General features: G+C 48.2%; 4 protein-coding genes across 8 annotated transcripts in view; 1 reads left to right on the top strand and 3 right to left on the bottom strand.

Moving 5' to 3' along the window:
• wipi1 (WD repeat domain, phosphoinositide interacting 1) overlaps positions 1 to 6,711 on the bottom strand; it is an 11,059-nt gene extending 4,348 nt beyond the window's left edge. For 3 of the 4 annotated variants that reach the window (XM_056406661.1, XM_056406660.1, XM_056406659.1), the window contains exons 1-10: positions 6,367 to 6,711; positions 4,851 to 4,933; positions 4,253 to 4,419; positions 3,099 to 3,195; positions 2,906 to 3,003; positions 1,902 to 1,994; positions 1,330 to 1,400; positions 969 to 1,076; positions 431 to 610; positions 207 to 314 (exon numbers count right to left, since the gene is read on the bottom strand). In XM_056406661.1, the coding sequence (XP_056262636.1) occupies positions 207 to 314; positions 431 to 610; positions 969 to 1,076; positions 1,330 to 1,400; positions 1,902 to 1,994; positions 2,906 to 3,003; positions 3,099 to 3,195; positions 4,253 to 4,419; positions 4,851 to 4,933; positions 6,367 to 6,464 (1,103 nt within the window). In that variant the 5' untranslated portion in view covers positions 6,465 to 6,711. The remainder of the gene's footprint in view (positions 1 to 206; positions 315 to 430; positions 611 to 968; positions 1,077 to 1,329; positions 1,401 to 1,901; positions 1,995 to 2,905; positions 3,004 to 3,098; positions 3,196 to 4,252; positions 4,420 to 4,850; positions 4,934 to 6,366) is intronic. The other variant, XM_056406662.1, reaches the window with a different exon arrangement.
• A 6,726-nt stretch (positions 6,712 to 13,437) lies between these two features.
• On the bottom strand, positions 13,438 to 20,741 carry zgc:86896 (uncharacterized protein LOC415190 homolog). Of its 2 annotated transcripts, XM_056406110.1 has the most exons (9): positions 20,681 to 20,741; positions 19,505 to 19,609; positions 19,169 to 19,391; positions 18,300 to 18,407; positions 17,406 to 17,612; positions 17,164 to 17,239; positions 16,519 to 16,709; positions 14,203 to 14,293; positions 13,438 to 13,594 (listed from the first exon to the last, which is right to left on the bottom strand). In XM_056406110.1, the coding sequence occupies exons 1-9, from the start codon at positions 20,739 to 20,741 to the stop codon at positions 13,589 to 13,591; spliced, it is 1,068 nt and encodes a 355-aa protein (XP_056262085.1). In that variant the 3' UTR covers positions 13,438 to 13,588. The 2 variants fall into 2 exon arrangements, with proteins under 2 accessions (XP_056262085.1, XP_056262086.1); XM_056406111.1 differs by lacking the exons at positions 13,438 to 13,594; positions 14,203 to 14,293 and adding an exon at positions 14,348 to 14,490.
• A 5,899-nt stretch (positions 20,742 to 26,640) lies between these two features.
• On the top strand, positions 26,641 to 41,191 carry prkar1aa (protein kinase, cAMP-dependent, regulatory, type I, alpha (tissue specific extinguisher 1) a). Its single transcript, XM_056406112.1, is given in 11 exon segments — positions 26,641 to 26,658; positions 28,694 to 28,875; positions 28,953 to 29,108; positions 29,976 to 30,067; positions 31,356 to 31,417; positions 31,509 to 31,555; positions 32,441 to 32,599; positions 32,818 to 32,931; positions 37,096 to 37,176; positions 37,338 to 37,419; positions 40,031 to 41,191. Coding segments are annotated over 10 exon segments (1,140 nt in total). The 5' UTR covers positions 26,641 to 26,658; positions 28,694 to 28,701; the 3' UTR covers positions 40,204 to 41,191.
• Positions 41,192 to 42,023: 832 nt separating this feature from the next.
• Positions 42,024 to 70,594, bottom strand: mettl22 (methyltransferase 22, Kin17 lysine). The gene is made up of 11 exons (XM_056406109.1): positions 69,160 to 70,594; positions 66,743 to 66,959; positions 57,856 to 57,995; positions 57,677 to 57,717; positions 56,892 to 57,036; positions 55,954 to 56,025; positions 53,852 to 53,905; positions 49,423 to 49,503; positions 44,800 to 44,902; positions 44,145 to 44,325; positions 42,024 to 42,273 (listed from the first exon to the last, which is right to left on the bottom strand). The coding sequence occupies exons 1-11, from the start codon at positions 69,263 to 69,265 to the stop codon at positions 42,124 to 42,126; spliced, it is 1,290 nt and encodes a 429-aa protein (XP_056262084.1). The 5' UTR covers positions 69,266 to 70,594; the 3' UTR covers positions 42,024 to 42,123.
• Positions 70,595 to 72,089: the final 1,495 nt, after the last annotated feature.

The raw sequence follows: 72,089 nt of genomic DNA, 5'->3' as shown, positions 1-72,089 counted from the left end.
TGTGTGTGTGTGTGTCTCATGTGTCTCACCTGTGTGTGTGTCTCACCTGTGTGTGTCTCACCTGTGTGTGTGTCTCACCTGTGTGTGTCTCACCTGTGTGTGTGTCTCACCTGTGTGTGTGTCTCACCTGTGTGTGTGTGTGTCTCATGAGTCTCACCTGTGTGTGTGTCTCACCTGTGTGTGTGTCTCACCTGTGTGTGTCTCACCTGTGTGTGTGTGCCGCCGTGCACTCGCCCCCCTCCAGGGGGTCCACGTTGTAGATGAGCAGCTGGCCGTCGGCCGTGGCCACCAGCAGCCGTGGAAGCTTCTGGATGCTGCCACACCAGAGAACACAGGCAATGACTCCAGGTGTGTGTGTGTGTCGGGGTCGATACCGTGAAGAACCCCCAGGGGGCGCCAGAGAGGCGGCCGTGTGAGGCTCAGGACTCACATGGCCAGGCTGCAGATGTTCCTCTGGGCCGACGCCCCCAGGTGGACGGTGGCGAAGGCGCGGTCCTGGCTCATCATGCCGGACACCTGGGCGGGCAGGTAGCTGCTGGCCGCCAACAACATCTTCCCCACGTAGGCCGTCCAGCTGGAGGCCTCGTCCCCCCCGCTGCACACAGAGCACCTGTGGTGAGGACCGTGGGACCGTGGGCCTCACCGGGCCACACAGACAGGTTGGCACACAGCGGAGCCTTCTTAGGTGTAGCAACCGCCCAGGGACAGGTAACCCACACCTGTTACACGCTACTGTGTGTGTGTGTATATATGTATGTGTGTGTGTGTATATATATGTATGTGTGTATGTGTGTGTCTGTGTGTGTGTGTATATATATGTGTGTGTGTGTGTCTGTGTGTCTATGTGTGTGTGTGTCTGTTTGTATGTGTGTGTATATATATATGTGTGTGAATGTGTGTGTGTGTGTCTGTGTGTCTATGTGTGTGTGTGTGTGTCTGTTTGTATGTGTGACTGTGTGTGTGTGTACCTTGGCCCCAGCTGCTCCAGTTTAAAGATGTGTACTGTCTCTGTGTTGCTGGACGCACAGAGGAAGAGTCCGTCTGGGCTGAAGGACAGAGAGCTGATACTGACATACCTGAGAGAGACACACACACACACACACACACACACATGAGGATTCATCTCTCAGTGTGTGTGACCTATTGAGGGAGACTTCACTGCTCATGTCCTCAGGGCCGAAAACTATGATCACCGTTATGTCAAAAGTTATAAATGTTCTATGTGTTCGGAGAGATTCAGTTTATTTATCACGCGGTGCAGGTTCTGTGGACCGGGTGCCGGTTCTGTGGACCGGGTGCACATCTTTTGGGCTGCGGTTGAACTCTGACCTCTTCATGCCCCGGCGGAACTCAAACAGACGCAGGCCCTCGGGTACGGAGAACACTCGGATCACGGTGCCCTGTAAGACAGAACCTGGATCAGAACCTGGATCAGAACCTGGATCAGGACCTGGATCAGGACCTGGATCAGGACCTGGACCTGGGTCCATCAGTATGAAGCGTCTTGCTCGAGGACACATCGGCGAGGGCGGCATTGAACCGCCGACCCCCTGATCGACAGAGCGCCCCAGGTCCATGTGTCCTGGACTCCCCGGTGTACGACGTGTGAATGTTCACTACTCCTTCTGTCCACTAGAGGAGCTCTGACACGGTGGCTCCACGATGACGAGCAGACCCACGAGGATGAAGGTGGACAGAGGGGGGGACTACACACTACGCCTGGCTTAAAGATGGAGATGGTGTCAGAGTGATGGAGGTGACGGGGACATCAGTGTCATGTGACGGCCTGGCGGCGAGACTCGAGGCGATGAGGAGAACTCGCCCTCTGTGACCTCGAGCCTGACCTCCTGAGCGAGGCTGTGAAGGCCGTCAGTCTCATGGTCCACAGGGAGCGTGCTTACCCTCTCAGAGGCGCTGGCGAGTCTGGTGGCCGAGGCGTTGAAGGCGAGCGCCGCCAGAGGACTGTCGTGAGCCGGGATCATGGTCACGGTGTTCTGGAGGGAGCGAGAGGAAGAGCGTCACTCTGAGGTCACTCTGAGGTCCCTGAGGTCACTTTGAGGTCACTCTGAGGTCACTCTGAGGTCACTCCGAGGTCACTGAGGTCACTCCGAGGTCACTGAGGTCACTCTGAGGTCCCTGAGGTCACTTTGAGGTCACTTTGAGGTCACTCCAAGGTCACTGAGGTCACTCTGAGGTCCCTGAGGTCACTTTGAGGTCCCTCTGAGGTCCCTCTGAGGTCCCTGAGGTCACTCTGAGGTCCCTGAGGTCACTCTGAGGTCTCTGAGGTCACTGAGGTCACTGAGGTCACTTTGAGGTCACTCTGAGGTCCCTGAGGTCACTGAGGTCACTTTGAGGTCACTCTGAGGTCCCTGAGGTCACTTTGAGGTCCCTGAGGTCACTCTGAGGTCACTTTGAGGTCACTCTGAGGTCTCTGAGGTCACTCTGAGGTCTCTGAGGTCACTTTGAGGTCACTCTGAGGTCACTTTGAGGTCACTCTGAGGTCACTCTGAGGTCACTCTGGTCACTGAGGTCACTCTGAGGTCACTCTGAGGTCACTTTGAGGTCACTTTGAGGTCACTTTGAGGTCACTCTGAGGTCACTGAGGTCACTCTGAGGTCACTCTGAGGTCCCTGAGGTCACTCTGAGGTCCCTGAGGTCACTCTGAGGTCACTCTGAGGTCCCTGAGGTCCCTGAGGTCTCTGAGGTCACTCTGAGGTCCCTGAGGTCACTCTGAGGTCACTGAGGTCACTTTGAGGTCACTGAGGTCCCTGAGGTCACTCCAAGGTCACTCTGAGGTCACTCTGAGGTCACTTTGAGGTCACTCTGAGGTCCCTGAGGTCACTCCAAGGTCACTCTGAGGTCACCTCCATGGCGCCGGTACCTCCTCTGCAGAGAGGCGTCTCACCAGGTTGTTGGCATCGTACACCACGATCTCCCCGACGGTGGCGCTGCCGGGGTACGCCAGGTAGGAGTTGGAGTGGTTGATGGAGAGAGCACAGAGACCTGCGAGAGGGTAGAACCAACCGGGTCAGCGGAGGAGGGGTCAGGGGGGTCAGGGTCATGTCCTGTGACGGGGGCTCTCGGTGTGGACCTCTCACCTGAGGGGTTGGACGGCGTGCTGAGCAGAGTCTTGAGCAGCTTCATGTCTTTGATGTTGTGGATGTAGATGGATTCATCCAGGCAGACCACCAGCCTCTGAAGACACAGCAGACCTCAGGTCAGACACGCAGGCGGGGCCGGCTGGGAACTCCCTCCTGGCCACAAGGGGGCGACTCCTATGGTTGTATAGAAGTCTCCGCTTCATGTGTTAAAGCTGCATTCTCTCTCCTGACCACCAGGGGGCGACTCCTATGGTTGTATAGAAGTCTATGCTTCATGTGTTAAAGCTGCATTCAATCTCCTGACCACCAGGGGGCGACTCCTATGGTTGTATAGAAGTCTATGCTTCATGTGTTAAAGCTGCATTCTCTCTCCTGACCACCAGGGGGCGACTCCTATGGTTGTATAGAAGTCTCTGCTTCATGTGTTAAAGCTGCATTCTCTCTCCTGACCACCAGGGGGCGACTCCTATGGTTGTATAGAAGTCTATGCTTCATGTGTTAAAGCTGCATTCTCTCTCCTGACCACCAGGGGGCGACTCATCTGGTTGTATAGAAGTCTATGCTTCATGTGTTAAAGCTGCATTCTCTCTCCTGACCACCAGGGGGCGACTCCTCTGGTTGTATAGAAGTATATGCTTCATGTGTTAAAGCTGCATTCTCTCTCCTGACCACCAGGGGGCGACTCATCTGGTTGTATGGAAGTCTATGCTTCATGTGTTAAAGCTGCATTATCTCTCCCGACCACCAGGGGACTCCTCTGGTTGTATAGAAGTATATGCTTCATGTGTTAAAGCTGCATTCTCTCTCCTGACCACCAGGGGGCGACTCATCTGGTTGTATGGAAGTCTATGCTTCATGTGTTAAAGCTGCATTATCTCTCCCGACCACCAGGGGGCGACTCCTCTGGTTGTATAGAAGTCTATGCTTCATGTGTTTAAGCTGCATTATCTCTCCTGACCACCAGGGGGCGACTCATCTGGTTGTATAGAAGTCTATGCTTCATGTGTTAAAGCTGCATTCTCTCTCCTGACAACCAGGGGGCTCCTCTGGTTGTATAGAAGTCTATATAATGACTCTACTTGATTCATGACCTCAGTCGACATTGTAAACATGGGTCTCGGAGTGATGCATGCTGGGATGCCTGTGCTCGCCTGTCGGTTGAGCTTGACGGACAGGACGTGCTCGGGGTAGCTGTGGCTGCAGATCTCCGTGCCCTTCTTGAAGTGGTAGATGTCCATGCGGCGCGGCGTGGAGACGCTCACCACCACCACCAGGCTGCTGGAGAACAGACGCTCCACGATGTACACCTCTGGACTCTCTGTGGGGGGCAGACAGACAGGCAGAGAGACAGACAGACAGAGAAACAGAGAGAGAGACAGACAGAGAAACAGAGAGAGAGACAGACAGAGAAACAGAGAGACAGAGAGAGAGACAGAGAAACAGAGAGAGAGACAGACAGAGACACAGACAGAGAGAGAAACAGAGAAACAGAGAGAGAGAGAGACAGAGAAACAGACAGAGAGAGAAACAGAGAAACAGAGAGACAGAGAGACAGAGAAACAGACAGAGAGAGAAACAGAGAGAGAGACAGACAGACAGAGAGAGAGAGAGAGAGAGACAGACATAGAGAGAGACAGAGAGATAGAGAGACAGACGGACAGACAGGCAGACGGACAGACGGACAGTGTTTTCTATCAGCAGTGTCGGCCATGTTTCTCTTGTCCACCAGGGGGCGCTGCTGGTACTGACCGCTCTCATGGACACAGTCCAGCGTCTCCACGGCGGTCAGAGAGAACAGCTTGTAGCCCGTCTGCATCCCCACAGCCAGAGACCTGCACACAGAGACCGGGTCAGGCAGCGCGGCGGCAGCGGGAGGTGCGTGGCGTGACGTAGCGTGATGTGGAGTGACGTGATGTGGCGTGACGTAGCGTGATGTGGCATGGCGTAGCTTGGTGTAGCGTAGCGTGGCGTAGCTTAGCGTGACGTTACGTGACGTAGCATGATGTGGCGTGACGTGGTGTTACGTGACGTAGCGTGATGTAGCGTGACGTAGCGTGATGTAACGTGACGTAGCGTGACGTAGCGTGATGTAGTGTGACGTAGCGTGATGTAGTGTGACGTAGTGTGACGTAGTGTGACGTAGCGTGATGTGACGTAGCCTGATGTGACGTAGTGTGACGTAGCGTGATGTAGCGTGACGTAGCGTGATGTGACGTAGTGTGACGTAGCGTGACGTAGCGTGATGTAGCGTGACGTAGCGTGACGTAGCGTGACCTTTCACAGGACTCATGACAGTCGCCATGACAGTCTCTCCTCTTCATGGCGACTCAACCTGTTTGTGTATTTTTCCAGCGATCATTGTCTGGATGTCCCGTGTGTTGTCATGACGACGGGTCCTTCCGGTCTCACGACACTCCTTGCCTCACGTCTCACTTCTCTGTGTTTAAGCTGACCCGTGTCTGGAGGAACGAGGAATCCACACACAGCCTTTCTTTCACAAATTCCTGCGCTTATCCCTGCATGACTCAGCGCTTTCCCCAGATTCTGCTGTGTCAGCGTCCTGTGTGGAGGCCCTGAGCTGAACATCAACAACATCAGGGTTCATCAAGAGGTCAAGAAGAGCTCAGCAACGTACGAGGACCGCCCCTCTCCGTGGTCAAGGCAATGACAACACCGGGTGTTACCATGGTTACGCTGGGCAGATTGAAGGGCTGAAACCAGGGGAGCAGAGAGACCCGAAGCCCGGACACGTCTCATCATCAGAATATAGACACTAGATTATGAACACTGTTTGTTATTACACTGTTAGAACACAGTGATACAGAAGAGGATCTTTTTGTAGTCCATCTTTTGAACATTGTAGTTTCAGCGCTGCAGAATGACGTCACTGACATCCGTAGCATCATATCCCCGTAGGTTAGTAGAAGTCGTTTCCTAACTCCTCGCGAACTCTCCTTCCCTTCGTTCCTTGACCCCGCGACGTGTCCTCCAGGACAAGTGGTTAGGAATAGAGGTTAGGAGGTCATGTGTGTGACTACCCCAGCCTCCAGACCGCAGCACTATGACGTCACTGGGGTCCTCGCACTGCTCTGGTGCTGACAGCGAGGTGTCGCGTTGGTGCACTGTCCCTTTAAGAGAGTGAAGCCCTGTTTGAATGCAGCGTTCTGGTTCCAGGGACTAAAGCGCATTGCGAAGCCTCGTGATATGGTTCACATCGAATTGGTCTCTGGGGACCCCCCAGCTGTGGGTCCTCCTGCTTACTCACGTGGAGTCTTGGTTGAAGGAGGCGCAGCCGGCCCGCGGCCCGGGTCCATCCGGCCCGCCGGGCCCACTGGACACACCGGACCCCTCTCCGGTCTCCATCCCAGTGCCCGGCGTCCTCCCGCCCTCCCCCCGCCCTGGATCGGAGGCCTGGGATCGGCTGCACCTCTTCGCTCGATGTCGGCGGAAGACGGATCCAATGTGGAAGAAACGTGCCCCGCGTGACGTTCAGGTGAGCTCGGAGCTCCAAGCTCCGCGGGGGGCGGGCGTTCAGGTCCTCTGCCGGGAGGCAGGAGGTCGGTTATCCAGAACCCGGAGCAACAGACGGGACCAGAAGCAAAACAAGAACAGCTGACGGCATTACGTCACAGCGTAGCGGCTCCCGATTGGCTGTAGTGAGACCACGTGGTCGCTGGCTCCTCTTCTGATTGGTCGGTTGTAGAGCAATGTGTTTTTATTGGCCCGTAGTGCGGAGTTGGTGGTGTTTATGTCTGCCCACACACTGTTGACACTTTAGAAAGACTTATAGAGAGTTATTTAAGGGTTATCAGTCTAAAGGGTTATTTGACACACCTGGACGTTACTGGTGACTTCCTGCTACACAGCATGTGTGTGTGCACCGTCACCTGTTGGTCACACACTCAGCAGGTGGAACAACACCAGTGGTAATTAAATTAGGTAACTTAATTATATGCATATATTTGAATAATGGACAAAAGAGTGAAAGAAGAGAGAAGCAGACAAAGGTCGTGACCCGTGGAGGACGGAGCTAACAGACGTCCTCCATCAGACCTTCATCAGACCTTCATCAGTCCTCCATCACGCCTCCATCAGTCCTCCATCACGCCTCCATCAGTCCTCCATCAGACCTTCATCAGTCCTCCATCAGGACGCGCTGGTGTTCTGTTAGAGAGCTGCTCTGTAGGTTATGGCTTTATATGGCAGTATACATGTGATGGATATGACAACATGAGGAAGACTCAACCTACTGCTCATGATGCAACAACTTAGATGCAATAATGTTCAACTTTAATCTTAAACTCAGATGAATTCAATTCAGTTTATTTAATGTAGCCCAACATCACAAATTATAAACTCCCCTCAGAGGAGATTTACAATCTGTACACATAGACATCCCTGACCTTTGACCTTTGACCTCACATCGGATCAGGTACAACTCCCAAGACATAGAAAAAAACCTTTCAGGGTAAAAAAGGTAAGACGCCTTCAGAAGAGAACAGAGGAGGATCAACAGATGTCATGTGACCAGATGAACAATAGATGTCATGTGACCAGATGAACAATAGATGTCATGTGACCAGATGAACAATAGATGTCGTGTGACCAGATGAACAATAGATGTCATGTGACCAGATGAACAATAGAGGTCGTGTGACCAGATGAACAATAGATGTCGTGTGACCAGATGAACAATAGATGTCATGTGACCAGATGAACAATAGAGGTCGTGTGACCAGATGAACAATAGATGTCGTGTGACCAGATGAACAATAGATGTCATGTGACCAGATGAACAATAGATGTCATGTGACCAGATGAACAATATATGTCATGTGACCAGGTGAACAATAGATGTCATGTGACCAGGTGAACAATAGATGTCATGTGACCAGATGAACAATAGATGTCATGAGACCAGATGAACAATAGATGTCATGTGACCAGATGAACAATAGATGTCATGTGACCAGGTGAACAATAGATGTCATGTGACCTGGTGAACAATAGATGTCATGTGACCAGATGAACAATAGATGTCATGAGACCAGATGAACAATAGATGTCATGTGACCAGGTGAACAATAGATGTCATGTGACCAGATGAACAATAGATGTCATGTGACCAGATGAACAATAGATGTCATGTGACTAGATGAACAATAGATGTCATGTGACCAGGTGAACAATAGATGTCATGTGACCAGATGAACAATATATGTCATGTGACTAGATGAACAATAGATGTCATGTGACCAGGTGAACAATAGATGTCATGTGACCAGGTGAACAATAGATGTCATGTGACCTGGTGAACAATAGATGTCATGTGACCAGATGAACAATAGATGTCATGTGACCAGATGAACAATAGATGTCATGTGACCAGATGAACAATAGATGTCATGTGACCAGATGAACAATAGATGTCATGTGACCAGATGAACAATAGATCACATGTGACCAGATGAACAATAGATGTCGTGTGACCAGATGAACAATAGATGTCATGTGACCAGATGAACAATAGATGTCATGTGACCAGATGAACAATAGATGTCGTGTGACCAGATGAACAATAGATGTCATGTGACCAGATGAACAATAGATGTCATGTGACCAGATGAACAATAGATGTCATGTGACCAGGTGAACAATAGATGTCATGTGACCAGGTGAACAATAGATGTCATGTGACCAGATGAACAATAGATGTCATGAGACCAGATGAACAATAGATGTCATGTGACCAGATGAACAATAGATGTCATGTGACCAGGTGAACAATAGATGTCATGTGACCTGGTGAACAATAGATGTCATGTGACCAGATGAACAATAGATGTCATGAGACCAGATGAACAATAGATGTCATGTGACCAGGTGAACAATAGATGTCATGTGACCAGATGAACAATAGATGTCATGTGACCAGATGAACAATAGATGTCATGTGACTAGATGAACAATAGATGTCATGTGACCAGGTGAACAATAGATGTCATGTGACCAGATGAACAATATATGTCATGTGACTAGATGAACAATAGATGTCATGTGACCAGGTGAACAATAGATGTCATGTGACCAGGTGAACAATAGATGTCATGTGACCTGGTGAACAATAGATGTCATGTGACCAGATGAACAATATATGTCATGTGACTAGATGAACAATAGATGTCATGTGACCAGGTGAACAATAGATGTCATGTGACCTGGTGAACAATAGATGTCATGTGACCAGATGAACAATAGATGTCATGAGACCAGATGAACAATAGATGTCATGTGACCAGATGAACAATAGATGTCATGTGACCAGGTGAACAATAGATGTCATGTGACCAGATGAACAATATATGTCATGTGACTAGATGAACAATAGATGTCATGTGACCAGGTGAACAATAGATGTCATGTGACCAGATGAACAATAGATGTCATGTGACCAGATGAACAATAGATGTCATGTGACCAGATGAACAATAGATGTCATGTGACCAGGTGAACAATAGATGTCATGTGACCAGATGAACAATAGATGTCATGTGACCTGGTGAACAATAGAGGTCATGTGACCAGGTGAACAATAGATGTCATGTGACCAGATGAACAATAGATGTCATGTGACCTGGTGAACAATAGATGTCATGTGACCAGGTGAACAATAGATGTCATGTGACCAGGTGAACAATAGATGTCATGTGACCTGGTGAACAATAGATGTCATGTGACCAGGTGAACAATAGATGTCATGTGACCAGGTGAACAATAGATGTCATGTGACCAGGTGAACAATAGATGTCATGTGACCAGGTGAACAATAGATGTCATGTGACCAGATGAACAATAGATGTCATGTGACTAGATGAACAATAGATGTCATGTGACCAGATGAACAATAGATGTCATGTGACCTGGTGAACAATAGATGTCATGTGACCAGGTGAACAATAGATGTCATGTGACCAGGTGAACAATAGATGTCATGTGACCAGGTGAACAATAGAGGTCATGTGACCTGGTGAACAATAGATGTCATGTGACCAGGTGAACAATAGATGTCATGTGACCAGGTGAACAATAGAGGTCATGTGACCTGGTGAACAATAGATGTCATGTGACCTGGTGAACAATAGATGTCATGTGACTAGATGAACAATAGATGTCATGTGACCAGATGAACAATAGATGTCATGTGACCAGATGAACAATAGATGTCATGTGACCAGGTGAACAATAGATGTCATGTGACCTGGTGAACAATAGATGTCATGTGACCAGATGAACAATAGATGTCATGAGACCAGATGAACAATAGATGTCATGTGACCAGGTGAACAATAGATGTCATGTGACCAGATGAACAATAGATGTCATGTGACCAGATGAACAATAGATGTCATGTGACTAGATGAACAATAGATGTCATGTGACCAGGTGAACAATAGATGTCATGTGACCAGATGAACAATATATGTCATGTGACTAGATGAACAATAGATGTCATGTGACCAGGTGAACAATAGATGTCATGTGACCAGGTGAACAATAGATGTCATGTGACCTGGTGAACAATAGATGTCATGTGACCAGATGAACAATATATGTCATGTGACTAGATGAACAATAGATGTCATGTGACCAGGTGAACAATAGATGTCATGTGACCTGGTGAACAATAGATGTCATGTGACCAGATGAACAATAGATGTCATGAGACCAGATGAACAATAGATGTCATGTGACCAGATGAACAATAGATGTCATGTGACCAGGTGAACAATAGATGTCATGTGACCAGATGAACAATATATGTCATGTGACTAGATGAACAATAGATGTCATGTGACCAGGTGAACAATAGATGTCATGTGACCAGATGAACAATAGATGTCATGTGACTAGATGAACAATAGATGTCATGTGACCAGATGAACAATAGATGTCATGTGACCAGATGAACAATAGATGTCATGTGACCTGGTGAACAATAGATGTCATGTGACCAGGTGAACAATAGATGTCATGTGACCAGATGAACAATAGATGTCATGTGACCTGGTGAACAATAGAGGTCATGTGACCAGGTGAACAATAGATGTCATGTGACCAGATGAACAATAGATGTCATGTGACCTGGTGAACAATAGATGTCATGTGACCAGGTGAACAATAGATGTCATGTGACCAGGTGAACAATAGATGTCATGTGACCAGGTGAACAATAGATGTCATGTGACCAGGTGAACAATAGATGTCATGTGACCAGGTGAACAATAGATGTCATGTGACCAGGTGAACAATAGATGTCATGTGACCAGATGAACAATAGATGTCATGTGACCAGATGAACAATAGATGTCATGTGACCAGATGATCAATAGATGTCATGTGACTAGATGAACAATAGATGTCATGTGACCAGATGAACAATAGATGTCATTCAATTCAATTCAATTCAGTTTATTTGTATAGCCCAATTTCACAAATTACAAATTTGTCTCGGAGTGCTTTACAATCTGTACACATAGACATCCCTGCCCCAAAACCTCACATCGGACCAGGAAAAACTCCCAAATAACCCTTCAGGGGGAAAAAAGGGAAGAAACCTGGAGGAGAGCAACAGAGGAGGATCCCTCTCCAGGATGGACAGAACAATAGATGTCATGTGACCAGAAGGACGGATTTAGAGTTTAAATACATTCAATGAATGTGACAGAGTGTATGAATAGTTCATAGTAGGCATATTCCACGATGGAGACCTCCACGATCCATCAGGCAGATGGCGGTGGGGAGGAGGAGTGGGCGGAGTCTCAACAGTGGGCGGAGTCTCAACAGGACAGTGGCGTAGTCAGGAGCAGGAATTCCACGGCCCAGACCTCGATGATCCATCAGCAGATAGGATCTATGCCGTCTCATAGGGTCCGATGACCCCATGAGACGTGAAGTCAAAAGGACTCCGGGGAGAAAGCAGAGTTAGTAACGTGTCATGTGACCAGGTGATCAATAGATGTCATGTGACCAGATGAACAATAGATGTCATGTGACCAGATGAACAATAGATGTCATGTGACTAGATGATCAATAGATGTCATGTGACCAGGTGATCAATAGATGTCATGTGACCAGGTGAACAATAGATGTCATGTGACCAGATGAACAATAGATGTCATGTGACTAGATGAACAATAGATGTCATGTGACCAGGTGAACAATAGATGTAATGTGACCAGATGAACAATAGATGTCATGTGACCAGGTGAACAATAGATGTCATGTGACCAGGTGAACAATAGATGTCATGTGACCAGGTGAACAATAGATGTCATGTGACCAGATGAACAATAGATGTCATGTGACCAGATGAACAATAGATGTCATGTGACCAGGTGAATGGCCTCTGGTTTGAATGACTCTCTCTCACATGTTTCCTGGAGTCTCGTTTCCATCAGACTTTCAGGTTCTTTGTAGACTCGGGTACATTGTCGGGCTGTGTGTGTCCCAGGGGTCAAAGGGTCACTGCCTCCCTGCCTGGGTACTTCTTCTCCTGCAGGTGACTGATGCGACTGCAGCACCTCTTCACGAGCATCAATGGTCTCCTCTCATGTTGTCTCTCACACACATAAGCCCCGCCCCCAGCTGCCTGTAGCTCTCCACTGGATGCCGATTGGTCCAAATATCTTCGGGGGGATTACAGTCCCGTGATTAGTGTCCCATTTGGTCCGATTGGCTCTGACGTCGTCACACGTGCTCAATAATAATCCTGTGTAATCTGAAGTCCTAAAACTGACCTGCTCTTTGTCGACGCCCCCTCCTGCTCCCGCCACATTCCAGTGATACACTTATGTCACGCGTGTGTTGTGCAATATGTGACCTCACCATCCGTGGGGTCGGGTGAGTGGGAGGAGAGCTACGCTACGCTAGCTGCTCCACTTCCCAGCATGCTCCTGGCTCCTGAAACACGACTTCAGACACACAGCAATGGAGGTTTGGTGACATCTTGACAGACCTGTAGCATGTAGCATGTAGCATCATCACATTGAGAGGATAACAGGCATCATGAGCAGTGACAGCTCCCAGGTTTATTTACTTGACTTCCTCTTGAAAAGGGAGTTGGGTCTGGTTCTACGGCCCTTCCTCTGGACCCAGGAGGTCTGATGGGGTTCTGTTAGACAAGCCCTGATGACATCATCCTATTCTCTCAGATTTTAGAAAATTCCTCCAAAGTACAACAGTTTTTATAAGATGATCTAAGTGAGGTCCGTTCAGTGAGGAGCATAAAGTTATACACTGAAGAACCGTGTGCAGTGAAATATAAACACAACATGAATGATGTCATCACATCCTCTGGCCTGTAGGGTCCTTTTTATTCATGCAAACTGTTTCATGACATCATTGTTTCCAGTCACTGAGATCATCAGAGGTTATACTGCATAAAGGTGTTGAGGGTTGATCTCTGACTCCTCCCACTGACGACCACCTCAATGCTGCAGAGACACAGGGACACACGGGTTACTGATCAGTTAGTGATACATATACATACATATGTATATATATATATATACATGTGTAGATTAATCTGTAGGTTAATGTGCAGCAACATGTTACAGCTCATACTGGTGTTATGAAACAGAGAGACTCACAAATACATCCAATACACACGTAAATAACTGCCGATTTATATAAATTTAAAAGAAAAATCAAAAACATATTTCTGCATTTCTTATATATATATATATATATTTATATGTATATGTATTTATATGTATATGTATATTTATATTTATATATGTATTTATATGTATAATTATCTGTATATTTATATGTATATGTGCCATTTCGTTGCCTCTGTACCTGTACTCTAGCAATGACAAAAACAATGTATCCATATATAAATACATATAAATATATATATATGTTTATATGTATTTATATATATGTATATGTATGTATACATATATATATTATAAATACATATACATATGTTTATATGTATTTATATATATGTATACATACATATACATATAAACCACACAGAGTGTTCAGTGATGAAGACCATCTTATAAACAGGAAGTGAGGTGAGTTCATGTCTCACCTTAAAGTCCCAGAGCACCAGAGCTCCATCCAGACCAACACTGCTGTACCGCTGCACCGAGGCCCTCTGCCCAGAGAACACACACAGCTGACTGCAACACACACACACACACAGTTACACAACACACAGCTTACTGCAACACACACACACACACACACAGTTACACACAGCTTACTGCAACACACACACACACACACACAGTTACACACAGCTTACTGCAACACACACACACAGTTACACAACACACAGCTTACTGCAACACACACACACACAGTTACACACAGCTGACTGCAACACATAGTGACACACGGTTACACACCCTGAGCTCAGGAGGTTATAGTAACACACACACAGACTATCACAGTGCTTTACACTAGTGGGTTGTTGGGCCCTGCTCTGTGACTGCAGGCCTCGTGGTGCCTGTCCCTTTAAGTGAACCTTGTGGCCCTGCTCTGTGACTGCAGGCCTCGTGGTGCCTGTCCCTTTAAGTGAACCTTGTGGCCCTGCTCTGTGACTGCAGGCCTCGTGGTGCCTGCCCCTTTAAGTGAACCTTGTGGCCCTGCTCTGTGACTGCAGGCCTCGTGGTGCCTGTCCCTTTAAGTGAACCTCATGGCCCTGCTCTGTGACTGCAGGCCTCGTGGTGCCTGTCCCTTTAAGTGAACCTCGTGGCCCTGCTCTGTGACTGCAGGCCTCGTGGTGCCTGTCCCTTTAAGTGAACCTCGTGGTGTGTTGAGCTCCTCCAAACACGTCGTGTCACGTTTGGGGAACACGTGGAATCTGTAGACTCTGTAGGACTCGTGAACTACGTCCAGCGTGTTGAGAGGCAGAACATCTGGAACGCTGCAGGAGGGAGGAGCTGCTGGGTCCACACCTTTCTACCTGTTTCTACATGTGTCTCCCTGGTAGAGGTGGTGTTTCTACCTGGTAGAGGTGGTGTTTCTACCTGTCTCTACCTGGTGGTGGTGGTGTCTCTACCTGTCTCTACCTGGTGGTGGTGGTGTCTCTACCTGTCTCTAACTGGTGGTAGTCGTGGTGTCTCTACCTGTCTCTACCTGGTGGTGGTGGTGTATCTACCTGTCTCTACCTGGTGGTGGTGGTGTCTCTACCTGTCTCTACCTGGTGGTGGTGGTGTATCTACCTGTCTCTACCTGGTGGTGGTGGTGTCTCTACCTGTCTCTACCTGGTGGTGGTGGTGTCTCTACCTGTCTCTACCTGGTGGTGGTGGTGTATCTGTCTCTACCTGGTGGTGGTGGTGTCTCTACCTGTCTCTACCTGGTGGTGGTGGTGTCTCTACCTGTCTCTACCTGGTGGTGGTGGTGTCTCTACCTGTCTCTACCTGGTGGTGGTGGTGTCTCTACCTGTCTCTACCTGGTGGTGGTGGTGTCTCTACCTGTCTCTACCTGGTGGTGGTGGTGTCTCTACCTGTCTCTACCTGGTGGTGGTGGTGTCTCTACCTGTCTCTACCTGTCTCTATCTGGTGGTGGTGTCTCTACCTGTCTCTACCTGTCTCTACCTGGTGGTGGTGTATCTACCTGTCTCTACCTGTCTCTATCTGGTGGTGGTGTCTCTACCTGTCTCTACCTGGTGGTGGTGTCTCTACCTGTCTCTACCTGTCTCTATCTGGTGGTGGTGTCTCTACCTGTCTCTACCTGGTGGTGGTGTATCTACCTGTCTCTACCTGTCTCTACCTGGTGGTGGTGTCTCTACCTGTCTCTACCTGGTGGTGGTGCTGTCTCTACCTGTCTCTACCTGGTGGTGGTGTCTCTACCTGTCTCTACCTGGTGGTGGTGCTGTCTCTACCTGTCTCTACCTGGTGGTGGTGTATCTACCTGTCTCTACCTGTCTCTATCTGGTGGTGGTGTCTCTACCTGTCTCTACCTGGTGGTGGTGTATCTACCTGTCTCTACCTGTCTCTATCTGGTGGTGGTGTCTCTACCTGTCTCTACCTGGTGGTGGTGTCTCTACCTGTCTCTACCTGGTGGTGGTGTATCTACCTGTCTCTACCTGTCTCTATCTGGTGGTGGTGTCTCTACCTGTCTCTACCTGGTGGTGGTGTCTCTACCTGTCTCTACCTGGTGGTGGTGCTGTCTCTACCTGTCTCTACCTGTCTCTATCTGGTGGTGGTGTCTCTACCTGTCTCTACCTGGTGGTGGTGTCTCTACCTGTCTCTACCTGGTGGTGGTGTATCTACCTGTCTCTATCTGGTGGTGGTGTCTCTACCTGTCTCTACCTGGTGGTGGTGTCTCTACCTGTCTCTACCTGGTGGTGGTGCTGTCTCTACCTGTCTCTACCCGGTGGTCTACACGGATCCCTTACGTGATGCTGTTCTGGTGCAGGGTCCCCTGCTCGTTGCTGTCCTCGTCCCCGGCCCTCTTGTCCAGGTTCTGGAAGTGCTGCATGGCGGAGATGCCCCCCCTGGAGGTCTGCTTGGGGATGTCCAGCTTCTTCACGAAGGCCAGCGCCCCCGGACCCGTGTAGGAGAACTGGACCGGGCAGCAGTCGTGACCCTGGGAGGTCATGTAACCATCATATCAATGTAACATCCACACCCTGGTGGGAGGAGCTAAGGTTCACCTGTCCATCAGGAGTAACATTCACACCCTGGTGGGAGGAGCTAAGGTTCACCTGTCCATCAGGAGTAACATTCACACCCTGGTGGGAGGAGCTAAGGTTCACCTGTCCATCAGGAGTAACATTCACACCCTGGTGGGAGGAGCTAAGGTTCACCTGTCCATCAGGAGTAACATTCACACCCTGGTGGGAGGAGCTAAGGTTCACCTGTCCATCAGGAGTAACATTCACACCCTAGTGGGAGGAGCTAAGGTTCACCTGTAGGTGATGTTTCTCTCCAGGGGTCATTAAATTATGAGGGTTATGAAGTTATTATTGCTAATATAAACATATTGATAAATGCAGCTTTCAATGAGTTGATGGACACACACACACACAGGTCATAGTTACCGCGGCAACCAGCTCCGTGGGGCTGACGAAGAGCACACTGAGGAGTGGCAGACGGTTGGTGGTCAGCTGGGTGACCCTGGAGGTCAGAGGTCACAGAGAGGTCATATTAAGATCATTACATACAGAAGAACCCGAGGCGGAGTCCTTAAAGTGGGTCAGAGCCACGGGGATCTGCTGGTCTGGGATCTGCTCTCCAGGTCAGTCCCCGGTCCTCAAGGCCTCAGGTACTCATGGTGACTCACGCCTTGCCCTGGGCGGCGTCCACCACCGTCACGCTGCTGTTGTGGGCCACCAGGGCCAGCTGGTCTCCGCTGGGGGAGAAGGCCACGCCGTGGACCCACCCCCCACAGTCCTTGTGCTCCAGCAGCAGCTCCCCAAACGGCATCTTGGACCCCCACGCCGTCGGGCCCGGCTTGTCCTCGATGTCCTTGATGTAGGCGGAGAAAACCCTGAGGAGCACCGAGGAGGTGACAGTGACGAGCTTCATCACGAACACATACAAGTTTAAACTGCACCAATCGGCCTGCTCCTGGAGGAGGAGTCTCAGTCTGCTCCTGTAGGAGGAGTCTCAGCCTGCTCCTGGAGGAGGAGTCTCAGTCTACTCCTGGAGGAGGAGTCTCAGTCTACTCCTGGAGGAGGAGTCTCAGTCTGCTCCTGTAGGAGGAGTCTCAGTCTGCTCCTGGAGGAGGAGTCTCAGTCTGCTCCTGTCGGAGGAGTCTCAGTCTGCTCGTGGAGGAGGAGTCTCAGTCTACTTCTGGAGGAGGAGTCTCAGTCTGCTCCTGTCGGAGGAGTCTCAGTCTGCTCGTGGAGGAGGAGTCTCAGTCTACTTCTGGAGGAGGAGTCTCAGTCTACTCCTGTAGGAGGAGTCTCAGTCTGCTCCTGTAGGAGGAGTCTCAGTCTGCTCCTGGAGGAGGAGTCTCAGTCTGCTCCTGGAGGAGGAGTCTCAGTCTACTCCTGGAGGAGGAGTCTCAGTCTGCTCCTGGAGGAGGAGTCTCAGTCTGCTCCTGGAGGAGGAGTCTCAGTCTACTCCTGTAGGAGGAGTCTCAGTCTGCTCCTGGAGGAGGAGTCTCAGTCTGCTCCTGTAGGAGGAGTCTCAGTCTGCTCCTGGAGGAGGAGCCTGCTTCTGGAGGACTGACCTGCAGTGGAAGTCTGCAGACCCGGCTGCCAGCAGGATGTTGTTGGGGTGCCAGTCCAGACTCATGACCGTGGAGCGGATCGCCTTCTTGACATGTTTACTGAGCCACCTGAGGGACGACAGGATATGACATCATCACAGCTGGAGCCTCACGAGTCACATGACATCATCATCAGCTGGAGCCTCACGAGTCACACGACATCATCACAGCTGGAGCCTCACGAGTCACATGACATCATCACAGCTCTCACGTTGTATTGTCCTGAATAATCTTGACTAGAACCAGAATAGTCTTTACTAGACCCTGCTAGTCTTGACTAGAACCTGGTAGTCTTGGCCTGGACCTGGTGGTCTTGGCCTGGTGGTCTTGGCCTGGTAGTCTTGGCCTGGACCTGGTAGTCTTGGCCTGGACCTGGTGGTCTTGGCCTGGTAGTCTTGGCCTGGACCTGGTGGTCTTGGCCTGGTGGTCTTGGCCTGGTAGTCTTGGCCTGGACCTGGTGGTCTTGGCCTGGTAGTCTTGGCCTGGACCTGGTAGTCTTGGCCTGGACCTGGTGGTCTTGGCCTGGTGGTCTTGGCCTGGTGGTCTTGGCCTGGACCTGGTAGTCTTGGCCTGGACCTGGTGGTCTTGGCCTGGTAGTCTTGGCCTGGACCTGGTGGTCTTGGCCTGGTAGTCTTGGCCTGGTAGTCTTGGCCTGGACCTGGTGGTCTTGGCCTGGTAGTCTTGGCCTGGTAGTCTTGGCCTGGACCTGGTGGTCTTGGCCTGGTAGTCTTGGCCTGGACCTGGTGGTCTTGGCCTGGTAGTCTTGGCCTGGTAGTCTTGGCCTGGACCTGGTGGTCTTGGCCTGGTAGTCTTGGGCTGGACCAGCTCACCAGTCGTTCTCCTTCTCAAAGTAGCAGACGGAGATGATGCGGGCCCCGCTGCCCAGGGCGAACTTGTTCTCCAGGGGGGACCACTTCACGCAGGTGGCGGCGCGGTTGATGCGGACCAGGACCAGGGTGGGCTTCCAGACCGCGTCCTTCAGGGTCCACACGTAGGCGTTGCGGTCGGCGGCGCAAGTCACGATGCGGTTGGACTCCGGGGCCCAGTCGATACCTGTGGACCAGGTGTGAAGAAGATTCACAGTGGGCGTGGCCCCGGGGGCCCTTCACTTGGGGCCACGCCCACATGTTCTAAGCCCCTCCCATTGGCTGACGTGAGTGACGGACCTGTGACGCGCCCGCTGTGCTCCGTCAGCTCGTGGATCTTCAGCCATTCTTTCCCTTTCTTCTCGTAGATGTTCACCACGTTGTTGTTCGGACTCACTGCGATCTCTGCAAAGGGGCGTGTCCACAAGGCGTTTAACCACTCGATGATGTCATACAATAACACAACAGTGAATGTGACATGGTCTTCATCTAGAACACAGGTGTCAAACACAAGGCCCGCGGCATCGTTTTATGTGGCCCCCGGCGGCTTTAACAACACGCGATCACCTTTTCTGAAAGAAATTAAAAAGAAATATCCCGTGCTTTTATATTGAAGGTTTAAGATTAAATGGATGTATGTGGTAATATTAGAGACATATTCTTATCTACAATATTTCTACACTCAAATAAACAATAATCAAATGCAAAGAGTGTTATTTAACAATATATTCGAGAAGTTTATAAAGTGTTTCCGGCCCTTTAAGAGAGCGGCCATGATGCTGATTTGGCCCACGGTGAACATGAGCTTGACACGCCTGATCTATAAGGTCATGAAGGTGCATGTGACCAACGTTAGTCGTGAGAAGACGACATAGAGAGGATTATACTACAGTACTCATGGACTTCCTCCTCGGGGCCCTGAGGGTTCTTCAGAGGACGTCGTATGTGCACAGATTGTGAATTTAAATGAATTATTCATGTGATAATGCGTGCGCTGTTGAAACTATGGGTGATGTTGTTATAACGTGAGCTCATTGGAGTTCAACAACGACGGGAACAACAAGAGGACTTCCTTTCTCTGAAGTGCTGCAGAGGCATTAACGCTCCTCCACTTCCTGTAATCACATCCAATGCAGCACTAATGCAATTAGAGGGGAGGAGAGGCCACGCCTCCACGCTGTGGAGGGCCGGCGGGGCCCCGCCCACGACGATGGAACACTGCACATGTCAATATGTGTGTGTGTGTGTCCATGTGTGTGTGTACATGTTTGCATGTGTGTGTGTGTGTGTGTGTGTGTCCCCGTGTGTACATGTGTGTGTGCATGTGCGTGTGCGCGTGTGTGTGTGTGTGTGCATGTGCGTGTGTGTGTGTGTGTGTGTGTGTCCCCGTGTGTACATGTGTGTGTGCATGTGCGTGTGTGTGTGCATGTGCGTGTGTGTGTGTGTGTGTGTGTGTGTGTGTGTGGCTCCACCTACGGGTCCTGTCTTTGTTCCAGGTGTGGCAGGAGAGCGGCTCCAGGCAGGACATGGGAGACATGTGGAGACATGTAGGAGACATGAGGAGACATGCTGGAGACATGTGGAGAGCAGGGAGACATGTAGGAGACATGGGGGAGCAGAGGAGACATGTAGGAGACATGTAGGAGACATGGGGGAGACATGTAGGAGACATGTAGGAGACATGTAGGAGAGCAGAGGAGACATGTAGGAGACATGGGGGAGAGCAGAGGAGACATGGAGGAGACATGTAGGAGACATGGGAGACATGTAGGAGACATGGGGACATGGGAGCAGAGGAGACATGTGAGGAGACATGGGGAGAGCAGAGGAGACATGTAGGAGACATGGGGGAGAGGAGACATGGAGGACATGTAGGAGACATGGAGAGCAGAGACATGTGGAGACATGAGGAGACATGGTGGAGACATGGGGAGAGCAGAGGAGACATGTAGGAGACATGTAGGAGAGCAGAGGAGACATGTAGGAGACATGGGGAGACATGTAGGAGACATGTAGGAGACATGTAGGAGAGCAGAGGAGACATGTAGGAGACATGGGGGAGAGCAGAGGAGACATGGAGGAGACAGAGGAGACATGGAGGAGACATGTAGGAGAGCAAAGGAGACATGTAGGAGACATGGTGGAGACATGGTGGAGACATGGTGGAGAGCAGAGGAGACATGTAGGAGACATGGGGAGACATGGGGAGACATGTGGGACATGGAGAGCAGAGGAGACATGTAGGAGACATGGGGAGAGCAGAGGAGACATGTAGGAGACATGGGGAGACAGAGGAGACATGGTGGAGACATGGGGAGAGCAGAGGAGACATGTAGGAGACATGGGGAGAGCAGAGGAGACATGTAGGAGACATGGGGAGAGCAGAGGAGACATGTAGGAGACATGGGGAGACAGGGGACATGAGGAGACATGTGGGAGACATGAGGAGACATGTGGAGACATGGGGGAGAGCAGAGGAGACATGTAGGAGACATGGGGGAGAGCAGAGGAGACATGTAGGAGACATGGTGGAGACATGGTGGAGACATGGTGGAGAGCAGAGGAGACATGTAGGAGACATGGGGGAGAGCAGAGGAGACATGTAGGAGACATGGGGAGAGCAGAGGAGACATGTAGGAGACATGTAGGAGACATGGGGGAGACATGGTGGAGACATGTAGACATGGGAGACATGGGGGAGACATGGTGGAGACATGGGGGAGAGCAGAGGAGACATGTAGGAGACATGGGGGAGAGCAGAGGAGACATGTAGGAGACATGGGGGAGAGCAGAGGAGACATGTAGGAGACATGGGGAGCAGAGGAGACATGTAGGAGACATGTAGGAGACATGGGGGAGACATGGTGGAGAGCAGAGGAGACATGTAGGAGACATGGGGGAGAGCAGAGGAGACATGTAGGAGACATGTAGGAGACATGGGGGAGACATGGTGGAGACATGGGGGAGAGCAGAGGAGACATGTAGGAGACATGGGGGAGAGCAGAGGAGACATGTAGGAGACATGGGGGAGAGCAGAGGAGACATGTAGGAGACATGGGGGAGAGCAGAGGAGACATGTAGGAGACATGTAGGAGACATGGGGGAGACATGGTGGAGACATGGGGGAGAGCAGAGGAGACATGTAGGAGACATGGGGAGAGCAGAGGAGACATGTAGGAGACATGGGGAGAGCAGAGGAGACATGTAGGAGACATGGGGAGCAGAGGAGACATGTGGGAGACATGTGGGAGACATGGTGGAGACATGTAGGAGACATGGGGAGAGCAGAGGAGACATGTAGGAGACATGTAGGAGACATGGGGGAGACATGGTGGAGACATGGGGGAGAGCAGAGGAGACATGTAGGAGACATGGGGGAGAGCAGAGGAGACATGTAGGAGACATGGTGGAGACATGGGGGAGAGCAGAGGAGACATGTAGGAGACATGGGGAGAGCAGAGGAGACATGTAGGAGACATGGGGGAGAGCAGAGGAGACATGTAGGAGACATGTAGGAGACATGGGGGAGACATGGTGGAGAGCAGAGGAGACATGTAGGAGACATGGGGAGGCAGAGGACATGTAGGAGACATGTAGGAGACATGGGGGAGACATGGTGGAGACATGGGGGAGAGCAGAGGAGACATGTAGGAGACATGTAGGAGACATGGGGGAGAGCATGTAGGAGACATGGGGGAGACATGGTGGAGACATGGGGGAGAGCAGAGGAGACATGTAGGAGACATGGGGGAGAGCAGAGGAGACATGGAGGAGACATGTAGGAGAGCAAAGGAGACATGTAGGAGACATGGTGGAGACATGGTGGAGACATGGTGGAGACATGTAGGAGAGCAAAGGAGACATGAGGAGACATGTGGGAGACATGAGGAGACATGTGGGAGACATGTAGGAGACATGTAGGAGACATGGGGGAGACATGGTGGAGAGCAGAGGAGACATGTAGGAGACATGGGGGAGAGCAGAGGAGACATGTAGGAGACATGTAGGAGACATGGGGGAGACATGGGGGAGAGCAGAGGAGACATGTAGGAGACATGTAGGAGACATGGGGGAGAGCAGAGGAGACATGGAGGAGACATGTAGGAGAGCAAAGGAGACATGTAGGAGACATGGTGGAGGGGAGACATGGGGAGAGAGGGAGACATGTAGGAGACATGTAGGAGACATGGGGAGACATGGGAGGAGACATGTAGGAGACATGGGGGAGAGCAGAGGAGACATGTAGGAGACATGTAGGAGACATGGGGGAGAGCAGAGGAGACATGGAGGAGACATGTAGGAGACATGTAGGAGACATGGGGGAGACATGGGGGAGACATGAGGAGACATGTGGGAGACATGGGGGAGCAGAGGAGACATGTAGGAGACATGTAGGAGACATGGGGAGACAGAGGAGACATGTGGAGACATGGGGAGAGCAGAGAGGACATGGGGAGAGCAAAGGAGACATGAGGAGACATGGGAGGCAGAGGAGACATGTAGGAGACATGTGGAGACATGGGGAGAGCAGAGGAGACATGTAGGAGACATGGTGGAGACATGTAGGAGACATGTAGGAGACATGTAGGAGACATGGGGGAGAGCAGAGGAGACATGTAGGAGACATGTAGGAGACATGGGGGAGAGCAGAGGAGACATGTAGGAGACATGTAGGAGACATGGGGGAGAGCAGAGGAGACATGTGGAGACATGTAGGAGAGCATGTAGGAGACATGTAGGAGACATGGGGGAGACATTGGGGAGAGCAGAGGAGACATGTAGGAGACATGGGGGAGAGCAGAGGAGACATGGAGGAGACATGTAGGAGAGCAAAGGAGACATGTAGGAGACATGTAGGAGACATGGGGGAGAGCAGAGGAGACATGTAGGAGACATGTAGGAGACATGGTGGAGAGCAGAGGAGACATGTAGGAGACATGTAGGAGACATGTAGGAGAGCAGAGGAGACATGGAGGAGACATGTAGGAGAGCAAAGGAGACATGGAGGAGACATGTAGGAGAGCAAAGCAGACATGTAGGAGACATGTAGGAGAGCAGAGGAGACATGTAGGAGACATGGGGGAGAGCAGAGGAGACATGTAGGAGACATGTAGGAGAGCAGAGGAGACATGTAGGAGACATGGTGGAGAGCAGAGGAGAAATGTAGGAGATATGGTGGAGAGCAGAGGAGACATGTAGGAGACATGGTGGAGAGCAGAGGAGACATGTAGGAGACATGGTGGAGAGCAGAGGAGACATGTAGGAGACATGGTGGAGAGCAGAGGAGACATGTAGGAGAGCAGAGGAGACATGTAGGAGACATGGGGGAGAGCAGAGGAGACATGTAGGAGACATGGTGGAGAGCAGAGGAGACATGGAGGAGACATGGTGGAGAGCAGAGGAGACATGGAGGAGACATGTAGGAGAGCAAAGGAGACATGTAGGAGACATGGTGGAGAGCAGAGGAGACATGTAGGAGACATGGGGGAGAGCAGAGGAGACATGTAGGAGACATGGGGGAGAGCAGAGGGGACATGTAGGAGAGCAGAGGAGACATGTAGGAGACATGTAGGAGAGCAGAGGAGACATGTAGGAGACATGGGGGAGAGCAGAGGAGACATGTAGGAGACATGTAGGAGAGCAGAGGAGACATGTGGGAGTGTGTGAGGAGTGTGTGAGTGTGGAGTCAGAGTGAGTGTGTGTGTGTGTGTGTGTGAGTGTGTGTGTGTGTGAGTGTGTGTGTGTGTGTGTGAGTGTGTGTGTGTGTGTGAGTGTGTGTGTGTGTGTGTGTGTGTGAGTGTGTGTGTGTGTGAGTGTGTGTGTGTGTGTGTGTGTGTGTGTGTGTGTGTGTGAGTGTGTGTGTGTGTGTGTGTGTGTGTGTGTGTGTGTGTGTGTGTGTGTGTGAGTGTGTGTGTGTGTGTGTGTGAGTGTGTGTGTGTGTGAGGTGTGTGTGTGTGTGTGTGTGTGTGTGTGTGTGTGTGTGTGTGTGTGTGTGAGTGTGTGTGTGTGTGTGTGTGTGTGTGTGTGTGTGTGAGTGTGTGTGTGTGTGTGTGTGTGTGTGTGTGAGTGTGTGTGTGTGTGTGTGTGTGTGTGTGTGTGTGTGTGTGTGTGAGTGTGTGTGTGTGAGTGTGTGTGAGTGTGTGTGTGTGTGTGTGTGTGAGTGTGTGTGTGTGAGTGTGTGTGTGTGTCAGGCGGCAGCAGCTGCACCTCCACCAGGTGTGGTGGGGTAAGGCTCGCTGTGCAAACACAGACACCACGTCGCCGTGCTTCCCTCCAACAAGAGCAGGAAGTCCACCGGCTGCAGCTCCTCACGGCTCGTTACGAGAGTTACATATACGTGACATATCCTCGACATGACCTCACAGATGATGGGATGCAAGTTGTAAAACATATTTTACACCTGATCAAAAACACGCTTAGAAAGCACAACAACGAGGGGAGGTGGTTACTTACCTCTGTGGAGGTGTGAGGTGGAGGTGTGGGGTGGAGGTGTGAGGCTGAAGGTGCACGGCTGTGCTCGTGGACTCTGGGCAGTCGACACGAAGGCAGCAGTGCAGTATGCCGGCTGGAGGAAGTGACTGTGGTATCACTGAAGGAGGGAAGGAGGGAAGGAGGGAAGGAGGTGGGTGTGTCTGTGCAGAGCTGTTGAGCAAGAGTCTGAGCAGGTCGAGTGTTCTGCACCACCTCCACCTCCAGGGAAATACACTCAGCAGAACATGTGTCATGTATGTGACATCTATGACATGTGTCATATACATGACACGTCAAATATATATATATATATATATATATATATATATCAGAGAAGTTGTTTTTGTAAATATTTAAATAAATATACTATAACTATTTATATAAATATTTACAAAAACAAGCCCTTTGATATATATATGTATATATATATTGTTATATTAAAGATGTATTTATACATATTATTATATTTTCTCTATAAAACGGTAACAAAATAGTAACAAATGCACAATGTAATCTAGCAGAGAAACTCCTCACATTTGAGAAGATTATTATTATTGTTATTATTATTATTATTAATTGTATTTAAACTGTGAAGTAATAATCAACATAGCAGACCATATGTTTTATTTCGGTTGACTAATCAATTTGCCTGACTGATTGTTGAAGCAGACACTGCAAGTTGTTTCATCATTACTAATAATATTTACATTTCTGTGAAAACAAATAGTTCATATACTACTTTTATTGTGAAAAACCTCCAGGCGGAAGTGGAAGTTTTCTGCTGGCAAGAAGAACAATAACCGCGACACGTCATTCCTCGTCGGTGAGGCTGTGTGAGCCGTGAGCCGTGAGCCGTGAGCCGTGAGCCGTGAGCCGTGAGCCGTGAGCCGTGAGCCGTGAGCCGTGAGCCGTGAGCCGTGAGCCGTGAGCCGTGAGCCGTGAGCCGTCGCGTCGCCAGCGCTCCGGTCAGACACGTCGAGCTGGTGGGTTTGTTTTGTGGACAGTGGGTGCTAACGGTTAGCTCGCTAAGCTAACGTAACGCTAACTGAAGTGTTTACTTTACAAAGAGTCAGAAGAAAGCATTACGTGGACTAACAACGACCTTATTGGTGTCACAGTGACTGCCATGTTCACGCGTATCCCTAGTTAACTTTACTCTAACTTTACTCTCACTTTACTCCTCAAATGAACCGTTAGCCAGATGAAAGTAACGATAGCTCAGTGCTAGCTAACTAGCGTTAGCCTCCTCAACGGCTAACTCGCGTCCACGTTCCTTTAACTCGTTGCGTGTATAACTCTGTCCGGAGTGAGGGGCCCTCACAGGGCGGCTGAAGTATAACTCTGTGCGGAGCGAGAGGCCCTCACAGGGCGGCTGAAGTATAACTGTGCGGAGTGAGAGGCCCTCACAGGGCGGCTGAAGTATAACTCTGTCCGGAGCGAGGGGCCCTCACTGGGGGCTGAAGTATAACTCTGTGCGGAGTGAGGGGCCCTCACTGGGGGCTGAAGTATAACTCTGTCCGGAGCGAGGGGCCCTCACTGGGGGCTGAAGTATAACTCTGTCCGGAGCGAGGGGCCCTCACAGGGCGGCTGAAGTATAACTCTGTCCGGAGCGAGGGGCCCTCACTGGGGGCTGAAGTATAACTCTGTGCGGAGTGAGGGGCCCTCACTGGGGGCTGAAGTATAACTCTGTCCGGAGCGAGGGGCCCTCACAGGGCGGCTGAAGTATAACTCTGTCCGGAGCGAGAGGCCCTCACTGGGCGGCTGAAGTATAACTCTGTGCAGAGCGAGAGGCCCTCACTGGGGGCTGAAGTATAACTCTGTGCGGAGCGAGGGGCCCTCACAGGGCGGCTGAAGTATAACTCTGTCTGGAGTGAGAGGCCCTCACAGGGCGGCTGAAGTATAACTCTGTCCGGAGCGAGGGGCCCTCACAGGGCGGCTGAAGTATAACTCTGTCCGGAGCGAGGGGCCCTCACTGGGGGCTGAAGTATAACTCTGTCGGGCGAGAGGCCCTCACAGGGCGGCTGAAGTATAACTCTGTCCGGAGTGAGGGGCCCTCACAGGGGGCTGAAGTATAACTCTGTCTGGAGCGAGAGGCCCTCACAGGGCGGCTGAAGTATAACTCTGTCTGGAGTGAGAGGCCCTCACAGGGCGGCTGAAGTATAACTCTGTCCGGAGCGAGGGGCCCTCACAGGGCGGCTGAAGTATAACTCTGTCCGGAGCGAGGGGCCCTCACAGGGCGGCTGAAGTATAACTCTGTCCGGAGCGAGGGGCCCTCACTGGGGGCTGAAGTATAACTCTGTCCGGAGCGAGGGGCCCTCACAGGGCGGCTGAAGTATAACTCTGTCCGGAGCGAGAGGCCCTCACAGGGTGGCTGAAGTCACTAAATGTAATTTACTCTCATTTATAAGTTCCGCTCGCTCCTCTGGCCCGGTGACGTCACAGTAGAGGTCCTCGTGCCCTGACCCGTGTAAACACACCTGTTTACACATTTGGTTTAATTAAATATTCTGTGTCCTGCTTTTTATCTCCTCTGTTTATTTATTGTACTGCACCACCCTTTACTGTGTGTTGCTCTTTTCACTGTTGACATGTTTTGGGCCCCTGTTATTGCCAAATTGTGCAATATAAATAAACGTACTTACATGTAAACAGGTCTGAAGCCAGTTAACTAGTTAAACTAGTCTCAACGTGGTGTAAATACTGTTTCACATGCCACTCATAATAATTGACTCGGTCCAATTCAAAAGATTGAAGTGTCAAAATCTACCTTTTGATCTCAGTCGTCTGCTGCTTCAACCCGTATGTGTCGGTGCTGATGATGTCCACTGCTCCGTCACCGTGGCACCTGCATCTATTTAATTCACTTTCTCTCAGTGGTGACGTCATAAGTTGTGCCGTGATAGAAACTTGAAATGAGGCTTTATTAGTGATTGTTTGCATGCCGCTGAATGTCCTGCCGGGGCGGCCCATCAGACCTCCTCGCTTCATGATCCTGGGTCACCGTTCCTTCTCCTCCAGGTCACAAGATGGCGTCAAGCAGCACGAGCAGCGAGGAGGAGCGCGGCCTCCAGGAGTGCGAGCGCTACGTCCAGAAGCACCACATCCAGCAGCTGCTGAAGGACTGCATCGTGCAGCTGTGCACGGCCCGGCCCGACCGGCCCGTGGCCTTCCTCCGCGACTACCTGCAGCGCCTGGAGAAGGTGCGGCTGACACGTCTGAGCGCTGAGCGAGCGTCTCGCCGCCTGTGTTCTGAGGGTCACCGTGTGGTGTTGTGCAGGAGGAGGCCCAGCAGGTGGCGCTGCAGCAGAAGTCCGACTCCCGTGAGGACGAGGTGTCCCCGCCCATGAACCCCGTGGTGAGGGAGCGCGCCCGGAGAGGAGCCATCAGTGCGGAGGTGTACACGGAGGAGGACGCGGCCGCCTACGTCAGAAAGGTCCGTAGACACCTCCACCTGTCCTTGACGCCGCACACGGCAACAGTTACACACCACCCACCACCGGGGGCCGCACCGTGAACGATGACATCGGCATAGTGACATCATTATTATGACGCTAGACGGTCAGTTCTGCTTCCAGGGCCTCCGTCAGTACCCCCCCCCCCCCCCCTTGGACCTCTACATGTTGTCATGGCACACAGCATACCACATGTGTCATTGGGATTTTACGTAATGGAGCAACACAAAATAGTCCATCATTTGGAAGTGTGTGTGTGTGTGTGTGGGGGGGGGGGTGGGGTGACAGTCCATCAAAATGATTTCAAAATAAAAGTATGAAAAGTTCCCTTTGGGTTCTGTTACTACCAGTTCAGTTTATATTATATTGTCCAATATCACAAATCACAACCTCCCCTCAGAGGGCTTTAGAATCTGTACACGTCGACACCTTTGACCTTTGACCTCACATCGGATCAGGAGGAACTCCTGAAAAACAGAAAACAGGAAGAACCCTTCAGGAGATTGAAGGCCAGAGAGGACCAGTGAACTATCAATACCGGGCCCTGATTCTAATTAATTTAATGTTCATCAGAGCACAATTTGGACAATAATTATCTAGCTAGCAAACCCTGAAATGATTAAATATAATAAAACTAGACCGTTTAAAAAACTATTTATTTATTGAACTACTCGGTTATATATTTATATTTCCTGTATTTATATGTTTCATTTGATTGAATTGCTATTTTTATATATTTCTTTGTTTAATATTAAATAATGTCTTTCCTTACAAGTATTGTGACTTCCAATATAGGTTTAGATTGTAGTTTGTTAATATGTATTAATATTCCCTAACATGTAAACCAGGTGATCCCTAAAGACTACAAGACCACGGCGGCGCTGGGTAAAGCCATGGAGAGGAACGTGCTGTTCGCCCACCTGGACGACACCGAGAGGAGGTAACATCCGTGTGGATGAACCTGTTCATTGGTCATGTGGATGAACCTGTTCATTGGTCATGAGGATGAACCTGTTCATTGGTCATGAGGATGAACCTGTTCATTGGTCATGTGGATGAACCTGTTCATTGATCATGTGGATGAACCTGTTCATTGGTCATGAGGATGAACCTGTTCATTGGTCATGAGGATGAACCTGTTCATTGGTCATGAGGATGAACCTGTTCATTGGTCATGTGGATGAACCTGTTCATTGGTCATGTGGATGAACCTGTTCATTGGTCATGAGGATGAACCTGTTCATTGGTCATGAGGATGAACCTGTTCATTGGTCATGGATGAACCTGTTCATTGGTCATGAGGATGAACCTGTTCATTGGTCATGAGGATGAACCTGTTCATTGGTCATGTGGATGAACCTGTTCATTGGTCATGTGGATGAACCTGTTCATTGGTCATGAGGATGAACCTGTTCATTGGTCATGAGGATGAACCTGTTCATTGGTCATGAGGATGAACCTGTTCATTGGTCATGGATGAACCTGTTCATTGGTCATGAGGATGAACCTGTTCATTGGTCATGAGGATGAACCTGTTCATTGGTCATGAGGATGAACCTGTTCATTGGTCATGAGGATGAACCTGTTCATTGGTCATGTGGATGAACCTGTTCATTGGTCATGAGGATGAACCTGTTCATTGGTCATGAGGATGAACCTGTTCATTGGTCATGAGGATGAACCTGTTCATTGGTCATGAGGATGAACCTGTTCATTGGTCATGAGGATGAACCTGTTCATTGGTCATGAGGATGAACCTGTTCATTGGTCATGAGGATGAACCTGTTCATTGGTCATGAGGATGAACCTGTTCATTGGTCATGAGGATGAACCTGTTCATTGGTCATGAGGATGAACCTGTTCATTGGTCATGAGGATGAACCTGTTCATTGGTCATGAGGATGAACCTGTTCATTGGTCATGAGGATGAACCTGTTCATTGGTCATGTGGATGAACCTGTTCATTGGTCATGAGGATGAACCTGTTCATTGGTCATGTGGATGAACCTGTTCATTGGTCACCATGTGGATGAACCTGTTCATTGGTCATGTGGATGAACCTGTTCATTGGTCATGAGGATGAACCTGTTCATTGGTCATGTGGATGAATCTGTTCATTAGTCATGAGGAAGAACCTGTTCATTGGTCATGAGGATGAACCTGTTCATTGGTCATGAGGATGAACCCTGCTCTTAATGCCTCTGACCACATGGTTTCTGTCCCTCTAGTGACATCTTTGATGCGATGTTCTCAGTCAACTACATCGCTGGAGAAACGGTCATCGAGCAAGGTGAGTGCTACACACTGGACTCCATGGAAGGCTGTATTGTTCTTTGTTGTATTGTTCTTTCAGTCATGGGCCTCTTTCTTCCTTGTTCTAGGCGATGAGGGAGACAACTTCTACGTCATTCACCTGGGGGAGATGGACGTAAGAGGCTCTCATGTGTCTGTAGTTTTAAACGGTGTACAAATGTAAAGAAAATCTCTAATTTAGTTTTCTTTAAATTATTTTAGAAGAACTAATGGGTGGAGTTACATTACAGCTCGTGCTGCTGCCCCCAAGTGGACAACATGTGTATGTGTTTATATACAGGACTGTCTCAGAAAATTAGAATATTGTGATAAAGTTCTTTATTTTCTGTAATGCAATTAAAAAAACAAAAATGTCATGCATTCTGGATTCATTACAAATCAACTGAAATATTGCAAGCCTTTTATTCTTTTAATATTGCTGATTATGGCTTACAGCTTAAGAAAACTCTAAAATCCTATCTCATAAAATTTGAATATTTCCTCAGACCAAGTAAAAAAAAAAGATTTATCACAGCAAAACAAAATCAAACATTTGAAAATGTGTTTCCAGGTGTTTCGAGTTAATTAGACGATTCAAGTGATTTGTTTAATACCCTACTAGTATACTTTTTCATGATATTCTAATATTTAGAAATAGGATATTTGAGTTTTCTTAAGCTGTAAGCCATAATCAGCAATATTAAAAGAATAAAAGGCTTGCAATATTTCAGTTGATTTGTAATGAATCCAGATTGCATGACATTTTTGTTTTTTTAATTGCATTACAGAAAATAAAGAACTTTATCACAATATTCTAATTTTCTGAGACAGTCCTGTATATACAGTATATATAATATATATATATTGTATATAAATAGTATATATATTATATATAATATATATATTATATATAAATAGTATATATATATATCTTCCAGCATCATGTTGTCATGGCTGCCGTCAGGCATGTGTCCCTGCGTTGCCGTGAGCAACCTGGTCCCGTCTGTTCTGACTCCTGCAGGTGTACGTGAACAACGAGCTGGTGACCAGCATCGGGGAGGGGGGGAGCTTCGGGGAGCTGGCTCTGATCTACGGGACCCCCCGGGCGGCTTCGGTCAGGGCCAGGTCCAACGTGAAGCTGTGGGGCATCGACAGAGACAGCTACCGGAGGATACTCATGGTGAGCAGGAGGGAGGAGGAGGGGGAGGAGAGAGGGAGGGAGGGGGGGGAGGGGGAGGAGGGAGAGGGGAGGGGGGAGGGGAGGAGGGGGAGGAGGAGAGGGAGGAGGGGGGGAGGAGGAGGAGGGAGGGAGGAGCGAGGAGGAAGAAGGAGGAGAGAGGAGAGGAGGGAGGAGGCAGGAGGGGTGGAGGACATGTCACCATGTGCTCTTCTCTCTAGGGAAGCACCTTGAGGAAGCGCAAGATGTACGAGGAGTTCCTCAGCAAGGTGTCCATTCTAGGTGAGAACATGTGACTGGACCCTCGTGTTGCCCCGATGACCCCTGCCCCTCGTGTTGCGCCCCGATGACCCCTGACCCTCGTGTTGCGCCCCGATGACCCCTGCCCTCGTGTTGCGCCCCGATGACCCCTGCCCCTCGTGTTGCGCCCCCGATGACCCCTGACCCTCGTGTTGCGCCCCCGATGACCCCTGACCCTCGTGTTGCGCCCCGATGACCCCTGACCCTCGTGTTGCGCCCCGATGACCCCTGACCCTCGTGTTGCGCCCCGATGACCCCTGACCCTCGTGTTGCGCCCGCGATGACCCCTGACCCTCGTGTTGAGCCCCGATGACCCCTCGTGTTGAGCCCCGATGACCCCTGACCCTCGTGTTGCGCCCCCGATGACCCTGACCCTCGTGTTGCGCCCCGATGACCCCTGACCCTCGTGTTGCGCCCCGATGACCCCTGACCGTGTTGCGCCCGATGACCCTGACCCTCGTGTTGCGCCCGATGACCCCTCGTGTTGCGCCCCGATGACCCCTGACCCTCGTGTTGCGCCCCCGATGACCCTGACCCTCGTGTTGCGCCCCGATGACCCCTGACCCTCGTGTTGCGCCCCGATGACCCCTGACCCTCGTGTTGAGGCCCGATGACCCCTGACCCTCGTGTTGCGCCCCGATGACCCCTGACCCTCGTGTTGCGCCCCGATGACCCCTGACCCTCGTGTTGCGCCCCGATGACCCCTGACCCTCGTGTTGCGCCCCCGATGACCCCTGACCCTCGTGTTGCGCCCCGATGACCCCTGACCCTCGTGTTGCGCCCCGATGACCCCTGACCCTCGTGTTGCGCCCCCGATGACCCCTGACCCTCGTGTTGCGCCCCGATGACCCCTGACCCTCGTGTTGCGCCCCGATGACCCCTGACCCTCGTGTTGCGCCCCCGATGACCCCTGACCCTCGTGTTGCGCCCCGATGACCCCTGACCCTCGTGTTGCGCCCGATGACCCCTGACCTCGTGTTGCGCCCGATGACCCCTGACCCTCGTGTTGCGCCCGATGACCCCTGACCCTCGTGTTGCGCCCCGATGACCCCTGACCCTCGTGTTGCGCCCCGATGACCCCTGACCCTCGTGTTGCGCCCCGATGACCCCTGACCCTCGTGTTGCGCCCCGATGACCCCTGACCCTCGTGTTGCGCCCCGGATGACCCCTGACCCTCGTGTTGCGCCCCCGATGACCCCTGACCCTCGTGTTGCGCCCCCGATGACCCCTGACCCTCGTGTTGCGCCCCCGATTACCCCTGACCTCGTGTTGCTGATGACCCCTGACCCTCGTGTTGCGCCCGATGACCCCTGACCCTCGTGTTGCGCCCGATGACCCTGACCCTCGTGTTGCGCCCGATGACCCTGACCCTCGTGTTGCGCCCGATGACCCCTGACCCTCGTGTTGCGCCCGATGACCCCTGACCTCGTGTTGCGCCCGATGACCCCTGACCCTCGTGTTGCGCCCGATGACCCCTGACCTCGTGTTGATGACCCTGACCCTCGTGTTGCGCCCGATGACCCCTGACCCTCGTGTTGCGCCCCCGATGACCCCTGACCCTCGTGTTGCGCCCCGATGACCCCTGACCCTCGTGTTGCGCCCCGATGACCCCTGACCCTCGTGTTGCGCCCCGATGACCCTGACCCTCGTGTTGCGCCCGATGACCCCTGACCTCGTGTTGCGCCCGATGACCCCTGACCTCGTGTTGCGCGATGACCCCTGACCCTCGTGTTGCGCCCGATGACCCCTGTGACCCTCGTGTTGCGCCCGATGACCCCTGACCTCGTGTTGCGCCCGATGACCCCTGACCCTCGTGTTGCGCCCGATGACCCTGACCCTCGTGTTGCCCCGATGACCCCTGACCCTCGTGTTGCGCCCCGATGACCCCTGACCCTCGTGTTGCGCCCCGATGACCCCTGACCCTCGTGTTGCGCCCCGATGACCCTGACCCTCGTGTTGAGCCCCGATGACCCCTGACCCTCGTGTTGCGCCCCCGATGACCCTGACCCTCGTGTTGCGCCCCGATGACCCCTGACCCTCGTGTTGCGCCCCGATGACCCCTGACCCTCGTGTTGCGCCCCGATGACCCCTGACCCTCGTGTTGCGCCCCGATGACCCCTGACCCTCGTGTTGCGCCCCGATGACCCTGACCCTCGTGTTGAGCCCCGATGACCCCTGACCTCGTGTTGCGCCCGATGACCCCTGACCCTCGTGTTGCGCCCCGATGACCCTCGTGTTGCGCCCTGACCCCTGACCCTCGTGTTGCGCCCGATGACCCCTGACCCTCGTGTTGCGCCCGATGACCCCTGACCTCGTGTTGCGCCCGATGACCCCTGACCCTCGTGTTGCGCCCGATGACCCCTGACCCTCGTGTTGCGCCCGATGACCCCTGACCCTCGTGTTGCGCGATGACCCTGACCCTCGTGTTGCGCCCGATGACCCCTGACCCTCGTGTTGCGCCCGATGACCCTGACCCTCGTGTTGCCCCGATGACCCTGACCCTCGTGTTGCGCCGATGACCCCTGACCTCGTGTTGAGCCCGATGACCCCTGACCCTCGTGTTGCGCCCGATGACCCCTGACCTCGTGTTGCGCCCGATGACCCTGACCCTCGTGTTGGCCCGATGACCCTGACCCTCGTGTTGCGCCCGATGACCCCTGACCCTCGTGTTGCGCCCCGATGACCCCTGACCCTCGTGTTGCGCCCCCGATGACCCCTGACCCTCGTGTTGCGCCCCCGATGACCCCTGACCCTCGTGTTGCGCCCCGGATGACCCCTGACCCTCGTGTTGCGCCCCCGATGACCCCTGACCCTCGTGTTGCGCCCCCGATGACCCCTGACCCTCGTGTTGCGCCCCCGATGACCCCTGACCCTCGTGTTGCGCCCCGATGACCCCTGACCCTCGTGTTGCGCCCCGATGACCCCTGACCCTCGTGTTGCGCCCCGATGACCCCTGACCCTCGTGTTGCGCCCCGATGACCCCTGACCCTCGTGTTGCGCCCCGATGACCCTGACCCTCGTGTTGAGCCCCGATGACCCCTGACCCTCGTGTTGCGCCCGATGACCCTGACCCTCGTGTTGCGCCCGATGAACCCTGACCCTCGTGTTGCGCCCCGATGACCCCTGACCTCGTGTTGAGCCCCGATGACCCCTGACTCTCGTGTTGCTCCCCGATGACCCCTGACCCTCGTGTTGCGCGATGACCCTGACCCTCGTGTTGCGCCCGATGACCCCTGACCCTCGTGTTGCGCCCGATGACCCCTGACCTCGTGTTGCGCCCGATGACCCCTGACCCTCGTGTTGCGCCCGATGACCCTGACCCGTGTTGCGCCCGATGACCCCTGACCCTCGTGTTGGCCCGATGACCCCTGACCCTCGTGTTGCGCCCGATGACCCTGACCCTCGTGTTGCGCCCCGATGACCCTGACCCTCGTGTTGCGCCCGATGACCCCTGACCCTCGTGTTGCGCCCGATGACCCCTGACCCTCGTGTTGGCCCCGATGACCCCTGACCCGTGTTGCGCCCGATGACCCCTGACCTCGTGTTGCGATGACCCCTGACCCTCGTGTTGAGCCCGATGACCCCTGACCTCGTGTTGCGCCCGATGACCCCTGACCTCGTGTTGCGCCCGATGACTGACCCTCGTGTTGCGCCCGATGACCCCTGACCCTCGTGTTGCGCCCGATGACCCCTGACCCTCGTGTTGCGCCCGATGACCCCTGACCCTCGTGTTGCGCCCGATGACCCCTGACCCTCGTGTTGCGCCCGATGACCCCTGACCCTCGTGTTGCGCCCGATGACCCCTGACCTCGTGTTGAGCCCGATGACCCTGACCTCGTGTTGCGCCCGATGACCCCTGACCCTCGTGTTGCGCCCCGATGACCCTGACCTCGTGGTGTTGCGCCCCGATGACCCCTGACCCTCGTGTTGAGCCCCGATGACCCCTGACCCTCGTGTTGAGCCCCGATGACCCCTGACCCTCGTGTTGCGCCCCGATGACCCCTGACCCTCGTGTTGCGCCCCGATGACCCCTGACCCTCGTGTTGCGCCCGATGACCCTGACCTCGTGTTGCGCCCGATGACCCCTGACCCTCGTGTTGCGCCCGATGACCCCTGACCCTCGTGTTGCGCCCCGATGACCCCTGACCCTCGTGTTGCGCCCCGATGTCCCCGTGTCTCTGGAGCGCCACGGTGGGCAGCCTGGACGGGTTCAGTTTGGGGACCGCCAGAGGATCGTGGTGCAGGGAGAGCCTGGAGACGAGTTCTTCATCATCCTGGAGGTACACACTTCCTGTCATGTGGTCCTGTTCAGCCAATGAGCAGCCAGCTCTACTTCCTGTTGGGTCATGTGGTCCTGTTCAGCCAATGAGCAGCCAGCTCTACTTTGAGAATTGTTGACTTCTGAGATATGTAGTTGTTGATGTTGATGTTGTGCTAACAGGGGACAGCAGCTGTGCTCCAGAGGCGTTCAGAGGAAGAGGAGTTTGTGGAGGTCGGCAGACTCGGACCCTCAGATTACTTTGGTAACACACACATCTACACACACACACACACACACTAACACATCTACACACGCATATACACACATCTACACACACATATACACACGTACTAACACATATACACACACACATACTAACACATACACATACTAACACACATACTAACACATCTACACACGCACACATCTACACATGCATATACACACATCTACACACACATACTAACACATACACATACACACATCTACACACACATATACACACGTACTAACACATATACACACACACATACTAACACATCTACACACACATACTAACACATACACATACTAACACATCTACACACACATACTAACACATATACACACACACATACTAACACATATACACACATAACAACATATACACACACATACTAACATATACACACACATACTAACACACACACACATAACACATCTACACACACATACTAACACATCTACACACACATACTAACACATATACACACACATACTAACACATCTACACACACACATACTAACACATCTACACACACATACTAACACATATACACACACATACTAACACATATACACACACATACTAACACATATACACACATACTAACATATACACACACATACTAACACATATACACACACATACTAACACATCTACACACACACATACTAACACATCTACACACACATACTAACACATATACACACACACATACTAACACATCACACATACTAACACATATACACACACACATACTAACACATCTACACACACACATACTAACACATCTACACACACATACTAACACATATACACACACATACTAACACATATACACACATACTAACACATATACACACATACTAACACATATACACACACATACTAACACATCTACACACACACATACTAACACATATACACACACATACTAACACATATACACACACATACTAACACATATACACACACATACTAACACATATACACACACACATACTAACACATATACACACATACTAACACATCTACACACACTAACACATACACACACATACTAACACATATACACACACTAACATATACACACATACTAACACACACACATACTAACACATACACATACTAACACATCTACACACACATACTAACACATATACACACACATACTAACACATCTACACACACATACTAACACATATACACACACATACTAACACATATACACACACATACATACACATATACACACATACTAGCACATCTACACACACATACTAACACATATACACACACACATACTAACACATATACACACACATACTAACACATATACACACATACTAACACATATACACACACATACTAACACATCTACACACACATACTAACACATCTACACACACATACTAACACATATACACACACATACTAACACATCTACACACACATACTAACACATATACACACACATACTAACACATATACACACATACTAACACATACACATACTAACACATCTACACACACATACTAACACATATACACACACATACTAACACATATACACACACATACTAACACATCTACACACACATACTAACACATCTACACACACATACTAACACATATACACACACACATACTAACACATCTACACACACATACTAACACATATACACACACACATACTAACACATCTACACACACATACTAACACATCTACACACACATACTAACACATATACACACATACTAACACATATACACACATACTAACACATATACACACACATATACAGACGTACTAACACATAGACACACACACATACTAACACATCTACACACACATACTAACACATATACACACACACATACTAACACATCTACACACACATACTAACACATATACACGTACACATCTACACACGCATACTAACACATACACATCTACACACATACTAACACATATACACACACATCTACACACACATACTAACACATATACACGTACACATCTACACACGCATATACACACATATTAACACGTACACATCTACACACGCACATACACACATCTACACACACATACTAACACATCTACACACGCACACATCTACATACACATCTACACACACATACTAACACATCTACACACGCACACATACACACATCTACACATATACACACATCTACATACGTATCTACACACACATACTAACACATACATATCTACACACACATATATACACACGCACACATACACATACTAACACATATACACACATCTACATACGCATCTACACACACATACTAACACATACATATCTACACACACATACTAACACATACATATCTACACACACATATATGCACACGCACACATACACATCTACACACACACATACTAACACATCTACACACACATACTAACACATCTACACACACATACTAACACATACACATCTACACACATACTAACACATATACACACACACACTAACACATCTACACACACATACTAACACATATACACACATCTACATACGCATCTACACACACATACTAACACATACATATCTAACACACACACATGTAACCCCCCCAGGTGAGATCTCCCTGCTGATGAACCGGCCCCGGGCTGCCACCGTGGTGGCGTGCGGGCCCCTGAAGTGTGTGAAGATGGACCGTCCTCGTTTTGAGAGGGTTCTGGGGCCCTGCTCCGACATCCTGAAGAGGAACATCCAGCAGTACAACAGCTTCGTGTCCCTCTCCGTCTGACCGCTCCTCTTCCTCCTCTCCGTCTGACCTGCTCCTCTTCATCCTCTTCCTCCTCTCCGTCTGACCTGCTCCTCTTCCTCCTCTAAGGGGACCTCCCTGTGACTCCTGGTTCTGTCTCCTCTGAACCGGGCTGCCTTCTCTGAGCGCGTTATGAACACGACTATATTATACAGACACCCAGAGGACATCTTCATGTTCTTCATCTTCATGTCTCTTTAACGTGTTCCGTGACCCGTAAACGACATTCCATCACCCTTCGGCTGCAGCAGCTCCTGTTACCATGGTTACCAGTCTGCTGTGGCCGGTTGTAGCTCGTAGACACGCCCCTTAAGGGTTGCCATGGCATTAAGAGGCTGTAGTTTTAACCCGGAGAGATGAAGCGTGACCTTTCAGTCCGTTAATTGTTCCCCTGTCTCTTTAAATGTTGACGTCTTAACTTCTTCAGGATGGTTTCCTTTGTTTTACTTTAAGTATTCATGAACTCTTGAACAAGAGAAGATGTGACTATAGGTGTAATGTTTTAACCCTTTAACTCACATTAGTTACAGCTCTGATGCAAATCTATATATTTCTATATTTCTCTGCAGATTTTGCGATATACAAACTATTTAATCAAAGGAAAGCTTTGAGATGCTGTTCAGGGTTCGTGTGTGTGTGTGTGTGCTCTCCAAACCAAACTGCCAACATTCTTCAGTGACAATAGTGGAAGTGTGTGTTCCACTTCATGTTCCTCTCTATTGGTCCTGAAGCTTTTCTTTCTCTCAGAAACCGGCCAATCAGAGCGTGACTCATGTTGAGCTCGTTGTTCATGTTTATCAAACGTGTCACTTCCTGTTTTTCAGCCGTCCTCTGACTACAGTATTCTGACTCCAGTCGACCAGCAGAGTGTTCAGACGTGTTACATGTTATGACGTGTTACATGTTACATGACACGTGTTACATGTTATATGACATGTGTTACAGCAATAAAGAGAAGGTTCTTTTCAGAGTTGTTGTTGAGGCTGTGAAGTGTACACATGTCTTTGTTTCCTCCTGTTTGATTGGTTCACACTTCAGTTCATTTACTGAGCTCCATTGAACAGGAACAGCTTCCTGTTTCAGTCTTGAGACTTTCACAATAAAAGCATCCTAGAAGAATGAATATACACTTTTATTAATCCCTAAGGGGAAATTAGATCTCTGCATTTAACCCATCCTTAGTTATTAAGGAGCAGTGGGCTGCGGTGATGCGCCCGGGAAGCAGCTGGGGGTTCAGTGCCTTGCTCAAGGACACTTCGACTTGCAACTAATGGGGAGAGCGGGGATCGAACCCACAACCCTGCGGTTGCAGGACGGCCCTCTTACCCCACTGAGCTAAACCTGCCCCCAACACGCTGGAGTGGTGAACTGGTCCCAGTTTAAACCTCAAACCAACCCACAGGGGGGGGGGGGGACTTCTACTTATCGTGGAGTATTTTCAAATGTAGGTTTTACTAGTAAATAAAGGAAATGAATATTACTTAAGAATACTATATGAATACACCTGTTCAACAACCAGTTGCAGTCTGCAGCCTCACCACTAGATGTCACTAAACTGTGTGTGTGTGTGGCCTCAGACCAGTGAAGCAGAACTTAGACCCCACACAGGAGTTACCACACAGTGACCGTTTACTCCTGGTGGCTGACGGGGGTCACTGCAGGGGTCACACCTGATCAATGAAGCTACTTCCTGCCCCCCCCACGGCACCCAGACACCTTTATATGACGGATCACACAGCTGACCCAGGTACGACCCACGGACCGTTGTTGAGGTACCAGGAGACACAAGGAACCACACGCACCACTTTGAATTACTTTATGGTCAGAAGTGCACAAGATCACAACAATAATTATTCTACCGTCCTGCTCACATGAGTGACGCGTTTGACTCCCCGAGGAGCTCTACCTGTCCACCTGTCCCCTGAGGAGCTCTACCTGTCCACCTGTCCCTTGAGGATGTGATGGTTCTGTCTCACACTTCAAGCCTTCACCGTAGGGGTCAGAGGTCACCGTGCTCACAGGAAGTGCCGTGGCGGTGACCTTCCAGAGCTCCTGAAACCACAAGAGAACAACCTGAAGCCTCCATAGAGCTGCAGGTGAGCCTGATGCGCCGGGTCCACCCGCCTCCACCTGGGGGAACCGGGCGGACCAGGTGAGTCCTGCTACGCCGGTCAGCCATGCTGCAGTTGGGACTGGGACACACCTCTACTCAAATGAAGACGGACTGGTTTGAGATTAAACGCTTAACGGTTTAGGGTTGGGTAAGTAAAATGTGAGACCAGTAGAGTGTGAGACCAGTAGAGTGTGAGACCAGTGGAGTGTGAGACCAGTGGAGACCAGTAGAGAGTGAGACCAGTAGAGTGTGAGACCAGTAGAGAGTGAGACCAGTAGAGTGTGAGACCAGTGGAGACCAGTAGAGTGTGAGACCAGTAGAGTGTGAGACCAGTAGAGTATGAGACCAGTAGAGTGTGAGACCAGTAGAGACCAATAGAGTGTGAGACCAGTAGAGAGTGAGACCAATAGAGTGTGAGACCAGTAGAGTGTGAGACCAGTGGAGTGTGAGACCAGTGGAGACCAGTAGAGAGTGACCAGTAGAGAGTGAGACCAGTAGAGTGTGAGACCAGTAGAGAGTGAGACCAGTAGAGTGTGAGACCAGTGGAGACCAGTAGAGTGTGAGACCAGTAGAGTGTGAGACCAGTAGAGTATGAGACCAGTAGAGTGTGAGACCAGTAGAGACCAATAGAGTGTGAGACCAGTAGAGAGTGAGACCAATAGAGTGTGAGACCAGTAGAGTGTGAGACCAGTAGAGACCAGTAGAGATTGAGACCAGTAGAGTGTGAGACCAGTAGAGACCAATAGAGTGTGAGACCAGTAGAGTGTGAGACCAGTAGAGATTGAGACCAGTAGAGTGTGAGACCAGTGGAGACCAGTAGAGTGTGAGACCAGTAGAGACCAGTAGAGTGTGAGACCAGTAGAGACCAGTAGAGTGTGAGACCAGTAGAGACCAGTAGAGTGTGAGACCAGTAGAGACCAGTAGAGACCAGTAGAGGCAGTAGAGACCAGTAGAGGCCAGTAGAGTGTGAGACCAGTAGAGTGTGAGACCAGTAGAGTGTGAGACCAGTAGAGACCAGTAGAGTGTGAGACCAGTGGAGGCCAGTAGAGTGTGAGACCAGTAGAGACCAGTAGAGACCAGTAGAGAGTGAGACCAGTGGAGGCCAGTAGAGTGTGAGACCAGTAGAGACCAGTAGAGTGTGAGACCAGTAGAGACCAGTAGAGTGTGAGACCAGTAGAGACCAGTAGAGTGTGAGACCAGTAGAGACCAGTAGAGTGTGAGACCAGTAGAGACCAGTAGAGACCAGTAGAGAGTGAGACCAGTGGAGGCCAGTAGAGTGTGAGACCAGTAGAGACCAGTAGGTGTGAGACCAGTAGAGACCAGTAGAGTGTGAGACCAGTAGAGACCAGTAGAGACCAGTAGAGAGTGAGACCAGTGGAGGCCAGTAGAGTGTGAGACCAGTAGAGACCAGTAGAGAGTGAGACCAGTGGAGGCCAGTAGAGTGTGAGACCAGTAGAGACCAGTAGAGTGTGAGACCAGTAGAGACCAGTAGAGTGTGAGACCAGTAGAGACCAGTAGAGACCAGTAGAGAGTGAGACCAGTGGAGGCCAGTAGAGTGTGAGACCAGTAGAGACCAGTAGAGTGTGAGACCAGTAGAGACCAGTAGAGTGTGAGACCAGTAGAGACCAGTAGAGACCAGTAGAGAGTGAGACCAGTGGAGGCCAGTAGAGTGTGAGACCAGTAGAGACCAGTAGAGAGTGAGACCAGTGGAGGCCAGTAGAGTGTGAGACCAGTAGAGACCAGTAGAGTGTGAGACCAGTAGAGACCAGTAGAGAGTGAGACCAGTAGAGACCAGTAGAGTGTGTGTTACCAGCTGCTCGATGCGCTCGTAGAGGAGCGACTGCCTGAAGTCGGTGGCGAGCCGCTCCACGGTGAAGCGGCGCCCGGCCTTCTGCTCCTCCTCCTCCTCCTCCTCCAGCTGCTGCAGGCAGCGGCTGAAGTGGTTGTAGGCGTCGCAGGAAACGTCCATGTGGCGCAGGGTGAAGTTCATCCTTCAGAGAGGTCAGAGGTCATCAGGAGAGGGGCTCATGGGGTACACATATCAAGCTCCCTGTATGATGTGTGAGGTCAGAGGTCAAATTAAGTAGCATTCATATTTCTCCTCTCCTACTTTTCATAAACGTATTTCTAGTTTTATTTTTGAGAAAACAGAAACTACTGCGTCGTCAATTAACGATGTAACATCTGACTGAAAAACAATAATAATCATATAAACATCTTAAAATACATATTTTTTTCAAACGTATTCCGAGACTTTCACAATAAAAGCATCCTAGAACACGCTGGAGTTAACTGGACTACATGGAAGGTGAACTGGTCCCAGTTTGACCCTCACTGTTACCCAGAGCCGTGAGTCATCGTTACAGGCCTCAGTGTGATTGGTTGAGCTGTTGCTGAGCAACGAGCTGAGGAGAGGTGACCACCACATTCAATCTCACGTCAAACAGGTGGAGCGCCCTGCTCACCTCTTCTCTAAGGAGATGAAGATGGTGCAGGTGTGACGGAGGTTACTGCAGAGGCGGTACAGGGTCCGGAAGAGCCCGTCGGTCAGATCCTCCTCGTAGCAGACTGCACACACACACACTGTTCAACCCTGGATCACTAAAATTACGTTCCCCCAGACCTAAAATGCAATTTGCAGTTACGTTTGACAAACGTATTTCTCTCCAGATTACGTTTGTATTTGACGTATTATAATTACAAATTCGTCTCTGATCAACGTATCTTTGCCGTTTGTTGTTGTCTCTTTTCTACAATGCTGTTATGAATTGTAAAAAGCGTTCTCTAGTCTTATTTATTATTATGTTATATGTTGTTTCGCCTGCGTATTCTGACAGCAATAAGCGTTGTAACGGATCATATGAATTGGCGTGAAGACTTGCTGCTGGTGACGCTCCTTTATTTTCTTTCTTTAGGTGACAATACATTAATTAAAACTCGTAAACGATCACCACCTTAACAGAGTTAGTCCCATACGGGACAAATCAACTATTTAAACTTGTTATAAAATGCGCATCTGTCCGTAATCTATACCATAAAGTTCGCATTTTAACCTAAAAAAAAAGTGCGCTTCCTTTTAACTTTTCAAAATAAAAGTCCGATTTGTCTGTTAAGCGGAAGTAGTATAACACGTCTATATTTATTCAAACAATACAATATAAAAGGCATACATCAAAATCAATAAGGAAAATGACAAACAGTCAAACAACTCAAAACAATAAACCCTTCATGGCGTTATTTACAGGCGTGTTTACTTCTCATCAAACAAAAAGAGCAGGTACCCGGAAAAATCTGGGAAATAATTTGGGAATTGTTAATAAAACATGATTTACCCTTCAACTTCCACTGATATGCATGCAAACTAATACATCGTTTCACACACACACACACACACACACACACACACTGACAGAAACACATAGACACTTACATACGTACACACACACACAGGCAGAGACACACACATACTCACACACAGACACACACTCTTACACACGCACACACACACAGACAGACACACACTCACACACACACAGAATGACAGACACACACACACAGACACACACTCTCACACACAGACAAACACAGGCAGAGACACACACTCACACACACACACACAAATACACATGCACACACACGCATACTCTGCAGACTGACCCTTGACCTCCCAATTGTCTCTCAGATATAACCCTACTGCTATATATTTAATATATTATATTTACCTAAATATAATACTTTGAGGTCGTGGGGGGAATCCCCTCCAAAAGATTCACAAGAGAAAATTGTCACCGTGCCAATAACCCTTGTACGATCCTTAAAACCAGTCTTTTAGTTAATGTTTCATACTTTCAATCAACTTAAAGATCTGGATTATTTTCAGATTCAAAGAGGGGCCTCTGAATATGAATACCCTACAGTTTTGGACCGATAGCTCTGAGTTAAGGGCCCCAAAAACAGGTCCAAAGGGTCAAATTGGGCCTTATTCTCTTAAATGTGCATATTTTTTGACAAGTGCAAAAATGGCCATAATCTCCTAAATATTAGTCCTGGAAATCCCAAATTGAACACAGACACTCAGGACAGGGCCTACAATGAGGTGATATTTCCTCCGAAACACCCACAAGAGTTAATTGGCTGTCTGAAATCCAGGACTTGAAGAGGGTGTGTAGTTTAACAAATCTGAGACCCTCTTGTGAGCTTCGGCTGATTTTAGCTTTTTTTCTTCTAAACATGTCAGAGCTTAGCTTTCTTTTGCAGGTTGTAGCCCCTCCCAAATGGGGCCCAACCATGTAGGCTGGCCACATATAGCACTTAGCATCCCTGCTTGGGAAGGGTTTAAAAACCCGGAAAAAAACAAATTCCTTCCTTCAAAGGTTAACAACTCCTCAAATGTTTGTACTATATGAACAATTTCAATTGCATGCTACCCCATTTGGGAGTGGCTACAACCTGGAAAAGAAAGCTAAGCTCTGACATGTTTACCCAATTTGACCCGTTGGACCTGTTTTTGGGGCCCTTAGCTCGGTCCAAAACGTTAGGGTATTCATATTCAGAGGCCCCTCTTTGAATCTGAAAAGAATCCAGATCTTTAAGTTGATTGAAAGTATGAAAAATGTACTAAAAGACTGGTTTTAAGGATCTATAAGGGTTATTGGCACGGTGACAATTTTCTCTTGTGAAGGTTTTGGAGGAGATTCCCCTCATGACCTCAAAGTCTTATATCAAGGTCAGGGTTTTTTCTGGGTCAAAATGGGTCTTCGGTGCTTGCAATTTTTTTTATTCTTACAGGTCGGGCTGTTGAGTGAGTGATCAGCAGCTGGCCGCTCGGTCCATTCGCGCACCTCACAGTTGCGTATTGATCAGACAAGAAGACACGCTTATCAACTCCAGTGTTTCCCCTCCTATTATAACGGGGTGAAATTCTCTCCCCCCCCCCCCCCCCCCCGCAAACAATTCGCGATGCGCGCGCCGGCATCAAAGCTCTGCCGTGAAGCGCTGCGCGCACACGGGTGAGCACCCTCTCGCCTCGCTCAGCGGTGATTTTTGTTATTTTTTCCATCGCAGACTTTTTTTTGCCTTAGGCGCTCGGGAAAACGGCGTAGGCGCGCGCCCAAATTTTCTCTATGCAGGAAAAACCCTGAAGGTAGATATAATATCTTGAATATAAAGCAGAAGGGTTATATTTGAGAGACAATTGGGAGGTCAAGGGTCAGTCTGCAGAGTATGCATGTGTGTGCATGTGTATGTCTCTGCCTGTGTGTGTCTGTGTCTGTCATTCTGTGTGTGTCTGTCTGTGTGTGCGTGTGTAAGAGTGTGTGTCTGTGTGTGTGAGTATGTGTGTGTCTCTGCCTGTGTGTGTGTGTACGTATGTGAGTGTCTATGTGTTTCTGTCAGTGTGTGTGTGTGTGTGTGTGAAGCGATGTATTAGTTTGCATGCATATCAGTGGAAGTTGAAGGGTAAATCATGTTTTATTAACAATTCCCAAATTATTTTCCAGATTTTTCCGGGTACCTGCTCTTTTTGTTTGATGAGAAGTAAACACGCCTGTAAATAACGCCATGAAGGGTTTATTGTTTTGAGTTGTTTGACTGTTTGGCATTTTCCTTATTGATTTTGATGTATGCCTTTTATATTGTATTGTTTGAATAAATATAGACGTGTTATACTACTTCCGCTTAACAGACAAATCGGACTTTTATTTTGAAAGGTTAAAAGGAAGCGCACTTTTTTTTAGGTTAAAATGCGAACTTTATGGTATAGATTACGGACAGATGCGCATTTTATAACTAGTTTAATCGTTGATTTGACCCGTATGGGACTGACTCTGTTACGGTGGTGATGAGGTGGTGATCGTTTACGAGTTTTAATTAATGTATTGTCACCTAAAGAAAGAAAATATAGGAGCGTCACCAGCAGTAAGTCTTCACGCCAATTCATATGATCCGACAACGCTTATTGCTGTCAGAATACGCAGGCGAAACAACATATATAACATAATAATAAATAAGACTAGAGGACGCTTTTTACAATTCATAACAGCAATGTAGAAAAGAGAGACAACAAACGGCAAAGATACGTTGATCAGAGACAAATTTGTAATTATAATACGTCGAATACAAACGTAATCTGGAGAGAAATACGTTTCAGTCAAACGTAACTGCAAATTGCAGTTTAGGTTTGGGGGAACGTAATTTTTGTGATACAGGGTTGCACTGTTAGAGGCACGCCCACCAGCAGGGGGCGCTACGACAACCAGTCCTTCTGGAGGCGTCTGCTAGACGCTGAGGAGAACTCAACGCAACTGTTAGCTCGTAGCTAACAGTTCTAACGGCACTGACAGTACAAACTACGGCTAACGCTCAGTTTTTCCCTGAGGAGGAACCAGGAAGTACTTTCCCACGTCGTAACCGCCGTGTGAATGCAGCTCAGACCGTTTTCTACACATACAGGCCTAAAAAGAGGGAGACCTGGTCCTCCTCCAATCAGAAGACCGGAGGGTCGATCCCCGGCTCCTCCTCTAGCCGGAGGTCCCATCCCCGGCTCCTCCTCTAGCCGGAGGTCCCATCCCCGGCTCCTCCTCTAGTCGGAGGTCCCATCCCCGGCTCCTCCTCTAGTCGGAGGTCCCATCCCCGGCTCCTCCTCTAGTCGGAGGTCCCATCCCCGGCTCCTCCTCTAGCCGGAGGTCCCATCCTCGGCTCCTCCTCTAGCCGGAGGTCCCATCCCCGGCTCCTCCTCTAGTCGGAGGTCCCATCCCCGGCTCCTCCTCTAGCCGGAGGTCCCATCCCCGGCTCCTCCTCTAGCCGGAGGTCCCATCCCCAGCTCCTCCTCTAGCCGGAAGTCCCATCCCCAGCTCCTCCTCTAGCCGGAGGTCCCATCCCCAGCTCCTCCTCTAGCCGGGGGGTCGATCCCCGGCTAGAGGAGGCTACATATCAAAGTAAGTGAACGTTCACAGGCTTCAAGTGACCAGAAGACTAAAATATATCAATGCACATCTATTTATTGGATGTCCTGATGTCGGCCAATCAGAAGAGCTCTCCACACTCATTGATAAAGAGTGATATGCAACATGGTTCTTTTCATAACCTACCGTCGGCAGCGATGATGATCTCGGTGTTGTCGTACAAATCTGCAACTTCCTCCTCCGTCCAGCTGAACTCCACGTCAGCGTCTACGAGGGCCGACCAATCAGAAGAGACACCGGTGGTCACATGGTGTAACCAGGTGTGAAGGCCAGGAGGCTGTGCCCCTCTGGAACCCTCACCTCCTGCTTCTGGACAACTTCCTGTAAAGACCTCTCAGGAGGCAGAGGGGCAGCCTCTCCTCTCGAGGGCATGCAGCGGCTCCACTGAGACGAGGTGGACCATCTTAAATAAACATGACAACAGGTTGTCTCATGAAATGCTTCTGCTGTGAGCGTCATGAAACACATCGTCATCCATGTGAACCCTGATACGGTTCAGAGACATTGGCTCTGCGAGGTTTGAACCTCCCGTGAGGACAGGTGGGCGGGTCGAGGGTTCGACTCCTCCGTGTGTCCCATCGGTGAATGAATGTCAGACGGTCCTGATGGGCGGCGGCACCTGGCACGGTGGCTCCTCCCACCAGGGTGTGAGATGTCATGGAGCGTTAAAGAGCTGTGATTGGTCGGACGACTAGAGAAGAGATCTCAAAGTCGTCTCTTGTTTACTCTAGTCCTCTTAACTGGACTGTGTAACCTTCAGGCTCCTCTGAGCTCCGGCTGTACATTCCCTGTATTGTGTGAGCAGCGTGTGAACAGGGCCTGATGAAGACATCACAGCCTCTGTGACGAGGAAGAGAGGCGGGGCTCGGGTTCAGACGAGCTGTGGAGGACATGACTTCAAACTGGAGGTCGGATACCAAACAAGTGGATTCAGGAAGTGAACGTCTTCAGCTACGAGTCATTTCTTTATCTTTTGGGGTTTTCGGCTGAAATAAATCAATCAACAGAAATATAGAACGATTATGTTTCGGATGCAATACGCAAAACTGTGAGATGTCAAAAGATTCAAGTCAGTTTATTTTGTTCAGCCCAGAATCACAAACTCCCCTCAGAGGGCTTTACAGTCTGTAGACATAGACACCTGACCTTTAACCTCTGACCTCACATCGGATCAGGAACAACTCACAAGAAATAGAAACAAAAATTTCACGGGGAAGATGTCATGTGACCAGGTGAACAATATATGTCATGTGACCAGGTGATCAATAGATGTCATGTGACCAGGTGAACAATATATGTCATGTGACCAGGTGATCAATAGATGTCATGTGACCAGGTGAACAATAGATGTCATGTGACCAGGTGAACAATAGATGTCATGTGACTAGATGAACAATAGATGTCATGTGACCAGGTGAACAATAGATGTCATGTGACCAGATGAACAATAGATGTCATGTGACCAGATGAACAATAGATGTCATGTGACCAGGTGATCAATAGATGTCATGTGACCAGGTGAACAATAGATGTCATGTGACCAGGTGATCAATAGATGTCATGTGACCAGGTGATCAATAGATGTCATGTGACCAGATGAACAATAGATGTCATGTGACCAGGAGAACAATAGATGTCATGAACAATAGATGTCCTGTTTGTGGACTTCAGCTCTGCTTTCAATACAATCATCCCGTCCCTGCTGCAGGACAAGCTCTCCCAGCTGCACGTGCCCGACTCCACCTGCAGGTGGATCACAGACTTCCTGACCGACAGGAAGCAGCACGTGAGGCTGGGGAAACACGTCTCAGGCTCCCGGACCACCAGCACCGGTTCCCCCCAAGGCTGTGTTCTTTCCCCTCTGCTGTTCTCCCTGTACACCAACAGCTGCACCTCCAGTCACCAGTCCGTCAAGCTCCTAAAGTTCGCGGATGACACCACCCTCATTGGACTCATCTCTGGTGGGACGAGACCGCCACAGGTGGGAGACTGACCACCTGGTGACCTGGTGCAGCCAGAACAACCTGGAGCTCAACGCTCTGAAGACAGTGGAGATGGTTGTGGATTTCAGGAGGAATGCAGCCCCACCCCCCCTCTCATCCTGTGTGACTCCCCGTCGGCTGTGGAGTCCTACCGCTTCCTGGGCTCCATCATCTCCCAGGACCTCAAGTGGGAGCTGAACATCGGCTCCATCACCAAGAAGGCCCAGCAGAGGATGTTCTTCCTGAGGCAGCTGAGGAAATTCAACCTGCCAGGGAAGATGATGGTACAATTCTACGGCCATCGTTGAGTCCATCATCTGCTCCTCCATCACCGTCTGGCACCCTGCAGCCACAGCCAAAGACAAGCGCAGGCTGCAGAGCATCATCCGCTCGGCCGAGAGGGTTATCGGCTGCAATCTGCCTTCCCTCCAGGTCCTGTTCACTTCCAGGTCACTGAAGCGGGCCAGAAAGATTGTCGCCGACCCCTCCCACCCTGGACACTCCCTGTTCGAGTCCCTCCCCTCGGGGAGGAGGCTGCGGTCCATCATGACCAAGACCACCCGCCACACCAAAAGTTTTTTCCCGTCGGCAGTCGGGCTCATCAATGGAACCCGGACTGACTGACTGTCACCCCCAGGACTACCACCTCTTCTTCCACCTTCCTCTCTCCTCCTTCTTCCCCCTCCTTCCTCTTCCTCCTCCTCCCTCTTCCTCCCACTCCTCCTCCCTCCTCCTTCTTCTTCCCTCCTCCACACACGTCACTTTAACTTGAGGCCTCCTCCACACACATGCCACTTTATTTGCATGCACTTTAACTTAAACACACGCCACGCGTAACATACACTTTTAACTAAAACACACCACTTGAAGCACACACCCAAACACTTTCACATTACTTGTTGTCTTTCTGTCGTGTTGATTGTTGTTTGTTTGTCATGTCCAAATGTTGCACCTTCCACCAAAAAAAATTCCTCGTTTGTGTAAACATTCCTGGCAATAAAACTGTTTCTGATTCTGATTCTGATTCTGATTCTGATGAGACCAGATGAACAATAGATGTCATGAGACCAGATGAACAATAGATGTCATGTGACCAGATGAACAATAGATGTCATGTGAACAGATGAACAATATATGTCATGTGACTAGATGAACAATAGATGTCATGTGACCAGGAGAACAATAGATGTCATGTGACTAGATGAACAATAGATGTCATGTGACCAGATGAACAATAGATGTCATGTGACCAGATGAACAATAGATGTCATGTGACCAGATGAACAATAGATGTCATGTGACTAGATGAACAATAGATGTCATGTGACTAGATGAACAATAGATGTCATGTGACCAGGAGAACAATAGACGTCATGTGACCAGATGAACAATAGATGTCATGTGACCAGATGAACAATAGATGTCATGTGACTAGATGAACAATAGATGTCATGTGACTAGATGAACAATAGATGTCATGTGACCAGGAGAACAATAGATGTCATGTGACTAGATGAACAATAGATGTCATGTGACCAGATGAACAATAGATGTCATGTGACCAGATGAACAATAGATGTCATGTGACCAGGTGAACAATAGATGTCATGTGACTAGATGAACAATAGATGTCATGTGACCAGGTGATCAATAGATGTCATGTGACCAGATGAACAATAGATGTCATGTGACCAGGAGAACAATAGATGTCATGTGACCAGGTGAACAATAGATGTCATGTGACTAGATGAACAATAGATGTCATGTGACCAGGAGAACAATAGATGTCATGTGACCAGATGAACATTAGATGTCATGTGACTAGATGAACAATAGATGTCATGTGACCAGGTGAACAATAGATGTCATGTGACCAGGTGAACAATAGATGTCATGTGACCAGATGAACAATAGATGTCATGTGACCAGATGAACAATAGATGTCATGTGACCAGATGAACAATAGATGTCATGTGACCAGATGAACAATAGATGTCATGTGACCAGATGAACAATAGATGTCATGTGACCAGATGAACAATAGATGTCATGTGACCAGATGATCAATAGATGTCATGTGACCAGATGAACAATAGATGTCATGTGACCAGATGAACAATAGATGTCATGTGACCAGATGAACAATAGATGTCATGTGACTAGATGAACAATAGATGTCATGTGACCAGATGAACAATAGATGTCATGTGACCAGATGAACAATAGATGTCATGTGACCAGATGAACAATAGATGTCATGTGACCAGATGAACAATAGATGTCATGTGACCAGATGAACAATAGATGTCATGTGACCAGATGAACAATAGATGTCATGTGACCAGATGAACAATAGACGTCATGTGACCAGATGAACAATAGATGTCATGTGACCAGATGAACAATAGATGTCATGTGACTAGATGAACAATAGATGTCATGTGACCAGGTGAACAATAGATGTCATGTGACCAGGTGAACAATAGATGTCATGTGACCAGATGAACAATAGATGTCATGTGACCAGGAGAACAATAGATGTCATGTGACCAGGTGTGTGATTGGTGTGTTACCTGTACAGAGGTCATATTGGAGCCAATCCAACTGTCTCACTTTTACTTCACCACCTGGTGAACAATAGACACATAAACACATCAATAATCACTCAGGTAACGAGAAGTAAAAGCATCCTTCACTATTGTGAATGTAATTAATAGCAAATGGAACACGTACCTGTGGAACCCTCGGAGGGTCTCACTTATTAAAGACTCATAATGTGAAGAATCAGAATAATAATTGCTCGTCCACTCACTGACATTTTGTTTTGCAAGCATCAGTGTCCTATAATTCCCAGAGCGGCAATGCACTATACTCTTTAATACAAATATGTGATAAATGCTTTATAATGCATTATCAAAGTGATTATAATGCATTATCAAAGTGATTATAATGCATTATCAAAGTGATTATAATGCGTTATCAGTGATTATGATGCATTATCAAAGTGATTATAATGCATTATCAAAGTGATTATAAAGCATAATCAAAGTGATTATAATGCATTATCAAAGTGATTATAATGCATTATCAAAGTGATTATAATGCATTATCAAAGTGATTATAATGCGTTGTCAAAGTGATTATGATGCATTATCAAAGTGATTATAATGCATTATCAAAGTGATTATAATGCATTATCAAAGTGATTATAATGCGTTATCAGTGATTATGATGCATTATCAAAGTGATTATAATGCATTGTGATTATAAAGCATTATCAAAGTGATTATAATGCATTATCAAAGTGATTATAAAGCATTATCAAAGTGATTATGATGCATTATCAAAGTGATTATAATGCATTATCAAAGTGATTATAAAGCATAATCAAAGTGATTATAATGCATTATCAAAGTGATTATAATGCATTATCAAAGTGATTATAAAGCATAATCAAAGTGATTATAATGCATTATCAAAGTGATTATGATGCATTATCAAAGTGATTATAATGCATTATCAAAGTGATTATAATGCATTATCAAAGTGATTATAAAGCATAATCAAAGTGATTATAATGCATTATCAAAGTGATTATGATGCATTATCAAAGTGATTATAATGCATTATCAAAGTGATTATAATGCATTATCAAAGTGATTATAATGCATTATCAAAGTGATTATAATGCATTATCAAAGTGATTATAATGCATTATCAAAGTGATTATAATGCGTTATCAGTGATTATGATGCATTATCAAAGTGATTATAATGCATTATCAAAGTGATTATAAAGCATTATCAAAGTGATTATAATGCATTATCAAAGTGATTATAATGCATTATCAAAGTGATTATAATGCATGATTATAATGCATTATCAAAGTGATTATAATGCATTATCAAAGTGATTATAATGCATTATCAAAGTGATTGTAATGCATTATCAAAGTGATTATAATGCATTGTGATTATAAAGCATTATCAAAGTGATTATAATGCATTATCAAAGTGATTATAATGCATTATCAAAGTGATTATGATGCATTATCAAAGTGATTATAATGCATTATCAAAGTGATTATAATGCATTATCAAAGTGATTATAAAGCATTATCAAAGTGATTATGATGCATTATCAATGTGATTATAATGCATTATCAAAGTGATTATAATGCATTATCAAAGTGATTATAAAGCATTATCAAAGTGATTATAAAGCATTATCAAAGTGATTATGATGCGTTATCAAAGTGATTATGATGCATTATCAAAGTGATTATAATGCATTATCAAAGTGATTATAATGCATTCTCAAAGTGATTATAAAGCATTATCAAAGTGATTATAAAGCATTATCAAAGTGATTATGATGCGTTATCAAAGTGATTATAATGCATTGTGATTATAATGCGTTATCAAAGTGATTATGATGCATTATCAAAGTGATTATAAAGCATTATAAAAGCATTGTCTATATTTCTGAGTGCTTATAACCATAATGAAAAAGTGCTTTAAGCAGATTCTAACTCCATGATAAGTGTGTTCATAATGACGTCTTGTTGGTGCATTATGATGCATCATACACTCTGATAGATGCTCAGCAGCAGAGACCGGGTTGGGATTTGCAGGAATTATAAATCAGTAAATGATTGAGTCATTTGTGGTCTCACCGGCCGGCTGGATGATGTGTTGATTCAATGTCACGTTTCTCTTGCACATGCTCAGAAGGTCTTCTCCCACATCTGTGAAACAAACAAACAGGAAGCCGTAACATGAGAGGTTGTTGTTTTATAAACTTTAAAAGATCACTTCTATCCAAATGCCACGTTGGGTTGACTTTCCTCTTCCGGGTGTTGCTATCATTAATATCAGCTATTTAACTTTGCTCAAAAAATAATATCCGCTAAAGATGTTTAGAAGAATGAATCGGTTGTCTGGTGACGAGCTCAGAGGGTTAGGGTTCACGAGTCGCTAAAGGATGCTAAGCTACGTGTAGCTATCTGAGTACTCACAGGCTCCCGATTTTATTTTAAATATGAAAAGTAGTGTTGTGTAGAAATACTTCTTGAGGTACTGTACCTGTGCAGTAGTGTTAGTAGTACTTCATGAGGTACTGTACCTGTGCAGTACAGTGTTAGTAGTACTTCTTGAGGTCCTGTACCTGTGCAGTACAGTGTTAGTAGTACTTCTTGAGGTCCTGTACCTGTGCAGTAGTGTTAGTAGTACTTCTTGAGGTACTGTACCTGTGCAGTAGTGTTAGTAGTACTTCTTGAGGTCCTGTACCTGTGCAGTACAGTGTTAGTAGTACTTCTTGAGGTCCTGTACCTGTGCAGTAGTGTTAGTCGTACTTCTTGAGGTCCTGTACCTGTGCAGTAGTGTTAGTACTTCTTGAGGTCCTGTACCTGTGCAGTAGTGTTAGTAGTACTTCTTGAGGTCCTGTACCTGTGCAGTAGTGTTAGTAGTACTTCTTGAGGTCCTGTACCTGTGCAGTACAGTGTTAGTAGTACTTCTTGAGGTCCTGTACCTGTGCAGTACAGTGTTAGTAGTACTTCTTGAGGTACTGTACCTGTGCAGTACAGTGTTAGTAGTACTTCTTGAGGTACTGTACCTGTGCAGTACAGGGTCGTGGCCACGGAGCCCATCACGATGCTGGTTAGGCCCGTTCCCGCTCCCAGCTCCAGGACTGTGGCTCCTCTGAACAGGTGAGGCTGAGCGAGGATGAAGTCAGCCAGCAGGAAGGCACCGAGCCACACCTGAGCAGAGAGAACCGCCAACCGTCACCGACCGCCACTCACACACCTGACTGGCTCACCTACACATCTCCACCTGCAGCCTGAGCTCCTCACGCCCAGAACAAAGACGTCTGTCAAGAGTCACTAGCTTTGTCCCTTCTGGGTTACCGTAGCAACACGAAGAGGCTCCGATCCGTATGAACTGCTTGATGCCTGCTACCAACTATGTCATGGCCCTGCTGAGACTCCGCCCACTCCTCCTCTCTACCTCCACCTGATGGATGGTGGAATATGCCGACTACCAACTCTTCATCCACTCATCTTCATTGTGTTGTTCCTGTGTTTTAATGTGTGTGTAATGATTCCTTCTGGTCACATGACATCTATTGTTCTGTCCATCCTGGAGAGGGATCCTCCTCTGTTCTCTCCTCAAGGGTTCTGACCTTTTACCCTGTAGGGTTATTTGGGAGTTGTTCCTGATCCGATGTGAGGTCGAAGGTCAAAGGTCAGGGATGTCTATGTGTACAGATTGTAAAGCTCTCTGAGGGGAATTTAGAATTTGTGAGAATGGGCTCTACACAAATAACCTGAATTGAATTGAATCTCTCCATGAGCCATTGAAGGCCTCATGGAGCAGTGACAGTGGATCTCCGTCTCTCACCTGCTTGCCGACGTCCTCCAGGCTCGTGGCCATCGTGTGCTCTGGAGACAGATTCACCCTCGTTACAACACGTGGAAACGCTTCCTTTCATATGACAGAGTTCAAACCACCGGGACGAGGACCCTCAGGTGATCTTCATCTGCTCTACATGATCACACGGAGGTCCTCCTCCTCCTCACCGATCTTTATGACGTCTTTGCAGGTCTCGTCTTCGTCCTCCGTACCCTCGTCTTCCTCTTCCCGGGCCCAGCTGGCCTGTTTGAGGATGATGGGGCGGACCAGGTCTCGGCTGCTCTCCTCGCCGGGGTCCTTCCTCGGTCTAGGGAGGCAAAAGAGGAGCACTCCTTCAACTCCTCCTTCAACTACTCCCTACTCCTTCAACTCCTCCTTCAACTACTCCTTCAACTCCTCCTTCAACTACTCCCTACTCCTTCAACTCCTCCTTCAACTACTCCCTACTCCTTCAACTAATCCCTCAACTCCTCCCTACTCCTTCAACTACCCCCTACTCCTTCAACTACTCCCTCAACTACTCCCTACTCCTTCAACTAATCCCTCAACTCCTCCCTACTCCCTCAACTACTCCCTCAACTACACCCTACTCCTTCAACTAAACCCTCAACTCCTCCCTACTCCTTCAACTACTCCCTACTCCTTCAACTACTCCCTACTCCTTCAACTACCCCCTACTCCTTACTCCCTCAACTACTCCCTTCAACTACCCTCAAACTACTACTCCCTACTCCTTCAACTACTCCCTACTCCTTCAACTACTCCCTCAACTACTCCCTACTCCAGAAATGGCAAACACGGCCATATATCGCCCGTTAGGTTTTTTTAATCCCACCAACTTGTCCAAATTGCAGTTTTGTTTACTTTCCGCAAAAGTGCGAAAGTACTCGTCACAAACCCTTCACCATGATTTGTCAACGTGCTTGTCTGTCAACATTTTTAAAAAAAAAACAACCAATGAACACTCAGTAAATCACAAAGGACCCGCCCACCACACAGGTGAGACTCATTTAGAAACAGCCGCAGTGATTTTGGCTTACAGCGCGGAGCCTGGAGGAGCTGCAGAGCCACGAGGAGGAACACGCAGCCAGAAGAGATCCACTTGGACCGGGTAAGGGTCTTTACTAAACGTTACGTGTCCATTACGTGTCCCGTCACGGTGTCCGTTACATGTGTGCGGTGCTGACTAGTATTGTATTTTACAGAGAGGATTCACCAGCGCCTGCAGCTCCATCTGCAGCTCCATCTGCAGCTCAACCTGCCCGGCCAGCAGAGAGGTCTCGTGCCCCGGAGGACCACCAGCATGACACGATGACATGATGTTATTATATAGTGAAGCCATATTGTAAATAGTCTGTGCCAATAGTTGTGTTCTGTTTTCTATTCCTCAACATGTATATAATGTAGTTTTATTTATTTATGTACAATACATATTTTTTTGAAAAAAAAAAATGTAATGGTCATTTTTTATTTGCACACAACCCATGAAGATTTATCTGCAATATGAAGTCATTTCTCAGTCCCATCTTTATCATTTTGGTGAATGTGTGACGGACTACATAATTTTTACTCAAAAAATGATAATAACAAATTTAGTTTTCCACATTTATTTACATGTATCTAGCATTGTATTCAGATATTTCACTGCTTTTGTGAACCTATGACCTTTGGTAAACCAATTTCAAACACCAAAACAGTTCGTCCACATGATTAAAGAGGGGTTTCAGAAGAGATATGAATAATTTTTAAAAATCTAACTTCAATTTTCAGCTTTAGGGCCATATTTTCTCTTTCCACTTGTACCTGAGGACAATTGTGCCTCATTATATAGAGAGCTGTTGCCTATAGAGCTGCTGAGACAATCCGTCCATTATTTTGTGGGGTTTAAAACAATTAGAAATTATTGAGCTTGATTATTTCGTTGGGTAATAATTTGTTTTGAATGTTGAAAGTGATTCCATTGATCTTTTTCCAGTAAATGTCAATTTCTAAACTTTGCACCTTCAATTGAAATGTATAAAAATCAGACGCAATCTCCAGGTTTAATAAATTACATTGCGTGTCCAAATCCTCCTGGCCCGGCCCATTTAGGAGTCAAAAAGTTTGCCCACCCCTGCCCTACTCCTTCAACTATCCCCTACTCCTTCAACTACTCCCTCAACTACTCCCTACTCCTTCAACTACCCCCTACTCCTTCAACTACTCCCTACTCCTTCAACTACCCCCTACTCCTTCAACTACTCCCTACTCCTTCAACTACCCCCTACTCCTTCAACTACCCCCTACTCCTTCAACTACCCCCTACTCCTTCAACTACTCCCTACTCCAACTACTCCCTACTCCTTCAACTACTCCCTACTCCTTCAACTAATCCCTCAACTACTCCCTACTCCTTCAACTACTCCCTACTCCTTCAACTACTCACTCAACTACTCCCTACTCCTTCAACTACTCCCTCAAACTACTCCCTTCAACTTTCAACTACTCCCTACTCCTTCAACTACTCCAACTACTCCCTACTCCTTCAACTACTCCCTACTCCTTCAACTAATCCCTCAACTACTCCCTACTCCTTCAAATAATCCCTCAACTACTCCCTACTCCTTCAACTACCCCCTACTCCTTCAACTACCCCCTACTCCTTCAACTGCCCCCTACCCTTCAACTACAACCATCCCCTACCCTCTTTCACCCTACCTTCCCCTACTCCTTCAACTACCCCCTACTCCTTCAACTACCCCCTACTCCTTCAACTACTCCCTACTCCCTCAACTACTCCCCTACTCCTCAACCACCCCTACTCCTTCAATCCCACTCCTTCAACCAACTGCCCCCTACCCTCAACTACTCCCTCTCAACTACTCCTCAACCACCCCTACTCCTCAACTCACCCCTGCTCCTTCAACTACTCCTGACTCCTTCAACCACTCCCTACTCCTAACTACTCCCTACTCCTTCAACTATCCTCCTACTCCCTTCAACTCCCTCAACTACTACTCCCTACTCCTTCAACCACCACCAACTACTCCCCAACCCCCCTACTCCTTCAACTACTCCTACTCCTTCAACTACTCCCTCACTCCTTCAACTACTCCCTACCCTCTTCAACTACTCCTACTCTTCAACTACTCCTTCCTCCCTACCTTCCCCTTCAACTACTCCCTACTCCTTCAACTACCCTACTCCTTCAACTACTCCCTACTTCAACTACTCCCAACTACCCCTACTCCTTCAACTACTCCCTCAACTACTCCCTACTCCTTCAACTACTCCCTACTCCTTCAACTACCCCCTCAACTACTCCCTACTCCTTCAACTACTCCCTACTCCTTACTCCCTCAACTACTCCCTACTCCTTCAACTACCCCCTCAACTACTCCCTACTCCTTCAACTACTCCCTACTCCTTCAACTACTCCCTACTCCTTCAAATAATCCCTCAACTACTCCCCACTCCTTCAACTACTCCCCACTCCTTCAACTACCCCCTACTCCTTCAACTACTCCCGACTCCTTCAACTACCCCCTACTCCTTCAACTACTCCCTACTCCTTCAACTACTCCCTACTCCTTCAACTACCCCCTACTCCTTCAACTACTCCCTACTCCTTCAACTACTCCTACTCCTCAACTACCCCCTACTCCTTCAACTACTCCCTCAACTACTCCCTCAACTACCCCCTACTCCTTCAACTACTCCCGACTCCTTCAACTACTCCCGACTCCTTCAACTACACCCTACTCCTTCAACTACTCCCTACTCCTTCAACTACCCCCTACTCCTTCAACTACCCCCTACTCCTTCAAATAATCCCTCAACTACTCCCTACTCCTTCAACTACTCCCGACTCCTTCAACTACCCCCTACTCCTTCAACTACTCCCTACTCCTTCAACTACTCTCTACTCCTTCAACTACTCCCTACTCCTTCAACTACTCCCTACTCCTTCAACTCCCTCAACTACCCCCTACTCCTTCAACTAATCCCTCAACTACTCCCTACTCCTTCAACTAATCCCTCAACGACTCCCTACTCCTTCAACTACTCCCTACTCCTTCAACTACCCCCTACTCCTTCAAATAATCCCTCAACTAATCCCTCAACTACTCCCTACTCCTTCAACTACTCCCGACTCCTTCAACTACTTCCTACTCCTTCAACTACTCCCTCAACTACTCTCTACTCCCTACTCCTTCAACTACCCCCTACTCCTTCAACTACTCCCTACTCCTTCAACTACCCCCTACTCCTTCAACTACTCCCTACACTACCCCCTACTCCTTCAACTACCCCCTACTCCTTCAACTAATCCCTCAACTACTCCCTACTCCTTCAACTACTCCCTACTCCTTCAACTACTCACTCAACTACTCCCTCAACTACCCCCTACTCCTTCAACTACTCCCGACTCCTTCAACTACCCCCTACACCTTCAACTAACTCCCTACTCCTTCAACTCCTCCCTACTCCAACTACTCCCTCAACTACCCCCTACTCCAACTACTCCCTCAACTACTCCCTACTCCTTCAACTAATCCCTCAACTACTCCCTACTCCTTCAACTACTCCCTACTCCTTCAACTACCCCCTACTCCTTCAACTACTCCCTACTCCTTCAACTACTCCCTACTCCTTCAACTACTCCCTACTCCCTCAACTACCCCCTACTCCTTCAACTACCCCCTACTCCTTCAACTACTCCCTACTCCTTCAACTACTCCCTACTCCTTCAACTACCCCCTACTCCTTCAACTACTCCCTCAACTACCCCCTACTCCTTCAACTACTCCCGACTCCTTCAACTACTCCCTACTCCTTCAACTACCCCCTACTCCTTCAACTACTCCCTACTCCTTCAACTCCTCCCTACTCCAACTACTCCCTCAACTACCCCCTACTCCTTCAACTAATCCCTCAACTACTCCCTACTCCTTCAACTACTCCCTACTCCTTCAACTACTCCCTGCTCTCAGCTACCCCTACTCCTTCAACTACTCCCTCAACTACCCCCTACTCCTTCAACTAATCCCTCAACTACTCCCTACTCCTTCAACTACTCCCTACTCCTTCAACTACCCCCTACTCCCTCAACTACTCCCTACTCCTTCAACTACCCCCTACTCCTTCAACTAATCCCTCAACTACTCCCTACTCCTTCAAATAATCCCTCAACTACTCCCTACTCCTTCAACTACCCCCTACTCCTTCAACTACTCCCTACTCCTTCAACTACTCCCTACTCCTTCAACTACTCCCTACTCCTTCAACTACTCCCTACTCCTTCAACTACTCCCTCAACTACTCCTTCAACTACACCCTACTCCTTCAACTACTCCCTACTCCTTCAACTACTCCCTACTCCTTCAACTAATCCCTCAACTACTCCCTACTCCTTCAACTAATCCCTCAACTACTCCCTACTCCTTCAACTACTCCCGACTCCTTCAACTACTCTCTCAACTACTCCCTTTCCAACTACTCCCCTACTCCTTCAACTACTCCTCAACTTCGCCCTACTCCTTCAACTAATCCCTACTCCTTCAACTAATCCCTCAACTACTCCCTACTCCTTCAACTACTCCCGACTCCTTCAACTACTCTCTCAACTACTCCCTCAACTACCCCCTACTCCTTCAACTAATCCCTCAACTACTCCCTACTTCAACTACCCCCTACTCCTTCAACTAACCCCTACTCCCTCAACTATTCCCTACTCCTTCAACTACTCCCTACTCCTTCAACTACTCCCTACTAGGGATGGGTATCGTTTGGGTTTTTTCCGATACCGGTCCTAAACCGGTACTTTTAAAACGATACCGGTGCCTGAACCGATACTTTTTTTTAAAAACGCACAATGAGGACATTAAAAACCTCTTTGGCCATATTCCCTGTAGAAGCCGTTATCATGGAGCACTGACAAACAACGGATATCGGACTGTTAACATACACAATGTTCTCCATGATGTGATGTGATATGTATTGTCATGTGCAGCCTTTATAGGGTTAATCCTGTCACTGTGTTGATGGGCAGATAGAACAACCAATCAGAGGGACTGAAGATGACACGTGACACATAAAGTTTTGCTTCTGACAGCGAGAGTTACACTGAAACAAAGTGATGCCCCACGGTCTTTATTCCTCCGTCATTATATTCCCGGTAACACCGGGTATACAGCCGGGATCGCTGTACATCAACACATCTGCTTGCAGACTGTCACGCTCGTAGCTAGCGATAGCTACGAGCTAGAGCTAGCTTAAACATGGTTATAATGGCTAATTTATTATTTATTGGGGTACTTTTATGAATGCAAGACTTGTAATCAACGATACGGTACTAATCTGAGTTAATCATCGGTCTCCACGTGTTCAGGGGGACCGGTGACGGTCTCCCCGTCGCGCCCAGCCTGACGCTGGTGTGCTCGACACGGGTTCACGCCGTCACACACGGCGCAGCCTCCTCTCTCAAACTTAAATATGAGAGGCTCGTAACCTGCTGACAGGGCGGAGTCACCAGAGAAGTTCACAACAATAGTTTTTTTCAATTTCAATCGGCTCAGGCACCGGAAAGAAGCACCACATTGGCACCGGTTTCCGGTACCCAACCCTACTCCCTATCAGTGCCGGCTCCTGAAAAAATTCTCAGGGGGGGCAATTTCTTTGATAATGATTAACCCAAAACCACAGACCTTCAGACAGCTGTCTATGTGTAGCTTTCTCACAATGCCATCAAGTCATGTGACTCCAGTCAGTGTGACGGCTGTGACTGAACTCTGTCTGTGAGCTTGTTGTTAGTTCATAAGCAGACAGACAGTCTGAGGCCATCTGTGAGCTGTCTGTCAGTAATCCAGCTCCTGGTCTTTGATTTGGGGATGTTTTCAACAAGATTTAAATAATTATAATAATAATAAATATGACATCACCATTTGTGACTCCTGCATGTGAGCTTTTTCAAATAATAGAATAAATACAATTGCAATCACTTTCAAGTAAACCAGATTGCTCCACCAGACAAGAAAAAAGCTCAATGTTGAGCTTTTGTTTTGAAGGGCAACAGCAGAAAAGCCCAACTCACGGAGGTAAGACCTGGCAAATTGCCAATAATCTCGGCTGTCGCGCAGGCGTAACTTGTTAATGCCGTAACGTAAACATTTACAAGAAGGTACAGGCATTTCACCATTTATTTATTCATGACTTAGTTTTATGTCGGTGTACTTTGACCGTGTGTAATATGTGAAGTTATCAATAAAGGTCTTTCTGCATTTCCCCTGCGCCTCAACTGTAGTCCTACGTTCCTCTTTCAGGAGCACAGCTGACAACACGGCTGTCAGAGAACCCGTTGACAGGCGCTCATTAACATCAGGCGGAGATCTTTTCTGACGTCGATCGTCAGGAAGAAAACGTTTCAGAAGAGACTTTAGAAAATGTTCGAGAATGAGGAACAATGTGTTTCTGATTTTATTTTCATTTTATTTTGGAGAGTGACAGCGAACGTCTCCGAGGTCGACCGATCGACGTGTTGGCGACCGCTGCTCTTGGAGGTCCTACTTCTATTGTTGCCAATGTGTCTTCATTGTTACGCCGACCGAAAGGAGTCTCTTTCAAAGAAAGAATTGAATCGCTGCTGTTGCCCTGAGCACCGGCCGACTGAATCGCCTCTGTCGAAGCTGTATGACGTACTGAGACGCTTTTACGTCGATTACTTATGACAAGACCTGGAGGGGCGACTCCTCCCGGAAGCCATAGAGAATGCATTGAGAGCTCTGTTTTGTGAAAAAAATGGGTTTAACATTGGAGTCAATGGGAGAGGTCTGGGGCGATTTTCATTTCGCCCAAAGTCGCCCCAGAAGGGGCGGGGCCATTTGAAGCACGACTTTAGGCTGACTGAATGACTGTTACCTGATTGGACAATGACACACAGAAGCAGAGCAGACGTCTAGTGGTAGAATGAGACTTTTTTTCTTCTTATCCCCTAGGCAGTGCGTCGCCCCAATCGCCCTTATGGACAAGCCGCCCCTGCTCCCTACTCCTTTAACTACTCCTGGCGGGCTCACCAAGAATGAATCTATCTGTAAATATCTACAGGGACATCTACATATGACCAAAATAGAACTTTATACCAACTCTTATGTTTTCCAGAGGTGCAGCGCTGGTCCTGGTCTGACATTAAACTGGACTCAACAGAACCCTGTGTGTTAACACAGCGGTCCCCAACCTTTTTTGAGCCACGGACCGGTTCCGTGTCAGAAATTATTTTCACGGACCGGCAATATAAATGACGTAATAAATATGACGTCAAACAATTATACGAAGGGCATAAAGTGCCAAAACAACAACTCATCATTACGCCGAATGAGTGTGAGCCGTGCTTGTTTACCTGCAACGAGCCGCTAATGGAGACGGCGACTCAGACGTGTGTTTGGTCCGCTGCTCCTCACCGAGTTCTGGTCGCTGTCATTAGAACAGGCAGAGTTGTTGTGTGAAATGTCCCTTAAGGCCACCGTCATTTGCATCTCCAACACATGTTCTTCCTTCTCGGACGGCTCGGTTCACCGGGTGGGTTTGTTTACAAATGGGTTGCAGGTCTATTCCTTTGCAGTCGGGTCTTTTGTGGTTGGAGTACTGCTCAAACTCTTTGAAAAGCCTCTTCCACCCGGTCAACGTCTGAAACATGTAGAATGTTCCGCTGTTCACTCGCCCACACAGCAGCGACTTCATCGGCCAACTTAAAACCAGTTGTCATTTCCCTGAAGTGACAGAATTCATTGAGCAGGTTGAATATGTTTTAAGATTCTTTGTCACTGTGCCGCCAGCAGAGGGTTCGGCGCGTGAGACTCGCCTGCAGCGAGAAACCCGAACTTTAAGACTCCTGAACGCGGCTCAGACCGACACACGGGTATCCGGTCCTTTTTCAAAATAAGATATTTTTTCCGACTGATTAAAAAAAATAAAAATAAACTTTATTTATTCACTTTTTTTCCGCGGACCGGTTCCAACCAAGCCGCGGACCGGTACCGGGCTGCGGCCCGGGGGTTGGGGACCCCTGTGTTAACATACCGACGCTGGATATCAATGTCTCCGTCCACATCCAGACACGACTCCACACTTCCTGTCCCGCCCTCCTCTCCATCGTTTGCAGGTGTGACTCGAGTGTCCTTATCCTCGTCTTCACTTGGTTCACAGCGTTCCTCCTCCGCCTCCTTTAACCCTTTCCCTGGGTCACTGTTGTCATGATGTTCACCGTCTGACAGGATCCGGAATTTAGTGAGGAAGACTAGAAGGAAGAACAAGACAATGTTAGACAGTGAGAGGATGAAATTCACACATAAACTAGAACAGTGACATTGAACATTTTATTTATTCCAGCATACCACCAAAACAGATGTTATCGTTCTTTGTCTTTAGCTATATATAAATATTAGGGCTGTCAGCATTAACGCGTTAATCTATGCGATTAATTTGGCCGCGTTAACACACTAAAATATTTCAACTTTGTTTACTTCCGGTGTTCGTTGAAGTTTTTACACTCCTCTGAGTGTCAAACCGCGGCAGTACGCGAAAATAAGGAGCATAAATAAGGAGCATAAATGAGTTTAACTCGTGGATGAATCAGTCGGGTTTCCTCCTGCTCCTCCTTCCTCCCGTCTCCCCCTCTGATACACAGAGGAACGGAGGGGCGACGTGTCGGTGACGCAGCGGAAAGAACTCGACACACGAAACCTTCACCGTGATTGGTCAATCCGTTTGTCTGTCAACATTTTGGGGAAAAAACAACCAATGAACACTCAGTAAATCACAAAGGACCTCCCACCTCACAGGTGAGGCTCATTAGCAGCCTGTCAGTCAGAGAGCAGAGAACACGGCACCAGGACAACTGAGCCTCATTAAATAGAGCTGAGATTGTTCTGGAATGTTTGATGTATAACACGTGGGGGTGTGTCATATGCAAACGCCTTTAAAAGGTGAATTTAAATTTTTTTTGGTAAAATGTATAAAATGCCACCAGCCTCCAGAGGGTGAACAGGACATATGTGAATGTCAGTCAGTCACCAAGGCCACTGGTTCTGCTGCTCAGTGGTAAAGATGACAGGACCAATGGGGTCTCAATATACTTCTTTTTTTTTACTAATCTGATGTTTCACTGAAGAAACAATTTATCATCCACAATATTAAATACCTCGCTGGCACTTTATAGGTAGGAGCCTCTTTGAAAACACAGCTCTGTGTGAAGTTTGGTCTTTAAAAAGAATGAACTTTTAACTTTTAATTGCGATTAATCGCGATTAATGAATTTCAAAATGTGCGATTAATTAGTTAATTTTTTTTAATCGATTGACAGCCCTAATATATATATATATATATCTTTAAAGGTTAACCGGGGCATATGTCCAGAATACTGTAAACTGATATTTACAGATGTGATTTGCCAGTCTAAGATGGGTTCAAATCAAATACTAACAAGTCACCATTGGCAGGGCCCTGTGGCCCGGGAATGGTGACCAACCAGACTGCCTGAAGTACAGATGCACTGATGTCGGTTATCGGCCCCTTACTGAACGATAGAACTCGGGTATCTGTGACAATGGGCTGATCTGGAATCAGATACCATGATTTAAATATATATTTTGTTCGGATGCCAGTGTTTAAAACAGGCCTGATGTAACAAATACAAGAACAAGCCAAGTTTCTGCCACAGAGAGGCATCAAATCGGTACCAAAACCCAGGTATCGAATCGGGGCTGGAAAGGTCCGATCAGAGCATCCCTGGGTCATTCAGGACACAACCCTGTTCCAAGTGCTCAGAGCTGCTGATGTTGGATCGGCCACACACAAGAACTGGCTTGTTTTTCATACTCTGAACAACGTGAGAACAATGGGCAAACAACGTGCTAACAGCGAGGTAACAACGTGCTAACAGCGAGGTAACAACGTGCTCATAACGTGCCAACAACGAGGTAACAGCGAGGTAACAGCGTGCTAACAACGTGCTAACAACGTGCCAACAACGAGGTAACAACGTGCTCATAACGTGCCAACAACGAGGTAACAGCGAGGTAACGTGGTAACAGCGTGCTAACAACGTGCTAACAACGTGCCAACAACGAGGTAACAACGAGGTAACAGCGTGCTAACAACGAGGTAACAGCGTGCTCATAACGTGCCAACAACGAGGTAACAGCGAGGTAACAACGTGCTAACAGCGTGCTAACGTGCTCATAACGTGCCAACAACGAGGTAACAACGAGGTAACAACGTGCTAATAACGAGGTAACAGCGTGCTAACAACGTGCTCATAACGTGGTAACAACGAGGTAACAGTGAGGTAACAGCCTGCCAACAACGGGCAAACTAATTGCTAACAACGTGCCGTTAACCTTTTCTTGATTGTCACATGATGTCCTTTTCCTACGCATCATCAACAACAATAGACACACGCGTACTGGGTGTAAAAGTGAAGAGGTGGTGGTACACACCTGGCTGTCCAGCCGCGTTGAGGCGGGTCATGAGGCGGCGGTCGTCGGGCTGCAGCATGTGGACGTCTGACAGCACGGTGTCGTGCTGGAAGGTGATCTGGTTCATGGCAGAGCAGAGCTCTTCCTGGAGAGAGGCACACAACTACGACTGCAGGCTGACTTATGAACAACGAGGGAAACACACCTGCTCCATGAAGAACATTTATCCACAGAGGGAACATTAGCATTACTCACGGCCGTGAGATAATGCAAGTATTATGGTTTGTATTGGTTTATGTGTATTGTTACTCTTTTGGAGAACCAGACCGATGGGCTGGTTCATGGACTGCATTCAGAGAGTGCTTTACAACACACGGATATATTATTGAATGTTACATGTCACACACGGGGATAAACATTCACACCCACAGCCATTTAGAGTTCAGTATCTAGGACATGTAGACCATTAGGGACCAGGAATCAAACCAACAACTCACGCTCTACCCCCTGAGCGGAGTGGAATGCTCAAGAACTGCCACTGGACTATATTGATGCATTCTTCTTTAATATCATAATCTACTCAATAAATATAATGCTGAAGAAGACCATTAACTCATGTTAATTTAGAACTGAGGTAATAAATCAGGTGAGATGTAGAGCCATTATCTCACAGACTTCTATACAACCAGAGGAGCCACCCCCTGGTGGTCAGGAGAGAGAATGCAGGTGTAAGGCCCTGCAGCATTGGTTTCATTCTGGGCTTGATGGACTCGGTGGTATTGGAGTGTTCTGGTTCCCGTCCACTTTGATGAGGTCCAAGTCTTACTAAGTATTCGTGGTTAAAGAAGCGGCCCAGGAACATTCCAGGTTGCATTTAGAGTTTGTCTTAATGTCTTCAAAGTGAAGGAGTGACATCATCGGCCTCGCAGCATTATGCAACGCATACATTCAACGACTTGGTTTAGGAGGAGTACAACTAAGGCCCCGATGTTTCTTTATAACTACTCAGTAAAAATATAGACATGTAAAAAGGAACAACATCCCTTTCCGCCTATAATTCGTGTGCGTTTGGTCAGTTTGAAAGGTAAAGATACAAGATGTGCTTTATTAGAATAACTGTCTGTGAACGTCCAGATGGACTGACTGATGAGTCCAAAGGGACATGAGACACGTGTTCATGTTCCAGAACATCTACCAGACGACTGAGCTGGGAGATTTACAGGCGGAGTGGAGCTCCTTGACTGGAAATGTTTCAGTGACATCTGTCTTCATGTGTGTGTGTGGGGGGGGGGGGGGGGCTCACATTACACTGACTCTAACAGTGTGTGGTTTTAAATAGAGCGGTGGTCAGCTCAACATGAAACAGGCAGCAGAAGGCATTTATTTTAGGGAGTTATTTTGTATAAATACATATACAGGACTGTCTCAGAAAATTAGAATATTGTGATAAAGTTCTTTATTTTCTGTAATGCAATTAAAAAAACAAAAATGTCATGCATTCTGGATTCATTACAAATCAACTGAAATATTGCAAGACTCCTTTTATTTTAATATTGCTGATTATGGCACAGCTAAGAAAACTCTAAAATCCTATCATAAAATTTGAATATTTCCTCAGACCAAGTAAAAAAAAAGATTTATAACAGCAAAACAAAATCAAACATTTGAAAATGTATTTCCAGGTGTTTCGAGTTAATTAGACAATTCAAGTGATTTGTTTAATACCCTACTAGTATACTTTGTCATGATATTCTAATATTTAGAGATAGGATATTTGAGTTTTCTGCTGTAAGTTATAATCAGCAATATTAAAAGAATAAAAGGCTTTCAATATTTCATTTGATTTGTAGTCAATCCAGGATCCGTGACATTTGCTTTTTTAATTGCATTACAAAATAAAGAACTTTATCACAATATTCTATTTTTCTGAGATAGCAGGTTTCTGAAACTCGAACTGCGACCAAATGGTACCAAATGTATTTTGCGCCTAAAAATAGACGGTGCGAAGTAAATTTTTCATCAAGTCGCAACTATGACCATTAATTAGCAGATGTTATTTTATTTTTATTTGCTTTGACAAACTTGTTCTTCAGCCCACTATAGTTAGCGTACTGAATGACTCGATTGCTTCAAGTTGAACGACATTAACTCCAGAAGAAGAAGAGCGAACTAATAATCAAGAAGAAAGCTGGGCTGCCAGGCTGTGGCCGGGGGGATTGACAGCGGGAAGGGGGGGAGGGGTGACCACTGTTATAGGCTAATGTGAAAAGAGGCGGGTCTTGGGGGTTATCGCGAATGAAAGATTTGACATAGCGGTGTCTCCTGTAGACAATGTGGCGGGACTATCAGTTCGATTTTCTTCCTAAACCTATAGAAGACAAAATCCTGAGAATGAGTCCGACTCAACAGCGAGGAAACGGTTAAGTGGCGAAAAAGTCAACAAATTCAGCTTCGCGATGAGTGGCTGCGCGAGTTCACCTGGCTGAGGTTGACTGGAGACCAACTCAATGAACTGTACAATCTGCTGTCGATTCTCACAACTGCGGGGAACACAAACTTTTCTGATAAGACTGGCGACACAATTAAAACACGACACGCTGATCAAACACAACGCCAGTCAAACATAAATATGCGCATGACCTGTGTAATGACAGTGCAGCTCCTCAGAGTCGCATTTAGAAGAAAAGAGGCTGCTAACCAGTGCGCCGAGGAGGCCGTAATTGCGGTTGAAGTTTAACCGCGGCGTGTTCATTGCCAAAGAAGAACTGCCCTTTCACGCAATTTAAAGGCCAACTTGATCTACAAAGGAAGAATGGTGTCAAACTAAACGCATAGCATACAATAACGACACAGCATGCGCACAGTTTGTTGGCATCATGCAGATACACTGAAACGGAAGACGTACGAGAAGATTAAGGACATCCCTTATCTGTCAATCATGATTGATGGGG

This window comes from Pseudoliparis swirei, chromosome 23 (genome assembly GCF_029220125.1).
Source record: "Pseudoliparis swirei isolate HS2019 ecotype Mariana Trench chromosome 23, NWPU_hadal_v1, whole genome shotgun sequence".
NCBI classification, from domain to species: domain Eukaryota; kingdom Metazoa; phylum Chordata; class Actinopteri; order Perciformes; family Liparidae; genus Pseudoliparis; species Pseudoliparis swirei.
This window is presented reverse-complemented; position numbering and strand designations above follow the sequence as displayed.

Coding starts and splice junctions, on each gene's coding strand:
- zgc:86896 (XM_056406110.1), bottom strand. CDS start 20,741: ATGTCTCCCATGTCCTGCCTGGAGCCGCTCTCCTGCCACACCTGGAAC. Junction 19,610..20,680: donor CTGGAACAAAGACAGGACCC/GTAGGTGGAGCC, acceptor GCCCCTTTGCAG/AGATCGCAGTGAGTCCGAAC. Junction 17,240..17,405: donor GACGCCGCCCAGGGCAAGGC/GTGAGTCACCAT, acceptor TCTGACCTCCAG/GGTCACCCAGCTGACCACCA.
- mettl22 (XM_056406109.1), bottom strand. CDS start 69,265: ATGAACCAGATCACCTTCCAGCACGACACCGTGCTGTCAGACGTCCAC. Junction 57,996..66,742: donor GACATTGATATCCAGCGTCG/GTATGTTAACAC, acceptor TTGCCTCCCTAG/ACCGAGGAAGGACCCCGGCG. Junction 44,903..49,422: donor GATCATCATCGCTGCCGACG/GTAGGTTATGAA, acceptor GTGTGTGTGCAG/TCTGCTACGAGGAGGATCTG.